Source organism: Ovis aries, chromosome 6 (genome assembly GCF_016772045.2).
Source record: "Ovis aries strain OAR_USU_Benz2616 breed Rambouillet chromosome 6, ARS-UI_Ramb_v3.0, whole genome shotgun sequence".
Classification (NCBI taxonomy): Eukaryota; Metazoa; Chordata; class Mammalia; order Artiodactyla; family Bovidae; genus Ovis; species Ovis aries.
This window is the reverse complement of record NC_056059.1, coordinates 86,174,571-86,246,659: the sequence shown is the minus strand read 5'-3', so window position 1 is coordinate 86,246,659 and position 72,089 is coordinate 86,174,571. Positions and strand designations below refer to the sequence as shown.

Genomic DNA, 72,089 nt, shown 5'->3' with positions numbered 1-72,089 from the left:
CCCTTAAGTCTCTGCTAGTCTCTGCTTAATCTTTTTTTACCTTATAAAGGGAAAACTTTTCTGATTGCTTTTGAAATCCTTGCAGAGTTCTGTGATTTGTGCATTCTCTATATAGTAGTGGTTTATTCTGAATAAAGTCTCTCCTTATCTAATTTTGGATTTGTCTTGATTTGACTTGATCAATGATTCTTGACCCCGAGTAGTACCCATTGAAATTCATTTCTATATAAAAGATTCAGTAAAATCATTCCAAAATGGTTCTATAATTGGACTCTAAATTAAATCACTATTGTCACTACGACTCTTTCTTAGTTCAAGCTCTTATTTCTCACAATTATTTTAATAATTTCCCAATGAACTTTATTTTCTGTCTATACTCCCTCTCAACTTGCCAAACTCCCCATATATAATGTCTATATAAGCCATCCATTCTTATCACTTCTTTATCACATGATATTTTAGCTGATGATTATTTCTATTTATGGCCAGATTAAATCAGATCTGGGCTGGATGAAGCACAAGCTGGAATCAAGATTGCTGGGAGAAATATCAATAACCTCAGATATGCAAATGACATCACCCTTCTGGCAGAAAGTGAAGAACTAAAGAGCCTCTTGATGAAAGTGAAAGAGGAGAGTGAAAAAGTTGGCTTAAAGCTCAACATTCAGAAAATGAAGATCATGGCATCTGGGCCCATCATTTCATGGCAAATTGATGGAGAAACAGTGGAAACAGTGGCTGACTTTATTTTTCTGGGCTCCAAAATCACTGCAGATGGTGACTGCAGCCATGAAATTAAAAGACGCTTACTCCTTGGAAGAAAAGTTATGACAAACCTAGACAACATATTGAATAGCAGAGACATTACTTTGCTGACTAAGGTCCATCTGGTCAAAGCTATGGTTTTTCCAGTAGTTGTGTATGGATGTGAGAGTTGGACTATAAAGAAAGTTAAGTGCTGAAGAACTGATGCTTTTGAACTGTGGTATTGGAGTCCCTTGGACTGCAGGGAGACCCAACTAGTCCATCCTAAAGGAAATCAGTCCTGGGTGTTCATTGGAAGGACTAATGTTGAAACTGAAACTCCAGTATTTGGCCACCTGATATAAAGAGCCGACTCATTTTAAAAGACCCCGATGCTGGGAAAGATTGAAGACAGGAGGAGAAGGGGATGACAGAGAATGAAATGGTTGGATGGCATCACTGACTCAATGGGCATGATTTTGAGTAAACTCCAGCAGTTGATGATGGACAGGGAGGTCTTGCATGCTGCTGTCCATGGGGTTGCAAAGAGTCAGACATGACTGAACGACTGGACTGAAGCTGTCTAGTGCAGGGACTCTGGCTTAATGGTTTTTATATCCTTAGTGACTATCTCAGCGAATGCCTATGGGTGGTCTAAAAATATCTGTTGAATGAATGAATGCAAATCTCTTTTGGATCCTTTCCTAAAACAGTAACAGAGGGACAGAATTTTCAAATGTTCTCATCCAAAAGTTAAAAGAACTCCTATATTTCCATGTCTTCAAGTCTCATTTTCACTTTCATTTTTCCTGATACTTCATGGAAATATCAAACGACTATTGATACATTCAGAGAATGATTTCTATCATCTTTTTTCCCCCTGCACTTCTCACATAAGAAAAACTGTGTCAGTTTGAATTTTAGTCCTCTTGGACTTTTAATGTGAATGCTATTCTTGTTCAAATTGAGCATAGCCAAAGTATCTCCTTTAGCATCTCCTACATTAACAGACCAAACTTATTCATAAAGCAAACTTCCCTGGAGGAAACAGCAACAACCAAGAAACGGACAAATAACATTAGCATCAGGTGTCTTTACTGAAAGTGTTATTTCCTGAGAACATTTATTTGCTAATCAAATTCTGAGCACTTTCTTCCATTTCTTTTTTTCTCCTTCCCTGGCTTGGTCAACCATTCAATGCATCATGAAATCTGATCGCCATTTCTTAAGGCTTCTTTATCATATTTCTTTCAAGTCTTTCTTTTCCTAACCAATTATAGTCCCCTGCCCCTCCACTTATAAACAGAGTCCATATTTTATCCATGTTTTTTTCTGTCAAATGAAATTTTCATTACTATTGTATCTTTCCTTGATCAAAAATCTTCCATGATTGCTTTATACATGGGAGGACAAGTTCAGATTCTTTGTTCTGTTATTAATGGCGCTGCTGCTGCTGCTGCTGCTAAGTCGCTTCAGTTGTGTCCTACTCTGTGCAACCCCATAGACGGCAGCCCACCAGGTTCCCCCATCCCTGGGATTCTCCAGGCAAGAACACTGGGGTGGGTTGCCATTTCCTTCTCCAATGCATGAAAGAGAAAAGTGAATGTGAAGTCACTTAGTTGTGTCCGACTCTTCGCGACCCCATGGACTGCAGCCTACCAGGCTCCTCCATCCATGGGATTCTCTAGGCAAGAGTACTGGAGTGGGTTGCCATTGCCTTCTCCCATTAATCACTTTAGAATGAATTGCTAATAAGCTCCAATCTGGTGCCTTTGCAGTTGTTCCAAAGTTTACATTGAGAAGGAAAAGTTTTAAACAATATGTTGATGCAGATTTAGTGGCAGAGCAACATGTAGTCAAAGTTCTATAAAATTCTGTTCAAGGAATTTTGCATATCATCTTTTAAAAGGCTCACTAGTTCTATGAGGTAATTATTACTATGCTACTATTGAGTCTGATGCAAAAGTGAACTTTAGAAAAGATTAAGGATATTTCATACGATTTGGTGGACCAGGATACAAACACAGGTGTCCCCATACCCAGTGCTCAGTCTTTGAGCCACAGGACAGAAGTTTTCTTTGGAAGCATTTGGATAAATAATTGGGCTCCCCTGGTGGCTCAGATGGTAAAAAATCCACCTGCAATGTGGGAGACCTGTGTTCAATCCCTGGGTAGGGAAAATCCTCTGGAGGAGGGCATGGCAACTCACTCCAGTATTCTTGCCTGGAGAATCCCCATGGACAGGGAACCTGATGGGCTATGGACAGAGGAGTCAATGGGGTTGCAAAGAGCTGGACACGACTGAGTGACTAAGCACAGCACTGATAAATGAGTACAGTTTAAGAGAGCTACACCAGGCTGCACTTCTTAAACTGGGGCTGCTTTTGTTTTTATGACTTGCTCTTGACTTTTGTTTTAATTGTCACCCTTCATAATTCTGGAGAATATGAAATGTCACTAGACTTGTCTTACCTTTGTGTTCATGTCCTGTGATTACTGAGCAGCTGGTACCCGACTTAGTATATATATGGGTATGGATACTGAGGCGGGTATGCATAATTAGGAATATATCCACCTTGCTGGATTGGGTAAGGTCTCTGCATACATCAAAAGGGAGGAGAAAATTGTATAGAGTTAAGATAATGTAGGGCAAATAATTCATAATAATATCTATTAACAACTTATAAATGTGGTAGTTCCTTCTATATCATCTGTTGGATTATTTTTCAAAATTTAGTTAGAGTTTTACTTTTTGTATAAGAAAAATATTTTTAAAATAGTAAAATAATATAGGATTTTTTTTTTTTTGCTGTTTGTTGATGATTCTGTTGTTTTATCATACCCAGAGCCATTGATTATGGCTGACCTCCCAAAAATGATTTAAAATCTTTTTTATGATATTAGCTATAAACTGATTGATCACCCTTCTAGGGAGTAGGCATTTACTAATTTCAAATTGCTGGAATTGTTGCTGATTACTGTTGTATTATAATGAGCTTACTGCTTCTTAAAACCCCTAATTCTATAATATTCACTTCTGTTAATCCAATAGTCTTCATCCAACCTTCTGAACCTTTTATTTGATGTCATTTTAAGATCATTTACTTTTTAAGTTAGTATACATTTTTGAGACTTATAACATTGATAAGACATGTCCAAAAAGTGTGAGAAATCAGGGATACATTTCATGGAGCAAAATGTTAAATGAATAAAATGATCTCTCTCATCATATGGTCAATTTAACTTTACCTTATGACTTTATCACCCACTATAAGAATCAGAAATTTGAAAGCTACCATTATAGCCTCTATGCTCCTCTAAGTGCATATTATGCTCAAAAGAATATGATTCTTTAGGCAAAGTCAAATTATTCATCAGACAAACCTATCTGAATTTTAAGAAAGTGATTGGCTGCATTAGGTTGGCATTATGAGTTTCCATCTAAATGCTACTAATATTAAGGAGTTCAGGACTTTCCTCAGTGTATTATCAAGAAATAAATGTATAAATAAATAAATTACAAATGCATAAACAAGGACTGCATTCACTGTATAAATATATTTCAGAGATGAATGTGGGTTTTTCTTTTACAATTAATACTAGGGAATAAAATATGTTTGTGCTACACCATTTTCTTAGGGGAATACTTACATAGTTACGTCCAAACTGGCGAAGATTCTGGTAAAATAAAGAACAAATTAAAGTCTTAATACATGTTTAATTATCACCTTTTCCAGTGAAGGAAAATGCCTTACCTCTTCAGATGAATCAGCTTTCTGGGGGAAAAAAGAAAAGAAGAAAAAGTTGGCACATTTATTTTTAAGCTTTTAATTTGTTATGGGGTAAAGTAGTTAACATATTTTAATTTTACAATTCTAGATTGAGTGCAAAAATGTACTTAGCTGCCACAATTAAACAAAATAGAGGCAAAGTCTTAGATGACTGATAGAGGAAAGCTGTATTTTTTTTTTTGCTGTGTTTATTATTGTTTATACTTCGGTTGTTGTTTACTTACATCTTTAAAATGAGTGAATAATAGTTCACTGCCATGTTAATTTGATACATTCAAACAAGTCACTGTGGTTTAAATTTCTTTTGGGTGTGAAATTGAGAAAAATCTATTACTTGGAATAGGACAGTGAATTTGAATAGTTTATTTTTGGTTTTGCTCAAGAAAAACATTTTTCATGTGGATATGTTTAAGAAAATCAAAAGCTACTGATATTCAAATATTAGTATGCTGGTAGAGCCTGATATTATATTTTTCTCTGTTCTTCTAAAAGTTTTATTTTTCCACAACTGTCATTTTATAGAAAATAACATGATTTACAGTGATATCATCACCAATTTGTTTTTGAAACCCTTACTAGAATTTGTTCAATATCTTGTGGTATTGTAACTTCTTGTGTAATTTCTCAGTAACTGGACATAATGAATATGAAGTGAAGGGACAATTACTTTTAACAGGAGTGAAAAATTTAAGGCAAATAGAAAAAGGAGGAAGACAATGATAGAAGGAGGAAGAGAAGGTAGAGGAGGGGGAGGAAGTGGAAAGCGATTTAGAGAAGTGAAGGTTTACCTAATGGCACGCGGGAGTGAATGACAGTACAAGCTGAGAATCCCCGGCATTTGTCAGAGCTACAGCTTTTAATATTTAAGGCCTTTTACCAGCTCTCTAGTCTCGTATTATAAGCTTTAAAAAATGTTATTTTTACATTATATTAATTATACTTAAATTCTGTATGTGTTACGCACATGCATGTCTTTTCAAGATATATTCTAATTCCTCATGAATTTATGAAGCTTAATTCAAGGAAAATGTTCCTATAAAACATTAAAAATTTTTTAAAGCCATGTTCAGGTAAATGCACATATAGGTCAGAACACAAGAAATAGGAAATACTTTTAGGATACTTCCTAAGAGCTTAAGTTCAAAATTTCCTGGTATATCAATACTTACAATCAGGGCACCCATGAGAGCCATAATGAAGGCAAAGAAAAAGATCTTCATGTCTGGTAGAGTCCTGTGAAAGCACATGTGAAAACTCAGTGACCCATCCACTGCCGCATTTAAAAATCAAACATGTATTGATCGAGCTATGCTCCACAGTCTTGTGACACTGAGTAGAAATGCAAAGACAATTGAACCACATTGCCTGACATCACGAAATGTAGAGACAAGTTAGGCATCTTGATAAGCAAAAAGAAGTACTGTGATGTTAAGTACTAAAGCACTGTAAACACACAGCAAGTGAGCGTCTTAGACCTAGAGAATGGAGATATTAAAGAAGATAAAATGGTAAGACTTGGACTTCCCACATGGTCCAGTGGTTTAGAATCTGCCTGCCAATTCAGGGGTAATGGGCTTGACCCCTGGTCCAGGAGAATTCCACCAACTGCAGGGCAAATAAGCCCATTAGCCACAGCTACTGACCTTGTGTCCTAGATCCCATGCTCTGCAATAGGAGAAGCCACTTCAGAGAGAAGCAACTCCAGAACTAGAGAATAGGCCCTGCTCCCCACAACTATAGAATGCCAGGGTGCAGCAACGAAAACCCAATAGAGCCAAAAATTTTTTAAAAAGAAAAAAAAAATGGTAAGACTTGTATTACCTTATATGGGGTTAATGAGTAAGTAAAAACAAATCTTTGTGGCCTATACAAAGAAGAAAAAAATGAAAGAGAATGAGAATAAATAGTTCATCTTGTAATAAGGACAGAAAAAGGAGTCAGGCTGACCATTTAGACTTCTGTGAAATGATAGGGAACTTACATAATGATGGTATGGATCGTAAGTAAGGTGGAATTTAAGATGTATTTAGAAGGTAGAACGACAAGCTACAGGGATTGGTTTTGAATCAGAATTAGTGAAAATGAGTCAGGTTTCTGGCTTGAAAACTGTAGATGATGTAGTCTTGGTATTAGAAAATTAATGATGCTTGGGAGAGAAAAATAAAATAAAAATGTTTTAGGAAAAATTTCTAGTTTTTTTGAAATTGAATTAATAAAATGATTTAATCTACAAATAACCTTATTGAATACAATTAAACTTAACTGGGAAACTTTAATATGTTTTTATAACTTTTTATCTGCAATGAACACAGTACTGTTGCTGTTGAAAATAATTAATGTAGATTATTTCTAAATTACTAATATTAAATTTAAAAAATTCCTTATATATAAGGTGAATAATGAGTAAATTCAAAAATAATTTTTAGTCATTAGTTTGATAGAACATCACAGCAACATCTTTAAGGAAAGAAACTACTCAGGATAAATAACTATAAATCTCTCATATATAAATTAGAATTTGTAACTGATGATTTTTCTATTTTCCTGTGTTTGCTGATTGTGTCTCATTTATTTAAGCCCTGAAAATCAGACAAACTATAAAAATTATACATTTCTCGGTTGGGTTTTTCAATCAGTGAAGTTATGACACAAAAAAGATGCATTTTTAATGCTGTTTATCCTTGAATTTTATAAAATGTAGATAATTGAGAGAAATGACAGAAACTGATCTTGAGAGATGGATAGACAGAATAATCTAAGGACTTTAAAAAAATGCTTCTTAAAATATGCGATGATAAAGCTTGTGTAGGTTCAGAAAAACAGAATATATGTTGTTAATGAGAAAGCAATGGGAAAAAAGTAACCTTGAAAAAGAGTACTTAAATTTAATAGAATGCTTAGTTTTCCAAAAATAGAGTTGATGCTACTTGAGATACTTTTTCTGTAAAACAAGCTGCACTGTAGGCTAAAGGTAAACGTGTTAACAAAAAGATCATACATTTAGTCAAGAAGAAATAGGCTTCTAAGATGTATCAGAGACAGAGAAGATGGAGCTCTTGTCTTCCATTTTCCAACTCAATCACCTTGTGCAACAATTGCTGTCAGTTCAGAGGCACTGAAATCCTGAAATCACTTTTAGATCCTGACAGAGCGTTATCATTTCTTTAAAATTATTTCTTTATGAGAAGCTATCAACAAATAACATATAATTAATAAAGTATTTCAACTCATGCTACTGAGCAAAAGGTTAGAATAAGACATCATATTAGATTATATATGAACATACCTTTCACCCAAGATGAGACTCAGGAGTCAGAGAAGCTGAAATTCTGAAGCTTGAAGAGAGGATGCCCTTCGCTGGAGAACTGTTGTATTTAAATACACTCGATATTTTCCATTTGTCATTCTAAATCATGTCAGTTGTCAAATCATATCATAGAATGGAAGACAATGCCCAAAACCTGTCTTCACAGATATTAAGAATAAAGTTAATAGGGCGACTTTACAATAGATGATTGTGAAGCAGAAGGACCAGGAAACAAATGAATCCATCAAAAGTTAATCCTAGTATGAATCTAGGCCATACGAATAAAATAAAGGAAAAAATATGATAGAGAAAAGCAAGTTAGAAACAAAATTAAATGGTAAAAATATTTCTGTAAAACACTAACCACTCACATTATTTCAACAAATGCATTTTTGAGATGGAGCAAATCTATGCCAAAAATACTTGAAGGAAAGTTATGACAAACCTAGACAGAATATTACAAAGCAGAGACATAAGTTTGCCAACAAAGGTCCGTCTAGTCAAGGCTATGGTTTTTCCTGTGGTCATGTATGGATGTGAGAGCTGGACTGTGGAGAAGGCTGAGCGCTGAAGAATTGATGCTTTTGAACTGTGGTGTTGGAGAAGACTCTTCAAAGTCCCTTGGACTGCAAGGAGATCCAACCAGTCCATTCTGAAGGAGATCAGTCCTGGGATTTCTTTGGAAGGAATGATGCTAAAGCTGAAACTCCAGTACTTTGGCCACCTCATGAGAAGAGTTGACCCATTGGAAAAAACTCTGATGCTGGGAGGGATTGGGGGCAGGAGGAGAAGGGGACGACAGAGGATGAGATGGCTGGATGGCATCACTGACTCAATGGACGTGAGTCTGAGTAAACTCCGGGAGTTGGTGATGGATAGGAAGGCCTGGCGTGCTGCGATTCATGGGGTCACAGAGTCTTACACAACTGAGTGACTGAACTGAACTGAACTGAAGATATGGTGCTATCATAATACATTCAAGTCATTTATTTTAAATGTTTCCTACAAATTATTAAGTTGTTCTTTTATCTTATTACATTATGTTCCAATCTAATGTTAAATATTTATTAGAAAAATTTGATAATCCTTTGTTTATTGCCTGTTAAAATGATGTTTTTTCTCAAAACCATGTGATCAGAGAAACTCAGTAGTATATATTTTATATAGTGATTAGATGCGTATGTTCAGAATTAAATTTACTTCCTTGAATCTTTAGGGGATCATGTTTCTCAGTGGAAGTCATGAGTTGACATGATTATACTACGTAGAAGAAAATACTTAGGTCTGCCTCAGTCCCTCTGGAAATTAATACAAAATTTACCTCTTTGCTATCTGTTGGCTAATTTAATCTACTCAGAATGGGAAATCAGAAAATCATGTAAATTTTAAATAAATTTTATCTCAGTCTATATTATAGGAGACCATCAGAATCAGCATCTTCAGAGATATTCTTGGAAATTCAACTTCATTAGCTCTCATCAGATATATTGAATCAGGATGTTGGAAGAGCACTAAAAATCCAATTTTCACACTGTCTCCAGGTTATTCTTTTTGTACCATGAAGTTGAAAAATCCAGGTAAGTACACTGATAAAGACATTGTTCATCTATTGAAGTGACCCTACCAGTAGGTCATAGTTTTGGTGTTTGTAGGAAAAATTTGTGCTATAGGTGAATAATATCATTATAAATTATTTTTATTCTCTGGACAGTGCTTTGATGTTATGCACGATGTATTAAGGCAATGAAAGAATTAAAGTCAAATTCAAGTTCCATATTGTTTAATCTTTTCCATGATTTTTTTTATCTTGCAGATACATGGTTGCTTCTCAAATGCAAAATAAATTTAATTTTGTAGGTATATTTTGAAGGGGAAAAAGATGTATAGGGTTCAGAAACCCTTCAAGCTAGCCTGATTTTTAAGAATAAGTCTTGCTTTATCCATTTTGGAGATTAAAGTGATTTTCTTCCTTCCATTCTCTATTCTTTCTCATTCTTCCTCACTGAGTCTCTTCCCTCCACATTTTTTCTTCATTGATTCATTTAAGCAATGGTCCCAGACACAATTCTAGTAGATCTAAGATATTCACAGTGTAAGAGAACTAATGTTCCAGAGGCCCTCCAAAAAATCAACAAGAAGAAACACAAACTGCCTGGTAATAATAATTGATAAAGGCTCATATTCATATTTAAAATTTACAATTAAACTTAACACACCCATATTTTAGTTTGGGGCACCAAGATGCAAACCTTATTGCACTCATGATTATCTCTTTCAACATGAAAGGAAGTGTGGGGATTAGATTAAAAGCAGGAAATTAGAATTGTAGACTCTAAACAAAGAGTAGATCTGTGTTATTATGGTTTCATCCTCTAAGAACAGTGGGTCATTATGGAAAATGAATGGATCAGAGGATGTCTTGATATCTCAAATTAAGAGCACAGATGATTTGTCTACACTAACCAAGCAACATACTGTTTGAAAATGTCAAGGTCATTCATTTTCAAAGGAAAAATCAACAAAGAGCTACTGCTGTATCACTGGTGTGACATTAAATTGATGGCATTAGAAAGCAACCTGTGAGTGAGTATTTGTAATGATATTATTGCTGGAATGTCCTTATCCATCTTCTTCCTCTCTTCTAGTTATTCTTCCTCCATCACCTCCTGCTCATCCTCCTTCATTTGTCCTTCACTGAAACCACAGTCTTCAGTTTATGACAAAATCTGTGACTTTATTAACTAAAAGAATAACTGTATTATATTCCTGTGCAAAGTACTTAAAAGAAACAATATTGCAAAGGACAATGAAGAAAAATATGTAACTGACTCAGTTCAGTTCAGTTTAGTCGGTCAGACGTATCCGAACTTTGTGATCCCATGAATTGCAGCATGCCAGGCCTCCTGTTCCATCACGACTTTGGAAGTTTACATAAACTCATGTCCATTGAGTCGGTGATGCCATCCAGCCATCTCATCCTCTGTCATCCCCTTCTCCTCCTGCCCCCAATCCCTCTCAGCATCAGAGTCTTTTCCAATGAGTCATCTCTTCGCATGAGGTGGCCAGTGTATTGGAGTTTCAGCTTCAGCATCAGTACTTCCAATGAACACCGAGGCCTGGTCTCATTTAGAATGGACTGGTTGGATCTCCTTGCAGTCCAAGGGACTCTCAAGAGTCTTCTCCAACACCACAGTTCAAAAGCATGAATTCTTCAGTGTTCAGCTATCTTTATAGTCCAACTCTCACATCCATACATGACCACTGGAAAAACCATAGCCTTGACTAGACGGACCTTAGTCGACAAAGTAATGTCTCTGCTTTTTAATATTCTATCTAGGTTGGTAATAACTTTCTTTCCGAAGAGTAAGGGTCTTTTAATTTCATGGCTGCAATCACCATCTGCAGTGATTTTGGAGCCCCCAAAATATAGTCTGACACTGTTTCCCCATCTATTTCCCATTAAGAGATGGGACCAGATGCCATGATCTTAGTTTTCTGAATGTTGAGCTTTAAGCCAACTTTTTCGCTCTCCTGTTTCACTTTCATCAAGAGGCTTTTTAGTTCCTCTTCACTTTCTGCCAGAGGTGTCATCTGCATATTGGAGGTTATTGATATTTCTCCTGGCAATCTTGATTGCAGCTTGTGCTTCTTCCAGCCCAGCATTTCTCATGATGTATTCTGCACAGAAGTTAAAAAAGCAGGGTGACAATGTACAGCCTTAATGTACTCCTTTTCCTATTTGGAACCAGTCTGTTGTTCCATGTCCAGTTCTAACTGTTCCTTCCTGACCTGCATACAGGTTTCTCAAGAGGCAGATCAGGTTGTCTGGTATTCCCATCTCTTTCAGAATTTTCCACAGTTTATTGTGATCCACACAGTCAAAGGCTTTGGCATAGTCAATAAAGCAGAAATAGATGTTTTTCTGGAACTCTCTTGCTTTTTTGATGATCCAATGGATGTTGGCAATTTGATCTCTGGGTCCTCTGCCTTCTCTAAAACCAGCTTGAACATCTAGAAGTTCACGGTTCACATAATGCTGAAGCCTGGCTTGAGAATTTTAAGCATTACTTTACTAGCGTGTGAGATGAGTGCGATTGTGTGGTGGTTTGAGCATTCTTTGGCATTGCCTTTCTTTGGGATTGGAATGAAAATTGACCTTTTCCAGTCCTGTGCCCACTGCCTGGTTTTCCAAATTTGCTGACATATTGAGTGCAGCACTTTCACAGCATCATCTTTCAGGATTTGATATAGCTCAACTGGAATTCCATCACCTCCACTAGCTTTGTTCATAGTGATGCTTCCTAAGGCTCACCTGACTTCACATTGCAGGATGTCTGGCTCTAGGTGAGTGATCACACGATCGTGATTATCTGGGTCATGAAGACCTTTTTTGTACAGTTCTTCTGTGTTCTTGCCACCTCTTCTTAATATCTTCTGCTTCTGTTAGGTCCCTACTATTTCTGTCCTTTATTGAGGCCACCTTTGCATGAATTGTTCCCTTGATATCTCTAATTTTCTTAAAGAGATCTCTAGTCTCTCCCATTCTATTGTTTTCCTCTATTTCTTTGCATTGATCACTGAGGAAAGCTTTCTTATCTCCTTGCTCTTCTTTGGAACTCTGCATTCAAATAGGTATATCTTTCCTTTCTCCTTTGCTTTTCTCTTATCTATTCTTAAAAACTCTTAAAAATGTAAATATTTCAAAAACGAAGGTAATAATAAGTACATGGTGTGAGTTTTAATAAAGTAGAATTATGCCTCACCGCAAACCAGTGGAGGAAGAAAACTGAAGGCTAATATTATAAGATTTCTTATTAGTCTGACTGTTAAAAAGAAAATAAATGTGGTTGAAACAGGAGAGAAGAGAGCTCTGAGATATTATAGATATATAAATTGTTGCAACCTCTAAGGAAGATATTATGGAGTTACCTAAAAAATTTAAAAAAAAAAAAAACGCTACCATCTAGTTAAATTATACCATTTCTGAATAACTATCAAGAGGAATTTAAATCAAAGTTTCCAAGTTAGATATGCACTTTCATGTTCTTTGCATCATTGTTTACATTAGCCAAGACTTAGAAACAGTTTGAATGTGGATTGAAATGTAAATAGAGAGAATAAATGTGTTATGCACACAAAAATAGGTATTATTATTTTTAGAGCTAAAAAAGAAACAATTTGCTTTTGAGACATTATGGATAAACCTAAAGGATATTTTGCTAACTGAAATAAGCCAGAGACAGAAAGACTGATATCGTACAATCTCATTTACTGGTAAAATTTAAAATTATCAAGCACATAGAAGCATGAGGAGAACTGTGTTTGTGATTGCCAGGGACAGAAGGCAAAAATTTTAGTCATGGTCTATATGTAAGTTCTGAAGACCTACTATACAATTAGTGCTTAGATAGCAGTATTGTATCCTCTAAATTAATATATAGGCTTCTCAGGTGACTCGGTGGTAAAGAATCCTCTTGCCAGTGCATGAGATACAGGAGACGCAGGAGACCCGGGTTTGATTCCGGGGTGGGGAAGAAATCCTGAAAGAGGGCATGGCAACTCAATCCAATATTCTTGCCTGGAAAATCCCATGGACAGAGGAGCCTGGAGGGTTACAGTCCATGGGGTTGCAAAGACAAGAACACGACTGAGCAACTGAGCAAGCACACATATTTATATTACATATGTAATTTAAATATGTGTTAATGTTAGAAGTAGGACTTACCAGATAAACATTGGTCATACATAGAAAGTGAAGGTCAGTGGAAAGAAAAAACTCAAGGATTATTCTTACGTTTTGAATCTGAGGAACTACACAGTGAAATGAACTAAAATGGGGGAGGGGCACAACAAAAAGTTCCATATTGGAGGTGTTCATTTTCAGGCATCTTTCATACAATGAAGTGTGTTAAGTGGAGGGTGAAAGGCAGTTAAGGAGAGAGCACGCACACAAATAACTCAGCATCTACTTCCTTCCCTCACTCTCTGATTTTCATCAGCATCTGAGCCTGAGGACTTTCCTTTTGTGTTCTGTGACTGTCCTTGATTTAACACTTGGCCTCTCTGCTGTGTGCAGACCTCTGGAGATTGAAGATTGTCCCTTAGTTTAGCTGATCTCAGGAGGTGAAAGCTTGTTTCCATAAATTCTGGTGAATACCATTTTCTATTTCCTAAAATTATGACAGCTTAATTTGTAGAGTTTTAGCTGTCAACATTTACAAGCAATGCATAGTTGACATTTTTTTTCAAGCTACATGCTAAAATGAGTATTTCAGAAATAGATGCATAGATAGAACTCAAATTTATGGTGATAAAAGGGAAAAGGAAGGAGGGTAGAAAACAGGAGTTGGGGATTAACATAGATACACTACTATATGTAATAGATAACTAACAAGGACTTATTCTATAGCAAGGGAACTCTAGTCAATATTTTATAACAAGTTCTTAGGAAAAAGAATCTAAAAAAGAATGAATAAAGAACAAATATATGATTATACATATATTCATTCTGCTGCTGCTGCTAAGTTGCTTCAGTCGTGTCCGACTCTGTGCGACCCCATAGACGGCAGCCCACCAGGCTCCCCCGTCCCTGGGATTCTCCAGGCAAGAACATTGGAGTGGGTTGCCATTTCCTTCTCCAATGCATGGAAGAGAAAAGTGAAAGTGAAGTCGCTCAGTCGTGTCCGAATCTTAGTGACTCCATGGACTGTGGCCCACCAGGCTCCTCCGTCCATGGGATTTTCCAGGCAGAGTACTGGAGTGGGGTGCCATTGCTTTCTCCAATATTCCTTCTACATATATATAATATATACATCCTTGAATTACTGTGTTGTACACCTGAAACTAACTGGACACTGTAAATCACTATACTTCAACAAAGGAAGGAATCAGTTTCTTCTATAAGTACGATTAAAATTAAAGGTGAGATATTGATTAAGATTTTGATGATTTCATGCCAACTGCATGGATTGAAATGTTTTTAGTACAGAATATTTCAAAATTAAAATGACACTGCCTAGATGATTTTCAGCTTTTAGAATTGCCACCCTGATTTGTCATGCTTGATTTCTTTCATAATAAATGTCCCAGAATATTATAAGATGGCATTGTGTGTCTTTCTTTAGAAATGTTGACATATCAAAAAACTTTATGAGGTGTCATAGGTATAGGAAAATTGTACTGAGAATCCAAACAGGCATGGATGCTATCTGTTCAATTTTGTCCTACCACGAAAGATGTGCTGTTGCTATCGCCTCCAATAACACAGAGTATGATTTATTTCAAAATATGGGCCACTGCAAAATAATATGATAAAAGGAGGGCTTATTAGAATAGGATAGGCACTTAACCACATATGAATGTTGTATTTATGAGAACAGGGAAACACAGCAGTACAAGCTGGATTTGTGAAAACAGATATAGAGACTGAAGCTACATTTACTAACCAAGAAATGCCAAGGGTGGACAATAGATGCCAAACATAAAAAAAACCTAAAAGACAATTATACTCTACATCCATCAGAACTCTGCCAAATATATTGTGTGGACATAAATCATTGTTAATTTTAGCAATCAATTTTCTTACTTTGTTATTGCAGCCCAAAGGAAATGAACACAATGGGATATCCAGTATGTGCTTAAGGATTAATTTATTATGTACGGTAAGTTTCTTTTTTTAAAAAAATTTTTAAATACTTTAACACGGAGAATAAAGGAGAACACAATCAATTAGTTCAGAGAATATCACTACTACTGTTTGGAAATAATAATACTTGATCTCAGGAGTGCGTTGTGCATGTAACACTAGACTGAATCTTCTTTTCTTTCTTTCTTTGAAAGCCAGACTATGGACACCACAGGAGGGCAAGAAGAACCTTCCTGAGTACAAAGCATATACATCTTCTCTCCAAGCCTGTAGATAAAGAGAAAACATTCTTTCTGTTTACTTTGAACTACAGATGATCCAGTGTTCCTGCCTGGAGAATCCCAGGGACAGAGGAGCCTGGTGGGCTGCCGTCCATGGGGTTGCACAGAGTCGGACACGACTGAAGCAACTTAGCAGCAGCAGCAGCAGCAGATGAAATCATGGCTAATAACATTATGCTTACTTGTTTTCAAGTTATATCCATATATATTCATTTGTGTCTGACTAAGTTTCACAAAAGCCTACTTGTTGCCACTGTTTTATTGTCTCCATATGTTAGTCTGTCTTCTCTCCTTCCCTAGTGCCCTGATCTCTGCTTGTCCCGAGGACAGGACAAGCATTAACAAGTGGAATGTGCTCCCTTAACAGCTTACTCTGAGATTCGGTTGATGACAGCAGACACTTTTTCTGTCAGAATCTGCTAGACACAAAAAACAACTTTACACATGGACAGCACCAGATGGTCAATACCCAAATCAGATTGATTATATTCTTTGCAGCTAAAAATGGAAAATCTGTATACAATCAGCAAAAATAAGACCAGGAGCTGACCGTGGTTCAGATCATCAGTTCCATATGGCAAAATTCAGGCTCAAATTTAGGAAAGTAGGGAAAACCACGAGATCATTCACGTATGACCTAAATCAAATGCTTTGTGATTATACAGTGGAGGTGATGAATAGATTGAAGGGACTAGATCTGGTAGTCAGAGTGCCTGAAGAACTGTGGATAGAGATTTAGTAACATTGTACAGCATGTCATGACCAAAACCATCTGCAAGAAAGTGAAATTAAAGGATGCAAAGTGTTTGTCTGAGGAGGCCTTTCAAATAGCTAAGAAAATAAGAGAAGCAGAAGGCAAAGGAGAAAGGGAAATATATACCCAACTGAATGCAGAATTCCAGAGAATATCAAGAAGAGATAAGAAAGTCTTAAGTGAACAGTGCAAAGAAATAGAGGAAAGCAATAGAATGATAAAGACTAGACAGTCAAGAAAATTGGAGATACCAAGGGAATATTTCATGCAAAGATAGGCACAATAAAGGACAAAAACTGTAAGGACCTAACAGAAGCAGAAGAGATTAAGAAGCAGTGGCAAGAATACACAGAGAAACTACACAAAAAGGTGTTAATGACCTCGATAACCACAATGGTGTGATCACTCACCTAGAAGAGTCAGACACCCTGGAGTGCATAGTCAAATGGGCCTTAGGAAGCCTCACTATAGACAAAGCTAGTGAAGATTATGGAATTCCAGCTGAGCTGTTTCAAATTCTAAGATGATGCTGTTAAAGTGCTGCACTCAATATGTCAGCAAATTTGGAAAACTCAGCAGTGGCCATAGGACTGGAAAAGGTCAGTTTTCATTTCAATCCCAAAGAAACACAATGGGAAAGAACGTTCAAACTACCACACAATTGCACTTATTTCACATGCTAGCAAGGTAATACTCAAAATTCTCCAAGCTAGACTTCAACATTACATGAACTGAGAACTTCTAGATGTACAACCTGGATTTAGAAAAGGTAGAGAAACCAAAGATCAAATTGCTGACATTCGTTGGCTTATAGAAAAAGCAAGGGAACTCCAGACAAAAACATCTACTTTTGCTTCATTCACTGTGCTAAAGCTTTTGACTGTGTGGATCACAACAAACTGTGAAAAATTCTTAAAGAGGTGGGAATACCAGACTATCTGACCTGCCTCCCAAGAAACCTGTATGCAAGACAAGAAGCAACAGTTAGAACTGGAAATAGAACAAGGGATTGTTTCAAAATTGGGAAAGAAGTATGTCAAGGTTGTATATTGTAATCCTGCTTATTTAACTTCTATGTCGAATACATCATGTGAAATGCTGGGCTGGATGACTCACAAACTGGAATCAAGATTGATGGGAGAAATATAAACAACCTCAGATATGCAGATCATACCACTTTAATGGCAGAAAGTGAAGAAGAGCTAAAGAACCTCTTGATGAAGGTGAATGTGAAGAGTGAAAAAGTTGGCTTAAAACTCGACATTCAAAAAACAAAGATCATGGCACCTGGTTCCCTCACTTCACAGCAAATAGATAGAGAGAAAGAGGAAACATTCAGATTTCATTTGGGGGGCTCCAAAATTACTGCGGATGGTGACTGCAGCCACAAAATTGAAAAAAGACACTTGCTCTTTGAAAGGAAAGCTATAACAAACCTAGACAGTGTATTAAAAATCAGAGACATCACTTTGCTGTCAAAGTTTCATATAATCAAAGCTGTGTTTTTTTCAGAAGCCATGTACTTATGTGAGAGTTGCACTATAAAAAAGGCTGAGTGCTGAAGAATTGATGATTTCAAATTGTTGTGCTGGAAAAGACTCTTGAGTCCCTTGGACTGCAAGGATATCAAACCAGTCAATCCTAAAGGAAATCAACATTGAATACTCATTGGAAGGACTGATGCTAAATCTCCAATACTTTGGTCATGTAATTTGAAGAGCTGAATCATTGGAAAAGACCCTGATGTTGGGAAAGATTGAAAGCAAAAGAAGAAGGCGGTGGTAGAGGGTGATATGGTTGGATGGCATCAATGACTCAATGGACATGAGTTTGAGCCAACTCAAGGAGATAGTGAAGGACAGGGAAGTCTCAGTTCAGTTCAGTTCAGTCTCTCAATCCCGTCCAACTCTTTGTGACCCCATGGACCACAGCATGCCAGGTCACCCTATTCATCACCAACTCCCGTAGTTTACTCAGACTCATGTCCATTGAGTCAGTGATACCACCAAACCATCTCATCCTCTGTCATCCCTTTCTCCTCCTGCCCTCAATCTTTCCTGGCATCAGGGTCTTTTCCAGTGAGTCAGCTCTTCGAATCATGTGGCCAAATTATTGGAGTTTCAGCTTCAACATCCGTTCTTCCATGAACACTCAGGACTGATCTCCTTTAGGATTGACTGGCTGGATCTCCTTGCAGTTCAAGGGATTCGCAAGAGTCTTCTCCAACACCACAGTTCAAAAGCATCAATTCTTCAGCGCTCAGCTTTCTTTATAGTACAACTTTCACATCTATACATGCCTACTGGAAAAATCATAGCCTTGACTAGACGGACATTTGTTGGCAAAGTAATGTCTCTGCTTTTTAATATGCCATCTAGTTTGGTCATAACTTTCCTTCCAACGAGCAAGCGTCTTTTAATTTCATGCAGTCACTTTCTGCAGCGATTTTGGAGCCCAGAAAAATAAAGTCAGCCACTATTTTCACAGTTTCCCCATCTATCTGCCATGAAGTGATGGGAGCAGATGCCATGATCTTAGTTTTCTGAATGCTGAGCTTTAAGCCAACTTTTTCACTCTCCTCTTTCACTTTCATCAAGAGGCTCTTTAGTTTCTCTTCACTTTCTGCCAGAAGGGTGGTGTCATCTGCATATCTGAGGTTATTGATATTTCTCCCAGAAATCTTGAGTCCAGCTTGTGCTTCATCCAGACCAGCGTTTTTCATGATGTTCTCTACATATAAGTTAAATAAGCAGAGTGACAATATCCAGCCTTGATGTACTCCTTTCCTGATTTGGAACCAGTCTATTGTTCCATGTCCAGTTCTAACTATTGCTTCCTGACCTGTATACAGATTTCTCAAGAGGCAGGCCAGGTGGTCTGGTATTCCCATCTGTTGAAGAATTTTCCATAGTTTAGTGTGATCCACACAGTCAAAGGCTTTGGCATAGTCATGCTGCAGTTCAAGGGCTTGCAAGAGTAGGAAAGGACCTTGTGACTGAACAACAATTACCAGACATTTCTTTCTGATAGATCGACTTCCCTTAAATGTCTCTACTTGTCTTTGCTTATTTTGTCTTACCCGATTAAAAGAAGAGTTTTCTGCTTGCTTTTGAAATCCTTGCAGATTTCTGTGATTTGAGCATTCCCTATATTGAAATGCTTTATTCTGATTAAAATCTCTCTGAATCTAAGTTTGGGCTTCCCTGGTAGCTCATGTGGTACAGAATCTGCCTGCAATTCAGGAGACCCTGGTGTGATTCCTGGATTGGGAGGATCCACTGGAGAAGGGATAGGCTACCCACTCTAGTATTCTTGGAGAAGGGAACAGCTACTAGCCGGGAGAATCCATGGACAGAGGAGCCTGGTGGGCTGTAGTTCATGGGGTCAGAAAGAGTTGGACAGAACTGAGCAACTAATACTTTCACTTTATCCAAGTTTGGATTTGCATTTATTTGACATGACAAATGAGTTTTGACCAAAAAACCATGCCTATTTAACTTTTTCTCTGTATAAACCAACCAGTCCATTCTGAAGGAGATCAGCCCTGGGATTTCTTTGGAAGGAATGATGCTAAAGCTGAAACTCCAGTACTTTTGGCCACCTCATGAGAAGAGTTGACTCATTGGAAAAGACTTGATGCTGGGAGGGATTGGGGGCAGGAGGAGAAGGGGACGACAGAGGATGAGATGGCTGGATGGCATCGCTGACTCGATGGACATGAGTCTGAGCGAACTGCGAGTGTTGGTGATGGACAGGGAGGCCTGGCGTGCTGCGATTCATGGGGTCGCAAAGAGTCGGACACAACTGAGCAACTGAACTGAACTGAACTGAACTGTATAAAATTTTTAGTAAAATAATTCTAAAATAGGTATATAATGAGACTTTTGCTGCTGTCAATACCACTCTTTTCTAGTTCAAGCTCTTATTTCTCACAATTATTTTAATAGTGTTCCAATGGACTTAATTTTCTGTCTGTACTCCCTCTCAGTTGACCTGGCCAAACTCTACCTTATATAATATACCTATATAAGCCATCCAATCGTATCACTCCTTTATCACATGATAGTTTAGTTGATGATTAATTGTTTTTACAGCCATATTTAAAGCCATACACTAAGTTGTTTGGGCTTCCCTGTGGCTCAGACGATAAAGAATCTGCCTGCAACGTGGGAAACCCAGGTTTGATCACAAGTTAGAAAGATTCCCTGGAGTAGGAAATTTTATGGACAGATAAGCCTGGTGGGTTACAGCCCATGGGTCACAAAGAGTTGCTCACAACTGAGCAACTAACGCCTTCACTTTTACTTTTTCACTAAGCTGTGTAGTGCAGAGACTCTGGCTTAATGTTTTTTATATCCCCATTAGCTATCTAATGGCATGCGTACGTTTGGTCAAGAAATATCTCTTGAATGAATGAATATAAGCTTCAGTTGGATCCTTCTTACCTAACATAGTAACACTGTTCAACTGTTCTCTTCTAAAATTCAAGAGAACTTCTATATTCTCATGGCTTCAGTATCTATAATTACAGAAACCAATTATGGTTGAAGCTGATATTATTTTTCCTGGTACTTCACAGATTTTAAAAATATTGAAACTAATTTGGAGAATGATTTTTACCATCTTCCGCCCCCCCACCCCCCACCCCCTCACTTCTCACATGAGAATCAAAGGTTCAGGGTAGCATTTTAGCTCACTTGGACTTTCAGTGTGAATACTGTTCTCTTTCAGACTGAACATAGCCAATGTATCTCCTTTAGCATCTCCTACATAAACAGGCCAAACAAAATCATAAACCATTATTCCCTGGAAGAAACAACAACAATCAAGAAACAGATGTTAACGTTATATGTCTTTTCCAAAGGTCATAGGTCCTAGCACATTTATTTGCTAATCAAAGCCTGACAACTTTGCTCCATTTCTTTTTCCTCCTTCTGTAATTTGTTCATTAATTCAATCTATCACCAAACCTGAATGCCTTTTCTTAGGGCCTCTTTTTCAAATTTCTTTTAAGTTTTTCTCTTCCTGACAGATATCAGTCCCCTTGACTCTCCACTCTATTTCTTCTGAGGGATTCCTGACCACAGTAGTAGACATAATGGTCATCTGAATTAAATTCACCCATCCCAGTCCATTTTAGTTCGCTGATTCCTAGAATGTTGACTTTCACTCTTGCCATCTCTTGTTTGACCACTTCCAATTTGCCTTGATATCTAGTCAAGGCTATGGTTTTCCCAGCGGTCATGTATGGATGTGAGAGTTGGACTGTGAAGAAGGATGAGTGCCAAAGAATTGATGCTTTTGAACTGTGGTGTTGGAGAAGACTTTTGAGAGTCCCTTGGACTGCAAGGAGATCCAACCAATCCATTCTGAAGGAGATCAGCCCTGGGATTTCTTTGGAAGGAATGATGCTAAAGCTGAAACTCCAGTACTTTGGCTACCTCATGCGAAGAGTTGACTCCCTGGAAAAGACTCTGATGTTGGGAGGGATTGGGGGCAGGAGGAGAAGGGGACGACAGAGGATGAGATGGCTGGATGGTATCATGGACTCAATGGACGTGAGTCTGAGTGAACTCCGGGAGTTGGTGATGGACAGGGAGGCCTGGTGTGCTGCGATTCATGGAGTCGGAAAGAGTGGGAAATGACTGAGCGACTGAACTGAACTGAACTGAAGGGGGATCTATTGTGTGTTCTTACCACCCACAACCACATAAAATAATAATAATCAAATAATAATAAAGGATGTGGGTGGAAATATTTATTGATGATGGATATGTTTATGGAGTTGATGGAGGTGATGCCTTCATGGATATATACTTATCCTCAAACTCTTAATTAAGTGATTTTGGTACTTTGCTATCACAGTTCTTGGACATAATACAAGATACCTAGTATATGCTTGATAGATCAATTTATTAAGCATGCATGGTAGGTTTAAAAATTTTTTCAAAATATTTGAACAGAGAAAAGAAAGTAGAAGCCAATTACATAGTTCAGAGAATATCATTATTATGTTTTAAAATATTGATATTTGATTCCAAGTGTGTGTTGTGCAACTACTTGACTGAATTGTTTTTCTTTGTTTTATTCATTTGAAAGATGGGTTTTCAACACAACAGAAAGAGTAAGAAAAATCATGGTAAAAAATCTGTGGATAAAGAGAAAATGCTATATTAAATTTGAACTACAGATAAAGTCATTAATAATAACATTATGCTTTTTAAATTTTGAGTTATATTAATGTATACTCATTTGTACCTGACCAAGTGTTCACAATTGCCCATTTGTTATTCCCTCCCTTCCTGCCTTCCAAGGTGCCGTGATGTCTGCTTGCTCCCAGCTGTGGAAAGGCACTAAACGGTAGAATGTGTCCTCTTATCAAATTATCATCAGTATCAGCTGACCAGAGTGGACACTTTTTCTGTCAGACCTGGTTGATCACTTCCTTCCGGCTACTCAACTTCCCCTAAAAGTTTCTCCCAACCTTTACATTTCTCACTTTACCTTAGAAAGAAAAGTCTTTTTCTGTTTTCTATCACCAACCTAATTCAATCCTTTTGCCCTTCTGCTTAAACATGGCTTATACACCTCATCCAAAGATATCTTTCCCAAATAATATTTTTAATACATCCTTCCCTTTTCAAATGTCTTTTACTATTATCTATACCTAGGGAGTCAAGTAAATGTCTTTGTCCTGTCATTAAGGGCAAGAAGGAATTCAATTTGAGTGAAAGTCAGTGGGATAACAGCCAATGAAATGAAGCTCAGCCATAAAAAGGAACAAGTTATGTCATTTTCAGAGATATGGATGGACCTATAGACTGTTGTACAGAGTAAAGTAAGTCAGAAAGAGAAAAAAAATATCATTTATGAATGTATATATGTGGAATCTAGAAAAATGATACAGATGAGAGCCGTAATAAAGACAAAGATAAAGATCTTCATATTTGGTGGAGTCCTGTGAAAGCACATGTAAAAAATCAGTAGCACATTCACTCTTTCATTTATACACCAAACATTTCATTTACACATCACACTATGTTCCAAAGCCTAGTGAAACAGACTAGAAATGCAAGGACAATTGAAATACATAAACACATTTCTTGACATCATGGAACTTAGGAACCAGTAGGGATCTTGATAAATAAAGGTAAGTGTTTTGATTTGAAAATACTAAGGTGCTATGAGGGCTTCCCTGGTGGCTCAGATGGTAAAGTGTCTGCCTACAATGCGGGAGACCCGCGTTCGATCCCTGGGTCAGGAAGATCCTCTGGAGAAGGAAATGGCAACCCACTCCAGTACTCTTGCCTAGAAAATCCCATGGAAGGAGGAGCCTGGTAGGCTACAGTCCATGGGGTCGCAGAGAGTCAGACACGACTGAGAGACTTCACTTAAAGTGCTATAAACACACAGAAAGTGAACATGTTAAGTAGACCAAGAGAATGGAGATATTTAAAGAAGTAAAAGCATAAGTTGTGTTACATAATATACAGCAAGTGGGTAAGTAAAGTGTGGGTGATCTGCAGAGAAACAAAAATGAGAGAGCATGAAAGTGAATAGTTCAGTCTGCAAGAAGGACAAAAAAAGGTGTCAGGCTGACCATTTAGATTGCTGTTTTATATATATATAAGAGAGGTTTAGGAGGTAGAATGACAAGCAACAATCTACCTCCTAAACCTCTCTTAAACTCTGCCTTAATTATGATCCCAAATATCATTTACTGAAATTGTTTCTATTTGCAAAATTATCAATAAATAGCACACAGTTTATATATGGTTTCCAATTCATTTTAGCAATCAAAAAATTGCAAATAACATTATACTATATTACACATGAATATGTTAACTTTTTCCCAAAAATGAGACTCACCAGTCACGAAAGCTGAAATTCTGACACTTCAGGAGATGCTCTTTGCTAGAAAACTGCTGTTTAAATACCTTGAAACACTTCATTTGTTTTTATAATTGCATCAGTTATGAGATCTTATTATAGAACTGAAAAGACTTCCTAAAGTCTGTCCCCATAGACACTAAAAATAAACTTAACAGAGTGATTTTACAGAAGAAATTTGTGAAGCGAGTGGCCAGGAAACCAGTGGACCCATTAAATGTTAATCCCCATTAGTCCAGACAAGTGTGAATAAGACAAAGGCAAGGTGTGTTAGCATAAGTCAAGTGTAGAAATAAATGGAATGGCAAAAATGTTTCTGTAAAACACCATCTAGCCTATTTCAACAGATGTGTGCCCAAGTTGAAATAAGTATATAACAAAAATAAAATCATCTAATTAAAACTTTATGTACTTTCTAATAAATGGTGATAACTGACATAATGAAATGGAGTTATTTTAAGTGAGTTTCCTACAAATTACTAAATTGTACTTTTTTCCTATTGACTTAGAATATTTTAAGTCTTCAAGTCAAATACTTGTAAAAATTGGTAATCCTATGGGGTATTTTTTGATAAAATAATTATTAATTTTAAAGTCAAATGACTATAAAGTTCAGTATTTTCTATCTCTCATAGTAAGTAGATGCATATATCTTGAATGAATTTACTTCCTTTGAGTCTTAGGGGATCATTTATCCTTAGTGGAAAATAAGCATATTAATTAATATCCTTATGTTTTTCTTTAGTTGCTCAGCCATGTCCAACTCTTTGGGACCCCATGGACAGTAGCCTGCCAGGTTCCTCTGTTCATGGAATTCTCCAGGCAAGAATACTGAAGTGGGTTGCCATTCCCTTCTCCAAGGGATCTACATGACTTGGGGATTGAACCTGGGTCTCCAGCATTGTAGGCAAATTGTTTACCACGTGAGTCACCATACTGTTATTCAAAATGTGGTATGTGGGATGATCAGAATCAGCATTACCAGAGAGTTTGTTGGAAATGCGAATTCATTAGTTTTCTTTACAGAAATGTTGAAACAGAATCTTGGAGATGTTTTGGAAATACCATTTTAACAATATCTCCAGGTGATTGTGTATCTTAAAGTTTGAGAAACCACACAATAGACTAATGTATGTTTGTCTCTTGACTGGACCCTTTAAGGTTTAGCTTTTTATCAGGAATTGAGGTTTATAACAGGAATTAAGATTTAGCTCTATATCACAGGAAATATTTATTATGTGACTTTTCCATGCTATATTTGACCATCCCCACTAGACATTAGTGTTATATTCTAGGCAACATATAAGGTGGGCCTCCCTGCTGGCTCAGTAATAGAGAATCTGCCTGCAACTTAGGAGACCTGGCTTTGATCCCTGGGTCAGGAAGATCCCTGGGTCAGGAAGATCCCCTGGAGGAGGACATGGAAATCCACTCCAGTACCCATGCCTAGAGAATCCCGTAGTTAGAGGAGCCTGGCAGAGGGCAGTCTTGCACAGAGTCAGACATGAGCAGTAGTAACAATAGTCAGAGCAGAGTCAGCAGCAGCAGTAACAGCATATAAAATGATACAAATCCTTTTTTAAGGTAAATAAAGCATTAAAATCCAATTCAGTTTGAACAATTCTCTCTCTATTTCATTGTTTTCTATTCCTCAGGTATATATGAGGTCTCTTCTCAAATGCAAAAAACAAATCCAGTCTCTAGTATATTCTCACTAGAAAAAAGATACATAGGTTAGGAATCACTGATAAGTCTGATCTTTAAAATAAGTCCTTCTTTATTCATTTTGGAATTGTCAAGTGATTTTCTTTTTATCTTCCTTTATTCATTCTCTCTCCTTCCCCTACTGCTTACTCCCCACTTCTTCATTTATGTCTTTTTATTCTTTTAATTTATGTTCTTAGGCACTACTACGACTACTACTAAGTCACTTCAGTCATGTCCGACTCTGTGCGACCCCATAGACGGCAGCCCACCAGGCTCCCTCATCCCTGGGATTCTCCAGGCAAGAACACTGGAGTGGGTTGCCATTTCCTTCTCCAATGCATGAAAGTGAAAAGTGAAAGTGAAGTTGCTCAGTCGTGTCCAACCCTCAGCGACCCCATGGAGCCTTCCAGGCTCCTCCATCCATGGGATTTTCCAGGTAAAAGTACTGGAGTGGGGTGCCATTGCCTTCTCCATCTTAGGCACTATTCTAGTTGAATTATGACACACATAGCCTAGAGAACAAAAAGTAAACTAATATTCTAAAGGCCCTACCAAACAACAACAGCAACAAACACAAACTTCAGTTTATAAAAATTGATAGATGGCAAAACACATTTAAAGTTTACAATTAAATTTGACTCATCCGCCGGGAGCCAGCATGAGGAACTCTGCCCAAGGCAAAGGTCATGAGGAAGGAGGCTTCGGCATACACAAAGGCAGGATCGAGTCTCAGGAAACCCCCTGTTCCCGAGCATCTACCCCCAAAACCAGAGTCTTCCTACTTTACTGTTTTATGCTCTCACCTACACCTCTGACTTTATGGGGGCCTCTCCCCCATCACCTCTCTCAGAGAAGGAGTTAACCTACAGCTCCAGTTAATAAAAATTCCTGGGCGTGACAAAAGTGTTTCAACTTATGAACTCCTCTGAAGGTTATCTAGCCTGCCTGTACAGATTCGTCTGGCCACATATGATTGTTTACAGCCTCCCAACTGTGAGAGGCACGAGATGTGTTAGACTTACTAAAGGCAGATTCTTTTAGGACATTAGAAATTATTAGTATAGTGGGTTGATTAGGAATTATATTGGTGAAGAGTTTTTCATTTGTTGAGTCAATATTTGCTGCTTAATCTTCATATTCCCTGCCCTTATAATGAATATAACTAGCATATGGGAGAAATAAGTATTAACCTTTGATATTAATAATGTTAAACCTTAGGCTAAGTAAATTCTTTTCTTGATTATAACCCCCTACACCCTCACCCTATAGGAATGCAACTTTATCTGGTACCTTCAGAAGATGGTGCCTGGTTTAAGAAAAATCACCCCTGGAAAAAATAAGTTTTCTGGCTGACTGACTGTTATCAGAAAGGGTCATAAAATGTCAGCAGGCCTCATGGCCAGAAGATGATGTAAAACCTCTAAGACCTTTGTATACTTTTATATGAAGCACCTGATTTTGATAAAGGTCAGGTCTGCTGACCCCGTGTGACTCTGTATTCATCCCTATGTATAACAAAAAGTATATAAACAAACCTAAAAATAAAGAAATCGGATCAGTTTCTGGAAAGACTGATTCCACTGGGTCTTTCTTTCTTGTTCTCCTTTTTTCTGGCTGAATTCCCATCTGGAGTGTGGGTGCTTGCCAAGCCTGTTAATTTTGCCCTGGCTTTTAAGTTCTACGCGAGAGGGGCACCTTCTGATATTCAAGTGGGCTCCAGTGGCCTACGTTGGTGGTGCAAGCTTCTTGTCTCAAAGCTTTATTGGTATCCCACATAAACCAAATTATTCAGCCTCTTTTTCGCCACTAATTTTCCTACTACACTATTTCTTTCTAATCTCCCTCTATATCTTTAATTAAGCAATTAATTCCTAGGATGCTGACTCTGTCCCCGCTTCAAATTACCCTGGATCCACTGGGGCTGGACCCTGGCACTCATCCATATTTTAGTTTGTGACACCAAAATGGAGGCTTTATTCTACCCACTTATCGTTTTCTGCTTTGATATGGTAGGAAGTGTGGGCATTGTGTACGGCAGTAGGAGCTCAGAATATTGGACTCTAAACACAGGAATAGCCCTCATGTGTTACTTATGGCTTCAACCTCCAGGAATGGTAGGTCATTTCAGAAGTCTAAGGAACCAGAATATGTCCTGATACTTTATAAGTGAGAGAGACAGACATATATTCTCTATAACCAACCACCATATTGTTTGAAAATGCCAAGGCCTTTTATTTACAAGAAAAAAATTGAGTAAGAGATGCTGCTGTATCACTGGTGTGACATTAAATTAGGGGCATAAGAATTGGACTTGTGAATGGGTATTTATGGTGATAATTATGCTGGAATTCCCTCTCCTTCCCTTACTTCTCCTTTTGTTCTTATTCTTTCCCCTTTTCCTCCTCCTTCATTCACCTCCTTTTTCTATATTTCTCCTACACTAAAGCATGGCCTACAGTTTGTTACAATTTTTTTAAACAGTTTATTTAGCTAAAAAATAAACTAAAAAATTTTTTGTGTGTATATTCCTGTGTGGATTGTTGAAATGAAAAGTACTGCAGCTGACAAATACAGAACAACATATGATGACCTACTAGGTAACACAAACCCTCTGGGTATTGGAAATATACAAAGAGATAATCTCCTATTTTTGCCTTTAAGCAGGTTACCTTATATTTTTGACTGAGTGTTTGTGTTGTTCTAAATTCATATCTTGAAACCTTACCCTGCAATCTGTTCTATTTGGAGTTGAGCATTCTGAGAGGTACTGAGATTTGCATACTAATTTGCTTCAGCTGTGTCCAACCCTTTGCATCCCTATAGACTGTAGCATGCCAGCCTCCCCTGTCCATGGGATTCTCTAGGCAAGAATACTGGAAAGGGTTGCCATTCCCTTCTCCAAGGGATCTTCCCAACCCAGGGATCGAACCAGCATCTTTATGTCTCCTGCTTTGGCAGGCAGGTCCCTGACCACTAGTGCTACCACTGAGGTTTAGGTGAGGTCATAGTGTGGAAAACCTGTGATGGATTAATGCCCATATTAGAAGAAGTAGAGACTCTAGGGCTTTTTCTCTCTGCCATGTGAAGATACAGGAGAAAGACATCTGTCTGCAAGCTAGTAAGAAGGCCTGTACAATAGAATCCAACTATGCTAACCCCTGGTTTTGGACTTCTCAGCCTCTAGAACACAATAAATAAATGCCTGTTGGGTAACACATTCTATAGTTCAATTATCCCTCTGTAACATCAGGTGATTGGTTCTAGGATAACATAGCCAGGAAAAACCTCACAGAAAAAGTAAGTAGAGACATTAAGTGTAGAGTGGGGAATGGTCCATGCATTTATATGGGGAAAGAATCCCAGACTAAGGAACAATCAATGGGAAGCTCTCAGATGTCAGCTCACCTATTCTGCTCAATGAATAGCAAGAGGCCAGTGGACAGAGGAAGAGTCAGAGGGAGAATATATGGAACAAAGAAACACCTAATGATGTAAGGTATTTAGGTCATTTTAATGAGTTTTGGATTTTAATCTGAGAATAAGAGGAAATCAGTGGAAGGCATATGTAGAGGTGCTGTTGCTTTGAATGTTAAGTAACAGTCTAAGAAAGTGGGGATGGATATGTAAGGTGACTGCTGAACTTCATTTTACAGCGAGAACAATTGTCATGTTGAGTATTATTTTTCTCAGCTACATTCACAGAGGCAGAAGGTAGAATTTGGATTAATCTGTGATTATGATCTAGGTAAGACAGTATAGTAAAATCAGAGACAAGTAGGGGATTTGCGATTTGGTGAACTAGTGATTTCCTTGAAATTTAAGGTGGAAAAGACGGATATACAGACATTTGAATTTAAAGACATTGAAGAACTGACTGGATCCTAGATTCTGATGAAATCAAATAATGTTTTGCTTCAGATATAAAAGAGGGTTATTAAGGAGATAATAAATGGTATGGAGAGTAGGAAGGATGAAATTATGGAGTGGGGAAATTACTTTCACGACAAAGTATAGTTATATGTCCTTTCACATTTATTATCTGATTACAAGCAGGAATCACAGCATCTACACATTTTTTCATTGTGTGACTTTTCAAGTCTTCTAGCTCAGTCATTCTAAATGTGAGATGATTTTGCAACCCCCTGCCTCAGGAGACACTGGGAAATTTCCTGAGACATTTTTGATTCCAAAAGCTGTGCAGTTGGTGCTTCTACCGTAGAGGTCAGGGATGCTGCTAAACATTCTGCAACACATTAAGAAAACCCCCACAACAAAGAATTCTTCCGCCAAAAATATCAATAATATGAAGGTTGAAAAATACTGGTCTAGCATGTAGTATGTGCTCAACAGCAAGGAGAGATAAGAAAGCCTTCTTCACTGATTAATGCAAAGAAATAGAGGAAAACAATAGAATGGGAAAGACTAGAGAGCTCTTCAAGCAAATTAGAGATATCAAGGGAACATTTCATGCAAAGATGGGCACAATAAAGGGCAGAAATTTTATGGAGGAGTTGCTGATGGAGAGGGAGGCCTGGCGTGCTGCGATTCATGGGGTTGCAAAGAGTCGGACACAACTGAGCGACTGAATTGAACTGAACTGAACTGGACAAAGCAGAAGATATTAAGAAGAGGTGGTAAGAATACACAGAAGAACAATATAAAAAAGATCTTCATGACCTAGATAACCATGATGATGTGATCACTCTCCTAGAGCCAGACACCCTGGAATGCAAAGTCAAGTGGCCTTAGAAAGCCTCACTATGAACAAAGCTAGTGGAGGTGATGGAATTCCAGTTGAGCTATTTCAAATCTTAAAAGATGATGCTGTGAAAGTGCTGCACTCAATATGCCAGCAAATTTGGAAAACTCAGCAGTGGCCACAGGACTGCCACAATCCCAAAGAAAGGCAATGACAAAGAATGTTCAAACACCCACATGATTGCACTCATCTCACATGCTAGCAAAATAACTCTCAAAATTCTCCAAGCCAGGCTTCAACAGTACATGGACCATGAACTTCCAGATGTTCAAGCTGGATTTAGAAAAGGCAGAAGAACCAGAGATCAAATTGCCAACATCCATTGGATCATCAAAAAAGCACGAGAGTTCCAGAAAAACATCTGCTTTATTGACTACGCTAAAGCCTTTGATTGTGTGGATCACAGCAAACTGTGGAAAATTCTTCAAGAGATGGGAATATCAGACCACTTTACCTGCCTCCTGAGAAATCTGTATGCAGGTCCAGAAGCAGCAGTTAGAACTGGACATGGAACAACAGACTGGTTCCAAACTGTGAAAGAAGTACATCAAGGAATATTCATTGGAAGGATTGATGCTGAAGCTGAAACTCCTATACTTTGGCCACCTAATGTGAAGATCTGACTCATTGGAAAAGACCCCAATGCTGGGAAAGATTGAAGGCAGGAGAAGAGGATGACAGAGGATGAGATGGTTGGATGGAATCACCGACTCAATGGACATGAGTTTGAGTAAGCTCCAGGGGTTGGTGGTGGACAGGAAAGCCTGGCATGCTGCAGTCCACGAGGTCACAAAGATTCGGACATGACTGAGTGACTGAACTGATACTGATGTGCTCAACAAATGTATCTTGAACTTGTGTGAAGTTCTATGGTCACATGTAAAGGAAGAATAATCAGGATTAGCTGTGTGTCTTATGAATCAGGGTTCTGGGTTTTATGCGTTCATAGTATCTGCTGGTTCACAAAACATTTTTCTTATTCTCTGGTTCTTGATTTACTTTATAAAGTAATCTTAATAGTTATACTTCACATAGATAGGAAATTATTATATTTGGATAATCTCATGGAAAGGATTAAATACTCCACCTATATGAGTAATGCTGAACTATCTACTCCTACCTAATAATTTGTCAGAATTCACTAATTCTGTGCTATATTGTTTCTGAATCTGAATCATTATATGAATCCTCAGTATTTTGTTTTCCTCCCTCTATATTTTGGAATTTATTAAACAGTGCTTCAAATAATTTTTAGGAAACTGAAGTTTTTAGTAACAGCTCTATCTCTAAATAGCTTTAGTATCTTGAAAAAGTAATACAAATTCTCACATCCTTAATTTCCTCTTCTCTAAAATATCTTTAAAATATTCTATGAATGATATCTCTTAATATTTATTTTTTTGGCCATCCAACACAGCTTATGGGATCTTAGTTCCCCAGTGAGGGATTATATCCATGCCAACTGCAGTGAAAGTACAAAATCCTAAACTGGACTCACCAGGGATTTCCCAATATCTCCTCTAGTTCTTATTTCTGAATATTTTTGGTCCCTTTATTGTACTCTTCATCCAACTTTTCTATTGATTTCTTTCTTGAGGATATTATTTACATGGTTTCAGCTAGAAATATATGCAAATCTCAGGACTGCATATTTCAGTTTCATTGGCCAATATGGAAAAAAACCTTTGGCTGAACAAATCATGCTTATAAAAAATAGTACTAGAGCATCTTACTTTGACTATATCTTGCTCCTCATTCAGGGTTATCTAATACAATTTCCCCATATGCATTTCTTTTGCCTTATAAAAATGGAAACTCTTAGGTAACATTGCAAAAATTCGAATTGCCCATATGGCACTTTGCTTCTTACTGGTCATTGTGTTCTGAGGCTTACCTGGACAGTGGTACCTGATGTCATCTTAAATTGCTGGCTGTTTAATTTTCCATTGGACAAGCTTCTTTCTTTAGTATATTGTTAAGGATTTCCTTGATCAAGATTTTACCTACTTTTCTGGTCCAATTGAATCCGTAACTCTATCAATTAATATAATTCAAAATTGGTGAGAGACAGTCATAAGGAAATGCTGTGTTTATTGCACAATATGTAAAGCATCTTCCTGAGAAAATAAAAGGGAAATGTTGAATGGGAAGGATATGCTTTCTTTTGTATTCCTTTTCTGAGAAATCACACTTTTTTGCCTGTGGCCTTGGCCACCAAAAGCTAACAAATAAAGGCATATGAAGTAGCCAAGGCCTTTTCTAGTTATATCTATGACACTGAGTTCATTTCATTATTTATTTTCCTGACTTCCTCCTGGGTCCATATGAGCAGTCTTAGAATGAATATTAGCTGAATAATCCAAATACATAGTAGATGTTGATTTGGGTTTTCTAAGCAATCCAAGACTTGTATGACAGTAAGATGTATTACCACCCAACACACATCTCAGCATGATATAAATGCAAGGTATATTGTGAAGAAAAATTTTTAATTATGTCAAAGTGCTTACTTTAGAAGGTCATCTATCTGTCCCAAAGCTGTGAATATATATATTGAAGGTAATGAATAGATGAAACAAACCTTGTAAAAATGAGTAGTGTGAAATACAACTACATTTATGAACATCTGTCACTAAAGAGGCAAAGAAACTTGAAGATTGCTTTTGCAAATGGGCTCCTATTAATAAAAAGTACTTTTGAGGTCTGGCTCAGACTCTATCGTAGTACTTAGGGTAAGACTCTCCTCCTGTATGGGCTTTCATTTTCTTTCTTCCTTCCCTCATTTGCCCTTCCATGAATACTAGCTGATAAACACTGACTATAAAGGATATGAGGCCAAACTTGAGCTGTCCCATTTTAATAAAAATCTGTATAAATAATATTTGTTCTACAGAAATATTCTCTAAATAAATGTTACTTTCTGTCTTAAAATCCCTCAACAAATCCCTGCTATCTAGAGAATAAGATTAATATTCCCTGGAGTCACAGCATGCTTTGTCTGCCATTATCTGACCCCTTTCTCTTTCTCTCTTCTCACCTCCATCTACTCCTTTTTCCTTGCAATTCATGACCCAGATTCATTGTTTGATTTGGCTTGCATGTGTGTGTGCTGAGTTGTGTCTGACTGTTATCAACCCCATGAATGATAGTCCACCAGGCTCTACTGTCCATGAAATTTTCCAGTCAAGAATACTGGAGTGGATTGCATTTCCTACTCCATTTGATTAATTTAGTGACTTTTAATTTTTTTTTTCCCATATTCAGGAGCCTATTCTTCCTTTTTAGTCTATACTCTCTTCACTCTTCAGGTCTAATCTATCATCGTGTGCTTGTTAGCTTGTTACTTTCTCCATTATAGCTTAAACACTAACAACTATTCAGGTTGTCATGAAATTGTGTTCTTTGTGTGGCCTGTATATTTCTGTTGTGTATTAGAATTTACCCCAAGATCTCAAAGACCCACTGAATACTAAAGAGACCTCATTGTGGTTACAATAATTTGGGGACTGGGCCAAAACTTCCCTGCGTCCCAGCCAAGATCTATAGCTACTGGACAATTTCATTTCCTTTATCAGATTGTGAATTATTCCTGTTAAAATGCTCCCCAGAATTTCTGGGGACAGAAGAATAGGAAGAATTCATTTCCTAATCATGCAGATTTCTAAGAATTCAAATCCACTATTGGTTTTATTTCAAACCACAAAATTAGCATGCCATTAAATACTATATATAAACAGCCACAAAATCAGATCATTATCCATTCAGCTTCTCCTTCACTTCTTCTCCTCTACTTTGGAAAAAAGGTAAGAATCTCAGATATAATTTCAGTGTATCTGCTACTCATCTTTATTTTGGACTAGGTTAAAATGTAGAAAGAATATAATTGCTTAAAATAGATCTTAAAAATAAGGGTGTTTAAGATAAGGTTTACACAATTTTCAGCAAATATGTTAAAAAATAGAAGTGACTATAAAGATTTGATAAAAATTATAGTGACTGCAAATGTTTTAGGAATATAATAAGATGTAGTAACAGTGGTTGCTATTTTCTTTAACACAAGACTAGTTAACAAGCTGTATTAAAAGATCTTTTCTTGAATTAAATATTTTCAATTTGATTAAACCTACCTCAGCCATAAAGGCAAGCACATTTAATTTATACTATGGGGATTTGAATAATTATTACTGAAGATCTCTACCAACAAAAAGTTTATAGAGCTAGCATATTTAGTCAAGAGATAAAGAGGGTTGTTAGGATATATATGCTATTTGAAAGGTATTTATAAAAGAAGAGTATATTTATCAAAATTTCTCAGAACATCCAAATTTCAAGTTTATCATTTATCTTATAATATTTCAAAAATATTAAAATAGATACATGAAATACAGAAGTAAATTAAAGAGAAAGTATTTTACTTGGTAAAAAAAAAATTCTAGGTTGGACAGAGAATGCCAGGAAACAAAAACAATGAAAAATGTGACCTGACAAATTATAGCTCAAAGTATAGTAGTCAGTAATGAAATGGCTTAAAAATTGGTATATAAAATGCTAGTTATAAAATAAACAAAATGCAATAATATCCTCCCTACATGTAATGAATTCTAGGTATTATGCTCTTTTTTGAAGTCTTGACAATAAAAATTTTTTTAGAACTTTATAGACATCTTGAATAAAGTGAAACAATTAAGAATTAGCATCCATGAGAAAAATATAGAAAAATTTTCCTAATTTAGTTTGAAAATCTGGGATTGAAGATGTGTGTCAAGAGATGTTGGTGGCAAGAACATTTTTTTTTCAAGAACTTATAAAAATGCAACAAAACAAACCATTTAATACATTTTTGTCAAAATCAATAATGTATTTTATTTTATGCTCCAAGGAGAAGTAGTCTAAAGTGGGGACTGGGCAAGAGAAACTGACACCCTGGTAAATTACCAAGAGATAAGTACACAGTTCTATGTAGAGAAAATAAGCATAGTGTATGATCTCTAAAATTATGTGAGACAAAGGAGAGATGACATTAGGCATGTGGGGATGAAGACTGAGTAGAGAAGAAACAATCTAATCAGTCCAAGAAAACATCTCGATCAGTGAAACAAATAGAAGAAATGCTAAAATGAAACAGAAGTCTTACTGGAAATAAAAGATATGAATAAGACAAAAATTCATGAAAATCACTTAGTTTAGTAGAGAAAAGATAAAAATAAAGTATGACCTTCTTCATATACATTGTTTGATCAGATGCACCTCAAGAAAACTGAGTCTCCAACAGAAAGGAAACATTAATATTTTGTTCACTGCTCTAATCCCAGAATCTAAGCGATATCTGGCAATAAAAATAATAAATATATATTTTTTAATAAGTGAATCAACCACTTAATTTTTCTGTAAATATCTGTAACTTCTCTTCTGTCTTTCCAAAAACACTCGTAAGTACTGTGAATGAGATGAAAAAGAGTGAAGTAGGATATAGGATGTTAGCAGAAAACATCTGAATGGCTGGCAGTGAAACATTAACTTGAAATGTAAGATTAATGAGTAATAGTAAATTTTAACTTTGGCCATATGATAAAATGTTTATTAATATTTTTCTAAAATACAGGGCTTTTTGTTTTTGCCATGAGGTTTGCAGGATCTTGGTTCCCTGACCAGGGATCAAACCTGCGCTCCCCTGGAAGCATGGAGTCTTGGACATTTGTATTATACACTATCTTTGGTTCCTTGTAAAGGGAAGTAATTTTACTTAAATAAGAAAATAGATTGAGAAGTAATACACTGTTTCCTCATCTTCCCATTCACAGGAATCGAGAGCCATGAAGGTCCTCATCCTTGCCTGTCTGGTGGCTCTGGCCCTTGCAAGAGAGGTAAATACAGAAAAAAATGTTGAAATAAATAAGACTAGTACTGTCTGCCTATGTGTAGAAAATCGCATTACCAACATCATAAATGTATAAATAATGCACAATCTCAGATTTATTTTTTAATGCTAAGAAAGTCATTTATGTTCATCCACTATCTCAACAGTATCCTATAGGACCACAACTCTGGGTCAAGTGCTTTCTATAGTATTGTACCATCTGTACCTTCAATTCCTAAAGAAAAAGGAAAAGAAACCAATAAGCAACAGACAAACAAGAAGGAACACAGACAAGAACAAAAAATGAGTAATAGTGCACAAATACAATTGCACGCATATACAATCTAGATAAATATATCTTATCCCAGTGATGAAATATTTGTATCTCTTACTGTAGGGTGCTAGGTTTACCTGTGTCTGTTCAACACAGGATGATACTCCAGAGGATGACATATCAGACAACAATAATACATATGTTCATAATTATAATAAAAAGTGTTCAGTAAAAATTAAAATAACTCCTTTTCTGTTAGCCATAAAAACTCTTCATTAAGGTAAAACAAAAATATACCAAGGAAAGCTATTAATTTAAAATACTCTCAAAAAACGTATAACATTTTTATTTTTCAGATTTGTGAAATAGATAGCTCTGAATAAAGCAAGTAAAAGTTAGGTAGGAAAAATATTTAATAATGAGTTGACTGCGGGAACGAAAGTTTTTTTTTTTTCTCTCTTTAGCAGGAAGAACTCAATGTAGTCGGTGAGGTAAGATATTTTTATACAAAGAAAAAAATTAATTTAACTGTAAAATAGTAACAGACTCTGATGATTTAGCAGAAGACTCAGCTAATTGTCAATTTTTATTTTTCCTTTATAGACTGTGGAAAGCCTTTCAAGCAGTGAGGTAAGATAATGTTCATTCAGAGGCAATTTCCCAGATTTAGAGCAACAAAACACTGTATTATCTTTTTGTGTTACATTAATGGCAACCCACTCCAATACTCTTGCCTGGAAAACCCCACCGACAGAGGAGCCTGGTGGGCTGCAGTCCATGGGGTTGCTAAGAGTTGGACATGACGGAGCAGCTTCACTTTCACTTTTCACTTTCATGCATTGGAGAAGGAAATGGCAACCCACTCCAGTGTTCTTGCCTGGAGAATCCCAGGGACGGGGGAGCCTTGTAGGCTGCTGTCTATGGGGTCTTACAGTGTTGGATACGACTGAAGTGACTTAGCAGCAGCAGCAGAAGGGCAGTTAAGGCTTCTCTAATAGCTCAGTTGGTAAAGAATATGCCTGCCATGCAGAAGACCCTGGTTCGATTCCTGAAGATCTGCAGGAGAAGGGATAGGCTACCCACTCCAGTGTTCTTTAAGCTAATGTGGCTACGTACTGACTGGTAACTATTGTCAATTTCCACTGTATATATTTTAAAGGAATAAATGTGTAGAAGGTTTAACATTCTAGTAATTTCTAAATGGGTTTGTTATTGGAAATTGTATCACTGTGCCCTGCTTTTTTTCCTTAATGAACTGTACAGTCCTCTTTTCTGTCTTAAACTCTCTCTGTTTACCTTCTTCCATGCTTTGGCATTTATTGAGCACTTTCTGTTTCAGACTTTGACTAGGAACTGCAGTACGAACTGGAAAGAGGGATGCACTTTGTAAAGTGTGGGCAGACATGCAAATGGACATATTTTATTATTATACCAGCAATCTAGTAAATAAGAGGCATTGAGAATGAGCGTAGTCCTAAATCTGCCTGGTGGAGTGAGGTAGATATTAACCCTATGCCACTTTTTTGGGTCTGTCATCAGCTGTTGGTTAAATAGTGCATCAATATACTTTGTCTCTTCACAAAGGACATAAGATCCTATGCTGCTGCTGCTGCTGCTAAGTTGCTTCAGTTGTTTCCGACTCTATGCGACCCCATAGACGGCAGCCCACCAGGCTCCCCCATTCCTGGGATTCTCCAGGCAAGAACACTGGAGTGGGTTGCCATTTCCTTCTCCAATGCATGAAAGTGAAAAGGGAAAGTGAAGTCGCTCAGTCATGTCCGACTCCTAGCTACCCCATGGACTGCAGCCTACCAGGCTCCTCTGTCCATGGGATTTTCCAGGCAAGAGTACTGGAGTGTGGTGCCATTACCTTCTCTGAAGATCCTTATAGGAGAGTATGTATTTCTTATAATTCATTAGAAGCCTAAACATAACCAGGGAACTAAGAATGATTATTGCAGCCATGAAATTAAAAGACGCTTCCTCCTTGGAAGAAAAGTTATGACCAACCTAGACAGCATATTCAAAAGCAGAGACATTACTTTGCCGACTAAGGTCCATCTAGTCAAGGCTATGGTTTTCCCAGTAGTCATGTATGGATGTGAGAGTTGGACTGTGAAGAAAGCTGAGTGCCGAAGAATAGATGCTTTTGAACTGTGGTGTTGGAGAAGACTCTTGAGAGTCCCTTGGCCTGCAAGGAGATCCAACCAGTCCGTTCTGAAGGAGATCAGCCCTGGGATTTCTTTTGGAAGGAATGATGCTAAAGCTGAAACTCCAGTACTTTGGCCACCTCCTGCAAAGAGTTGACTCATTGGAAAAGACTTTGATGCTGGGAGGGATTGAGGGCAGGAGGAGAAGGGGACGACCGAGGATGAGATGGCTGGATGGCATCACTGACTCGATGGACGTGAGTCTGAGTGAACTCCGGGAGTTGGTGATGGACAGGGAGGCCTGGTGTGCTGCAATTCATGGGGTTGCGAAGAGTCAGACACGACTGAGTGACTGAAGTGAACTGAACTGAACTGAAGAATGATTAAGAAGTGCATTAGTGGTTATTATTATATATTTTCAATGACTATTATTCTTTTAGAACCAGATGAAAATATTAGAGATCATTTGTTTTCCTAAGGAGAAAACAGGGTGATTGAGGGACAGGTTTGCATGCAAAGTTGTTTCAGCCCTTTCCAACTCTGTATGACCCTATGGACTGTAACCTGCCAGGTTCCTCTGTCTATGGGATTTTCCAGGCAAGAATACTGGAGTGGGTTGTCACCTCCTCCTCCAGGGCCTAGGAATTGAACTTGCATCTCTTATGTCTCCTGCATTGGCAGGCAGGTTCTTACCACTAGCACCACCTGGGAAGCCCAATTAGCATCTGTTAAAGCCTCTTTGGGTGCTCTCTAATCCTCTTTTTCTTGACTGCATCATCTTTTTTTTTTTTATACAACAGCCTTATTCAGAATAGTGGAACAGAAACTTTCAGCCATAAAATAATGATATCATCAAATGAGCTGTCCATATTAACCTATTAAATGTCTTCATTTTCTGATTTATGTTGACAAATATGAATTTTTCTTTAAAGCTAAACCTGATTTTATTTTTATTTTTCCAAAGGAATCTATTACACACATCAATAAGGTAAAACCTTCATATTTAAACGTACATTTTTAAAAACTTCGTGTTTGATTTTTATAAACAGCATTTCTTTATGTGTGATTTTTTTTTTAACCAGAAAATTGAGAAGTTTCAAAGTGAGGAACAACAGCAAACAGAGGTAATTTGTTCACTATGAGTATATTTTGAGAAGTATTATGAAACATAACACATAAAAAGATTTATAATAATTATGTTCAGTCTAAGAATGGTAATATAAATGTCAGTGTAAGAAATGAAAACTTTGACAAAATGAAAATATTTTAAAGGTAGAAACACATTTTTAAACACATAATCAAATTTCAGAGTATAGAATAAATACCCAAGAATAACTACTGGTATATTCATTTTACTAATGGTATACCTGGTTTTAATAAATGCATATTAGTAGGAACAATTCCAGACTAGGGACTGTGATCCCCTTATTCTAATGATGGATATACTGATGAAAGACAGTAGGGTGACAGTGTGGCACTAATCCTCATTTGATCATTTATCAGCTGTATAACCTTGGCTCCACATTTCTCTGTACATCATTTTCTTCACCTGTAAATTGAGAATATTCATAATTACCCAGAGTTGATGAACTGGCACACAGTGACTATTCAATGGTTTTATATTATATTTGATAGCTTTTATACTCACATTTATGAATGTGTGGAGTTCTAAAAAGTATTTCCATTACCCAGATGAGAGAAGTGAGGTACAGAACAATTGAGTATACAAATGTGTGACCATACCACATAGTTATTAATTAGCAGAACTTGCTTAAAAATAAGGATTTGGGGACAGCATAAAATTCTTTCATTATATTACTCTTGTGGTAACATATTTATCTAATTGTGATATTTAAGCTTTCCTGTTTTAGAATTGAAGATTGATTGTTTGGCACTTAGGCCAAATATTTTCTAAGTCAAAATGAATTTACAACTTGATGCCTTTAAAGACTCAAGATTACCACCTTCTACCAAGAGAAGTAGTGCTAGAAGTTGGCCATTGTTAAGGAACTCCTTGAATTAAAAAAACACATATTAAGACTTAGTTTCCATTAAAACAAACAAAAATAAACCTCAGAGTAACTTTTTAAGTCTTTTTAAAATAGATCTTTCTTTGTTATATGAAATCAGTTTGGACTATTATCCAAAGTATGTACCTACCACTCTGCAGGCAACTCAGGAAGAGGTGGAATAAGTGTTGAAATCTCCAAACCCTGATTTCACTTGACTCTCTGATTTCACTTGTGAAGGAAGTTGGGTTAATGAGAAATCCTTCAGCGAGCATTTTACTCATTAGTCTTCATATGACCCCAAACAATTTCTTAACTAAACCAAATGGAAGATTTTCTTTCTCTTCACTGAATTATGTTTTAAAAAGAGGAGGATAATTCATCATAAATAACAATTATAACTGGATTATGGACTCAAAGTTTTTTTTTCCTTCTTTCCAGGATGAACTCCAGGATAAAATCCACCCCTTTGCCCAGGCACAGTCTCTAGTCTATCCCTTCACTGGGCCCATCCCTAACAGCCTCCCACAAAACATCCTGCCTCTTACTCAAACCCCTGTGGTGGTGCCGCCTTTCCTTCAGCCTGAAATAATGGGAGTCCCCAAAGTGAAGGAGACTATGGTTCCTAAGCACAAGGAAATGCCCTTCCCTAAATATCCAGTTGAGCCCTTTACTGAAAGCCAGAGCCTGACTCTCACTGATGTTGAAAAGCTGCACCTTCCTCTGCCTCTGGTCCAGTCTTGGATGCACCAGCCTCCCCAGCCTCTTCCTCCAACCGTCATGTTTCCTCCTCAGTCCGTGCTGTCCCTTTCTCAGCCCAAAGTTCTGCCTGTTCCCCAGAAAGCAGTGCCCCAGAGAGATATGCCCATCCAGGCCTTTCTGCTGTACCAGGAGCCTGTACTTGGTCCTGTCCGGGGACCCTTCCCTATTCTTGTAAGTCTAAATTTACTAACTGTGCTGTTTAACTTCTGATGTTTGTATGATATTTGAGTAATTAAGAGCCCTACAAAAAAATCAATAATGAATGGTTCCAAAATAAGCATAGCTGAGATTAATGATTCTCAGCATTAGTTATAAATAGAATAAGCTGGAAAACCTTCACCTCCCCTCCACCACCAGATCTCAATGTCTAGGCTTACCCATGGAGATTCTGATTTAACTGTTCTTTCTATGTAGAAGAAGCTTATTGGGAAGAAATAATATCATGGACTATGATTTAACTGGTCTGTTGAGAACTTAGATGAAGGGGATTAAGTTACAATAAAGCCAGAATTGAACTTGATAATCTCATTTGGCTAAGAATAACAAACCTAAGAAGGTTTGCTATTTTCTACAATTTTGAAGTTTTCCTTATGCACAATTATTTCACCACATGACTCATTTCACATCTTGTTTTTGATATATGAGCATATGAGGGCAAAATACTGAGATGCTTATTTCAATACTCAGGGAAAATTTTCTTGCCAAAAGGCAAGAATTGTATAATTCATTCACTTATTTTATTTTATTTTTTAATTTTTAAGGTCTAAGAGGATTTCAATGTGAATGCCCCCTCCTCACTTTTGGTAAGCTTTAGGAGATTAGAGGCAGACTGATCATTTTTATAGTTAATATCTTTTACATTTAATTTTCCTGGATAAGACCCAATAGTAGCAATTTCTATCAGTATACCAGCATAAAGATTAGTTTTAAATTTATTTTCAGTGATTGACTGTTATTTACTGACCTGAAATTATGTATCTGTTATATTTCAAATAATGCAAAACTGTATATATATGGTGTTGACAGATTTGATTGGTTTTCTTTCAATTGCCTATATCCTTATTATTGATTGTAATCATTTATAGAAAAAACTGAAAATAATTTCTTATACTTTTATGTAAACCTGTTAGAGCTTATTTTAAAGATCAACTGCATTCACATTTCTAATCTAGTCATTATGAGCTTCAATTGTTTTATCTCACTTAAAATTTATATATTGTCTTTTAATTCATGAGTCAAAATACAATTTCACAGTCCAGATATGGGACTTAAAAGGGGAATAGCATATAGTTTTGATATTCTTAAAGATATACATCTTTTTGTGATCATGATTCAGCAGACATTTTAATAAAACAATTCCAAGTGAGCCGATACTTGGTCCTAGAGGAATTTTTATAACCTTTAAGATAAGGCACAGCATGGTGTTTTTGTAATAAGATTTCTTTTATGAAAAAGTCACACCAAAATTGGAAATGGGGTGAGATGAAGAGTTATAACATATAACTGAATGTACATTTGTTCTCTATTCCACAGAATTGACTGCGACTGGAAATATGGCAACTTTTCAATCCTTGCATCATGCTACTAAGATAATTTTTAAATGAGTATACATGGAACAAAAAATGAAACTTTATTCCTTTATTTATTTTATGCTTTTTCATCTTAATTTGAATTTGAGTCATAAACCATATACTTTCAAAATGTTAATTCAACATTAGCATAAAAGTTCAGTTTTAACTTGGAAATATCATGAACATATCAAAATATGTATAAAAATAATTTCTGGAATTGTGATTATTATTTCTTTAAGAATCTATTTCCTAACCAGTCATTTCAATAAATTAACCCTTAGGCATATTTAAGTTTTCTTGTCTTTATTATATTTTTTAAAATGAAATTGGTCTCTTTATTGTTAACTTAAATTTATCTTTGATGTTAAAAATAGCTGTGGAAAATTAAAATTGAATAGAATTCTTTGAATTGAATACCAAAGAATATCAAAAAGTAGAGGGAAAAGATAGGGTGAGTCTATGCTACATATATCCTTAGAAAGTCTTGGTTTATACTTGTTACCTAAGTTTCTCTCTTGAAAGTACCCAGCATTGGATGTTAAATTTTATAGTCATCCTAGACAAAAAAAAAAAAAAAAAAAAAAAAACCTCAAATGTGATATCTGAATCACAGCTCTACAGTGTGGTAGCTAAGTGGTGCTGTGTAAGTTAGTCTCCAAGAGATCCCATTTCTACATTTATAAACGGTCAATTTAAGGTGTTTTATTGAAGTTTTAATGTGAAAAGTGCACTATATGGTGCATGATAGGAGTTCCTGGTTGAATCTCATTTCTGACTTCACTGACACCAGTGCAGCAAGGACTAGTGTTACAATCAGAAGGAGCTGAGTTGTGTAATTTTAGCCATTAATGCCCAAGAGACCAGAACTTACACAAAGCTCTAATATCCATTGTCTCTGTCTGTGGGGTAATTATTTCATTGCCATGAATTATCTGTCTGTCATATCCTACATTTTTATACATGATTCAGTTCCCTTCAGTTCACAAAATGACTTGTCTAATTTCATCTTTCCTGCATCCTCCATGTTTTCCTCACTTCAGGATTAAGTGAAGCCGTACTTAGGCACAATATTTCTTATCTTTAAAGAAAAATTCCATCTTTGAGAGTTGTTATTGTTCAGTCACTAGGTCATGTCCAACTCTTTGTGACCCCATGCACTGCAGCATGCCAGGCTTCCCTGCCCTTCGCTCTCTCCTGGAGTTTGCTCAGACTCATGTAGATTGAGTCGGTGATGGTATCCAACTATCTCATCAACTGTTGTGCCCTTCTCCTCCTACCCTCAATCTTTACCAGCATCAGAGTCTTTCTCAGATTCTTTAGGTTATTATATAACAACTATCATAAAAGGATTATCTAAATGGCCATGTCCATTATTTCACATGTTATTCTCTCTTTAACTTGCTCCAATCCCAATTTTATCCCTATGGGAACTGCTTTATTGAAGATCACCAACAACTTTTATTTTACTAATCATTTTGTTTTACCCAACCTCTCAGTGAGTGTTATGATGTAGAGTTGACTATTTCTTCATTTTGAAATATTACGCTTCATTTCATTTGATATCCTAAAGCTCATAAGGTGTGGTTTTTCTCTTAACTCACTCTAGGCACTTCTTTGGAGTCTCTCTTCTGGCATTTTCTCCTTTTCCAAAATTTTAATGGTTGGAGTACCCTAGATTTTAGCCTTACTTTGTTTGATGTTGTTCAGTTCCATTCTCAGCCTCAGAGCTTCCAACTGTATGTCTCCAAACTTACTTGTTTTGTAAACTCCAAACTCATGCACTCAACTGCATTCTTGACCTCCACACTGAATTATCTAATTAATGTCCTAAATCTGGCATGACCAAGCATAAATTTTTGTCTGAATCCAGTCCCCAACTTGCTCAAAATTTAATTAAACATAATTCAGTTACAAAGGCAGCTGATATTGTATGTAATAGACCTGAATGGGAACTTCACGAAAGAAGTTATCTTAATTGTCAATAAAAACATGAAAAATACTCTACATCATCAATCTTCAGAAAAATGCAAATTAAACATGCCTAATAATATCATGACACAACCATCAGAATGACTGAAATGAAAAGAATTGTAATACAGTTCAGTTCAGTTCAGTTACTCAGTTATCTCCAACTCTTTGAGACCCCATGAGCTGCAGTATGACAGGCCTTCCTGTCCATCACCAACTCCCAGAGTTTACTCAGACTCATATCCATTGAGTTGGTGATGCCATCCAACCATCTCATCCTCTGTCATCCCCTTCTCCTCCTGCCCTCAATCTTTCCCAGCATCAGGGTCTTTTCCAATGAGTCAGCTCTTCTCATCAGGTGGCCAAAGTATTGGAGTTTCAGCTTCAACATCAGTCCTTCCAATGAACACCCAGGACTGATCTCTTTTAGGATGGACTAGTTGGATATCCTTGCAGTCCAAGGGACTCTCAAGAGTCTTCTCCAACACCACAGTTCAAAAGCATCAATTCCTTGGCACTCAGCTTTCCTTATAGTCCATGTCTCACATCCACACATGACTATTGGAAAAACCATAGCCTTGACTAGGTGGACCTTTGTTGACAAAGTAATGTCTCTGCTTTTTAATATGTTGTCTAGATTGGTCATAACTTTCTTTCCAAGAAGTAATTGTGTTTTAATTTCATGGCTGCAGTCATTATCTGCAGTGATTTTGGAGCCCCAAAATATAAAGTCAGCCACTGTTTCCACTGTTTCCACTGTTTCCCCATCTATTTGCCATGAAGTGATGGGACTGGATGCCACGATCTTAGTTTTCTGAATGTTGAGCTTTAAGCCAGCCTTTTTACTCTCCTCTTTCACTTTCATCAAGAGGCTCTTTAGTTCCTCTTCACTTTCTGCCATAAGGGTGGTGTCATCTGCATATCTGAGGTTATTGATATTTCTCTTGGCAATTTTGATTCCAGCCTGCAATTCTTCCAGCCCAGTGTTTCTCATGATGTACTCTGCATATAAATTAAATAAGCAGAGTGACAATATATAGCCTTGACATACTCTTTTTCCTATGTGGAACCAGTCTGTTGTTCCATGTCCAGTTCTAACTGTTGTTTCCTGACCTGCATGCAGGTTTCTCAAGAGGCAAGTCAGGTGGTCTGGTATTCTCATCTGTTTCAGAATTTTCCACAGTTTATTGTGATCCACACAGTCAAAGGCTTTGGCATAGTGAATACAGCAGAAATAGATGTTTTCTGGAACTCTCTTACTTTTTCGATGATCCAGTGGATGTTGGCAATTTGATGTCTGGTTCCTCTGCCTTTTCTAAAACCAGCTTTAACATCTGGAAGTTCATGGTTCACGTAATACAAAATGTAATACAAAATGTCTGCAAAAACAAAGGAGTGAAAAGTAATGCTAAAAAATGTTAATATTTACAGAAATTTTTATAGTAGTAAAGAATTCACCTGCAATACAGGAGACCCGGGTTAGATCCCTGGGTTGGAAGACCTCCTGGAGAAGGAAATGGCTACCCAATCTAGTATTCTTGTCTGGAGAAGGCAAGAATGGACAGAGAAGCCCAGCGGGCTATGGTCCATCGGGTCACAAAGAGTCAGAAGCTACCTTGCACACAGCAAGCATGCATGCGCACGCGTGCGCGCGCACACACACACACACACACACACACTCTAAAACATTTAACCAAGCTTCTCAGCCACGTTATTGTTGATGTTCCAAATTAAAATCAACAGAAGTGTGAATAATAGTATTTTGTATAAATAAATTGTAGTATACAATGCAATGAGATATTATAATTAATGTGAATGAGTTACTGTCACAGAAAACAACATGGATGAATTTTTTATAAATAATATTGAGTGATAGTCAATGGACACAAAATATAATGCAATGTAGTGCCCCCCATAATTAGATAATTTAGAATCGATGAGTAGTTAATATCTGATGAGGTAAACTAGACTACTGGTTATCTGAGAGAAGGAAGAACTTGACAGGGAATCTGAGAAAGTTCTCTCAGGTACTAGTGCTATTATTCCCCTTAGCCTGGAATATGAATATTTTGTGGTAATTTTTTTAATGTGGTGATGTTTAGTTGCTAAATCATGTCTAACTCTTGTGACCCCAGTTACTATAGCCTGCCAGTCTTCATTCATGGGATTTTCCAGGCAAGAATTCTGGAGTGGGTTGCTATTTCCCTCTCTAGGGGATCTTCCCTACTTCCCAAGCTAGGGATAGAGCCAGTGTCTTTAATGTCTTCTGCACTGGCAGGTGGGTTCTTTACCACTAGTGCCACTGGGGAGCACTCAGTATGTGGCATGGTGGCAGTGGTTTAGTTGTTAATCCATGTCCGACTCTTGCGACCCCAAGGCTGTAGCCTGCCAGGCTCCTCCATCCATGGGATTTTACAGGCAAGAATACTGGAGTGGGTTACCATTTCCTTCTCCAGGGGATCTCCCTTACCCAGGGATCAAGCCCAGGCCTCCTGCATTGTAGGTAGATTCTTTACCAACTGAGCTATGGGGGAAGCACAGTATGTGGCCTATTTTCTTCCTCTTTTCTATGGTTGGGCCTTCACCAACACAGAATCACTTCTTTGCTTTTGAGCTTGAATGTAATTACATACAAGAGTATAAAAAATGGTTTCCTAAGAAGCTTTGGAATATTGGTTTTTGCTGGTTAAATGTGGAGTTTTAGCCCCCACTGAGGCAGAATCTTTTAAGTGAGAAGCAGGAGATGAGAGAGAACTTGCATATAATTTCTCCCTTCTTTTATTCTCTGTATATTACTCAGAGGTGGACATTGCACAATAATCACCTTCCATTTTTGATAGCTAAAAGAATTCAAAGGACCCAAACAGATTTTACTAACAGGACAGCTTTATTACAAGCAGAAGACAAAGTACAATAACAGGAGAAAGATATGCACAGAAAGAGGTACTGAGATCTCAGAGACAAACTTTATTTATTCTTCTGCTGCTTGGTTGTGGTTTAGTTACTCAGTTGAGTCTGACTCTTTGCAACCCCATGGACTGCAGCAGGCCAGGCAGCCCTGTCCTTCACTGTCTCCCGGAACTTGATCAGACTCATGTCCATTCAGTCAACGATGCCATCCAACAATCTCATCCTCTGTCATCCACTTCTCTTCCTGGCTTCAATTTTTCCCAGCATCAGGGTCTTTTCTAGTGAGTTGGCTCTTCGCATTAGGTGGTCAAAGTATTGAAACTTCAATTTCAGCATCAGTCCTTCCAATGAATATTCAGGACTGGTTTCCTTTAGGATGGACTGGTTGGATCTCCTTGCAGTCCAAGGGACTCTCAAGAGTCTTCTCCAACACCAAAGTTCAAAAGCATCAATTCTTTGGTGCTCAGCTTTCTTTATAGTTCAACTCACATCCATACATGACTACTGGAAAAACCATAGGTTTGACTAGACAGAACTTAGTCAGCAAAGTAACGTCTCTGCTTTTTAATATGCTTTCTAGTTTGGTAATAGCTTCTCTTCCAAGGAGCAAGCATCTTTTAATCATGGCTGTAGTCACAATCTGCAGTGATTTTGGAGCCCAAGAAAATAAAGTCTCTCACTGTTTCCATTGTTTCCCCATTTATTTGCCATGAAATGATGATCTTGGTTTTGAATGTTGGGTTTTAAGCTAGCTTTTTCACTCTCCTCTTTCACTTTCATCAAGAGGCTCTTTAGTTCTTCTTAGTTTTCTGCCATAAGTGTGGTGTCATCTTCGTATCTCAGTTTATTGATATTTCTCCCAGAAATCTTGATTCCAGCTTGTGATTCATCCAGCCTGGCATTTTGTATTATGTACTATGCATATATGTTAAATAAGCAGGGTGATGATATACAGCCTTGACATACTCCTTTCCTGATTTGGAACCAGTCTGTTGTTGCATGTCTGGTTTTAACTGTTGCTTCTGAGCAGCAAACAGATTTCTCAGGAAACAGGTAAGGTGGTCTGGTATTCTTCTCTTGAAGAATTTTCCAGTTTGTTGTGATCCGCAAAGTCAAAGACAAAGGCAAAAATCCAATTGTACACTTGCAATTTTTGGTTACATAAATTAATAAATCTCTTCCTTGTTGCCTCTGATGGTAATGCAGGAAACCTGGGTTCAGTACCTGGATTGGGAAGATCCTCTGGAGAATGGCTATCCACTCCAGTATTCCTACCTGGAGAATTCCATGAACAAAGGAGTCTGGTGGGCTATAGTACATGAGGTCACAGAGGGTTGAACACAACTGAGGGACTCACACTTTCACTTTTTTTCTTACGTTAATTTGTGATAAGGTTTATTTGTGTCATTTGGAACCATAAGATTCTTGACAGAATACAACCATGTTTCCATACCTCATCAGTTCATTTCAGTTCAGTCACTCAGTCGTGTGCGACTCTTTGCGATATCATGAATCACAGCACGCCAGGCCTCCCTGTCCATCACCAACTCCTGGGGTTCACTTAAACTCATGTCCATCAAGTCGTTGATGCCATCCAGCCATCTCATCCTCTCATAGTTCTGTGTTAATGAAACTTTCATCACTCGTGGCCATAAAGCTTATATATATATATATTTTTAAATCCAAGGTCTAATTTTTGAATTATAAAATTAATGTTTAGTTCAGCACTTCAAAACAAAATACCACATTCCAATTGGCTTAAGCAACAGGAACTTATTTTTCACAGTTCTAAAGACTGGCAGTCCATGGTCAAGGTGCCAGCAGATCCTGCAAATAATGAAGGCTTACTTCCTGGCCTTTTTACTGTATCCTCACATGAGAGAGAAATGATCATCTCTCTCATATCTCTTCTTTTAATGGAACTAATCCTACTCATAATTATTCCACTCTTGTGACCTAATTGCCTCTAAAGTTGCCACCTCCAAATGCCATCACACTGGGTATTAGAGCCTCAATATATGAATGGGGGGGGGGGCACAAATATTTAATCTATAGTAATTAACATGACCTGATTCACAAACTGGGTAAGTCTTGTGAAATTTATGAAAGTAAAATCTCAACTACTGAAAGTGAAATACGTTGGAAGATATAGAAAGTTTAGAGAACCTCCAGTTCCCAAATGCTCCTGAAAGTCTCCCTGTAACTCTTTTTCATGGTAAAATTATGATTTCTTTGTTTATGACAGCTAATTGTGACCTTAATTTCCAACCTCTCATTTTGCTTCATTATAAACAAGATTCAACCTTGATATGAACTGGAAGTAGAAATCAGAAAGCCTGGAAAGTTCTGTTCTTAATGCACAGCCTAGCAAATAGACTAGAATCTTATGGGATGGATTTGGCCAATAAAAAGAAGGGGGTTATGTAGTTTGATGCCGGGAGCCAGCAGGAAGAGTCCCACCCATGGCAAAGGTCATGAGGTTAAGAGGCCCGACAGGCAAAGGCGAGTCGGGCCTTAAGGGAGCCTCGCTGGATCTGCTCGTGCATCTGCCCCAAAACCAGAGTCTGCCTGCCTTGCTGCATTATGCCTTTCACCTATATTTCTGACATTATAGGGGGCTATCCCCCACCACCTTTTTCTGGAAAAAGTTAATTTAGAGCTTTTAGAAAATAAGTCTCCTAGGCATAATAAGAGTATTTCAGTCCAAAAACCCCTCTGATGGCTTTCTAGCCTGCCTGACAGGTTTGTGCATGTGATTGTTTGCAGCCTCCCAACCATGAGAGGCACAGGAAGCTTAAAACATCCTAGGAATGTAGGGGCTTCCAAGGGGTCAAAATCATTAGAATAGGACTGATTAAGGGTTTCATTGTTGAGCCAATACTTGCTGCCAAGTTTTCATATCTTTTATTTGTTGATATAGTTGGTATGTAGAAAAACAGGTAGTAGCCCTGGTATTAGCAACATTAGATCTTTGAGTTAAGTACTTTCTTTGTTATAACTCACTGCACCTTTGTTCTACAGGAATGTAACTTTATTTAGTACTTTGAGAGTGATGCAGATTAAAGAAAAAACACGTCAAGGGAAAATGAGTTTTCTGGTTGATAGACATTTATCTGGGAAAAGAGCCATAAAAATGTTAACAGGCCCCCTGGCCAGAAGATGATGTAAAACCACCTGAGACCTTTTGTATACGGGAAGGTATGCAAAAGGAAAGCCTGGTCTCAATCAGGGTCAGGACTGCTGCCCCTGCATAACTCTGCATATTCCATTATTTCTTTATGTACAACTTGGGGTATATAAGCTGCTTTTGAAAATAAAGTTGTGGGTCTGGCACCAATGCTTGGCTCCCCCATGTTGTTCTTTTCTCCCCTTTCAGGCTGAATTCCCATCTGGAGCACAGAGGCTCTCCATGTCTACTTATTTGCCCTGGCTTCTAAGACCCTCGAGAGAGGAAGCCCAAGGCGGGTCACCCTCCGCTATTCAAGTGGGCACCAGTGGCCTACATAGACGGTTGCAAGCTCCTTGTCTCGGAGCTTTATTGGTCTCCTGTGTAAACCAAGTTATTCAGCCTCTATTCTCCACTAATTTTCCTACTACACTATTCTTTCCTAATCTCTCTTTATAAATAAATCTCTCCTCGTTGACTTCGTCCCCGCTTCGAATTCCCTGGATCCACCAGGGCTGGACCCCGGCAGTTTGTATTAAAAAAGAAAAAAAAACACACAAAACATGTTTTTTCCATGTTAGACCATGTTAAAAAATTAGGAGATCTTGCACACCAACCCGCCTTTCTAGTTTCTTCTAGAGTTGCAATATTTGGTCACACGTGATGTGAATTCCTTTCTACATGCAACAGTGGAATGGAAGGAGTAACAGAAGAGAATGCATACATTTGTCAGTTCATCCTCAGAAAGATTTTCACAATCATTTCTTTTTCTCACTTGTATTATTTGTGAAGTTCTAGAGGTCAGTTTGGTAACCACAATCAAAATGGAAACATTTAAGCATCTGTAAAAAGCTGTACTTAGTACCAATGGTCCATCAATTCCCTGTGTCTATAGTAAAAGTGTCAATGCCTCTCCTTTAAACTTTTCCATGAAGGATAAACTCTTACAAAAATATTTACTGCCTAACTACAGTTGACTGAAAACTCTAGTTGGAGGTGCAAATTATTGAAATTGCATTTCCTACCTCAGGGAAAATGGAATGAGACTAGCGTCACTAAACTTAGTGATAACTGGTGGACTCCAAAGCAAGGTGATAATTAAAAATTTCAGAGATATAGTGAATGGAGCAATTATTTCATGAGAAATGGTCAAACCAGATGTGATCTCTCTGTGAGGCTAATTATTATATCCTTAGGAAAATTTAATGGTTGTGTTATCATGCTGGTTTTTGATGTAGCAGTACAAAAATTTTCTAGTGAACATAATTTGCTGAACAAAACTCTGGCTCAAGCTGCTATCAGAGTGAGTGATGATTCACCCCAGCTGCTATTTACAAATAAGAATCAATTTATGGAGCTATATTCCTGGAATGAAAGGAACATCACAATTTTATAGGAAAGATCATACTATAACATCATATTTGCAACTCTGGTACTTGCCTTCAGATTATGAATTTGAAGCATTTACCTGGATAAAAGGAACTATGTGATCTTATTACAGACTCTGAGATCCATGCTTTGTCTTATCACTCATTAGTTGGATGGAGAAATGTCCTGATAATCTATTGTTCATGTCGAGATTTCTTTGAATTGAGTAATAATTTGTGTTGCTACCTGAGTTTGCCTCCTTTCAAGCCTAGTGATATTCTAAATCATTTATGATAAGTCATCAGTTCAGAGTGTAATGTTTGACTGGATATATTTAGACATTCCTCTAATCCCCATATTATTCCCCTGATTTATGGAATAAGGAGGTGAAAAAAATGCTAAGTAGAAGCCATTCTTGTGTCTCTTTCCATCATAAAATCATAATTTGCATTTATGGGGGAATTACAGCTGTTGAACACTAAAAGATGCAAAGACTAAAAGATAGTGAATTACATCATTATTCCACTTCCTCATTTGGCCTTTAAAGTAGCTTCTTGGAGGATAACAATAGATTATTTCAAACTTAATGAGGTTATGGCACCTATTACAGGTGGCATTTCTAATATGATGCATGTCAGGCAAATTCCTAATATTTATTTCACAGCTAGTAAATTCATTTTTTTTCCCTCTGACTTAGCTAAAGGAAAAAAAAATACCAGAAACAGTTTGCTCTCGTCTTAAAAACAGAACTTTCTCTCTTATGGGACAGCTTTTAAGGACAAGTTTGCTCTAGTCTTGTACCACAGTTTAATCTACAGAAAACGTGACTTTTATCGTGCTACTGTTTACGAGACATTCATTAAATGGATGGCATTATCTATAGGATTCACAAAACATGAAACTGTGTTTTGCTGATTCTTTGGGAACTGACATGATGACAGAAGCTGGGAGATACATTTTATGAAGACGTATGAATCTGCACCCTCCATTAACTTCTGCCAGGTCCAGTATTCTGAGTATGTTGACAAACCTTCTCTAGATTGAATAACAAGTTGTTGCACCTTGTACTTTCTAACATAGAGGAGGCAGGAGACCTAATACTAAGTGGATTTAAAAAAAAATTGTCAAGGCAAAAATTACATGTTTCAATGTTATGTATACATGTACATATAATCAGTAAGAAACAGAACAACTGATATAGATGGTCTAAGCTGTTGTATATGAAACCTTGTTACCTGCGTTTTGTGACCTGGGTCATACAAGGTTCTTAAAGAGTCATGACAGATTGGGTTGGTTGGGAATCCTAGAATAAAGCCAGGAAAGTAAATTTCACCTGGGGCTTTAAAGATATCAGAATAAGCAACTATTGTCATTTTGAGAAGTAATTCCTCATTAGAGTTTTGGAGGACACCGAACAGCTCACTATGAATGCTCTGTTACTGTGTGTCCCGTGTTAACTTTTACAATGTTTATTTTATAATCTACCTAGTTATAAACTCAAGTATAATCAAGTGGATTGGGCTCCAACAAGTCCTGCATAATTAAACAGTATAACCAGGTTGTTCAAATTCCCAATGCACCCACAACTACTACACTGTTGTTCTCTCTGCAGCCACATCCATGTTCACATGGAAAATATTCTATAAACAGTTGACTTCAAATGAAAGATCTTAGACTCAGTTTATAATCTACCAGCATCAGCTAGAAGTGAACATTTGAATTTTTGAAAGTGTCATAAAAATTTAGTGAAAACAAAATGTTATATACATACAAACTCACAAGGTTGTGTAAATTCCTCCCAATGGAATAATGACAAAAATAGGAATAGTGCCTTAAAATGTAATTTATTGAAAAGAAGAAAGACAAAATCTCAGTTACTGCACACAGTTATTTGAAATGATGGCACTTACAGGAGAGGTGATTCAAAGGCTTTAAAAACATTTTCCATATAGAAATTTAATGAAGACTGTAATTCCCTTTGACTCAGTGGCCTTTATACCAGCATGATACTACTGGAATTTAGGTAACAAGCTCTTAGGACAATTTCACTTAAGGATGTTACACAATCTAAAATACAATAGAGAACTCAAGAAGAAAGAGTGCCTTCAATTTGAGATTGTCCTATTCTAAAACAGCAATTGAAGCCTTTGGATAGAATGGTTTGACATGATAGATGAAAAGACATGTAGAGCATGGAATTTTCAATCCCATCTGTAAATCAAAAAAGAAATATGTAGTTAGTTATGCTGCATGTTTTGAAAGGAGAAGCTACTGTTAAGATACACTTTAATAGTCATTTTCTCTTCATCTTAAGATGAAGTTCACAAAGTTATATGTGTCTCCTGTTACTAACACATACCCACTGCTCCTGATTTTTAAGTTTTACAGGCAATTTATGACTAGGTTGCACTTTCTTTTGCAGTAACAGAAAATATGGCAAAATAATTCAAAGTAAAAACTTCCACGTATGTCAGACTTTTACTTTCCTTCTTTTGATCTGTTGTAAGGGAAGTTTCCACCACTAGAAAGGGAACATACACACACACACACAACTACAAGCTCCTATACAGTAAACTGAAGTACTCAAAACACATCTATGGACATTTAAATCTGTTTTCTTCTTAACAGACAAATACTTGATTTAACTATGTGACTTTTTAAGTATTTCTATTCCAGTGATCATAAAGAATAAGGTTCCTCTGCTGGGGTCACCAGAATTAGTAACACCTACACTCCTATACTTGTGTAGAAATTTCAATATAATAAATTATATTAATTAAAATTAGCTAGTTTTATTGTTACTTAAATTTGATATTATTATAATACAAAAAATGTTGAAGCCAATTTAATTATTGATATTATCTAAGTGTAATGTGTCTAAATATAGCTAGACTAGAGGACCAGCAAAACAACTTTATAGTCTACAAGTTGTACCTTTGTATTCATATGAAAAGAGGATCAAGACAAGCAATTTCCAACTTACCAAAGACCATAATTGTGGAGTTCCTCATAATTCACTTGACTCTTCTGAAGGAACAAAAATTGGTAAAACGTGAGTAAGGTAGTCAGTAATAAAATTTTGCTAAATCAAAAAATGAGCACTAATTTTCCCAGCAGTATGCTTAATAGATTATTATATTTAATCACCTTCAAGGTTATAAAAACAAACATCATTATATTATTTCAAGTAAGCGAAAATAAAAAGATCAGGATTTCAAGTTAGGACTTTAGGAATGTCAAAATCTGCAGTTTATCCCCCACATTGCATTCTAATGTATATCATGGGTATAATCCAAAGAAAGGCATTTAAAGATTAGCAAAAGTGCAAGGAGGATAAAGTTGAATTTTTACTTTGGAGAGAAAATTTTCCTCCTATTTTCATCAGAATGATTATCACTTATCAAATAGATAGCACTGCTCCACATGTTCCTGAGTAATGGATTAACATTAGCCATATATCAGAAAGTTATCATCAATTTTCCATTTCAGAAAATTCTAGCATAGGACACTAAGCATTTAAGTGTCATGCTTATTCTAAATTTATTTTTATATTATGTTTTCTTCTATTTCCCTTGATACGGCAGCAATATGCAGTCATTTAAATGAACTTACCACCACAGTGGCATAGTAGTCTTTCCACTGTTCTCAGAGCCAATGGGATTAGGGATGTCAGAGAATGAGGGGGCATCAGTGTATTGTGTGCCTAGTGGAAGGTAATACCAGGCACCAGATGGATAGGCGTCCAGCTGGTAGAATTGTCTGAAAAGCTAGAGAGAAAGACCATTGAAAAAGCAACAGTGTATGAGAAATCAGTTTTGAATCTCTGAAAATGAATCATTGCATTCATTTCAGACATGGCTATTCGCATCACAAGAGATGTTTACTCTGTGAGGAAAACAGAGAAACCAAACTCTTCCCTATGGTAAATCACAGTAAGGAAATTTTGGAAAGGATTTTTCTTAGGGTACCTGAGGGGTAATGAATAAATCACTTCTTTAAGATCAATAGCCAGTATTGAACTCCAAGAACCTGCATTACTAACACAGGTCCAGCTATCAAAGTCCAGAGGAAAGTGGTAGTGTGAATTTAATTATTATATAATTTATAAACTCATGGACATTTGGATTAGAGAAGGTCATTTTTGCCTTTCTGTTCTATAGTTTAGTTTTTCATGAAGGCAATGAGCTCAAAGAAAGGGAAGGTCCTAGTCCCAGAATAATACAGGGATTTCAGAAATGCCAAGAATAAAGAGAAAAGAATTCTCTAATTCCTAGCCCAGTGCCCCTTCGTAACTATAAGGTTTTGGTGCAAAACCATTATTTCTTTTCTGAAATTTTGGAATAGGTACCTCTGTTAATCTATCATGGCCTTTTATTTGTTTCTGTGCATTAATGTAATTCTTTATATATTCAGGTGGAAAATATATGTTCTTTGATGGAATTAGAAAAACCAAAGAAAGCATTTCAAGTTTTGCTGTGGTTGCCTATCCTAACGATTATAATAAATATGATATCTGAGATTTTCTCTTATTAGTATTAATATAAAAAATCAAATAAATTCACCTGAGGGTAGAAGTAGGCCAGTTCCTTAAAGGAGAGAGAGGAAAAAAATAGTTTTGTGATTCAAACCCAGTTAAATGCCATAAGAGACTAGAGTATTACTACCAAATGCTCTCATTAAGATTAGAATGATTACCCTCTTTTTAAAAAATTACATGGAAAGGTGAGGATAGTGTACTCTTTAGACCTCAATGAAGTACGTAATTGTCTTTTCTTTTCTCTTACTTTGGCCCATGAGTGAAGAGAGAATTTTAGAAGAAATTGAGAGCAAAATATGATTCACATTAAGGAATGATTATCATAAAATTGATTGATGACTACTATGTTTTGAATCTTGTTTAATCCCTTATCAGATTCATATTTATAAAACTCCATGGTCTTCTTTGCACGGTTTCTTTTTTAAATTAGCATACTATATGTAAGTTCAACCATCAATGGACCAAAGAAACTGAACCGAATGCAGTTACCACCTTTAAAACTGAAGACACTAAAAAACACTGCAAAACTCAAGATATGTGAGTTTTAGAAGAAAATAAATCAATAGATTCATATTAATTTCACAAATGAAAGAGCAGGGCTCAGAGAGAAGAACACAGTTTGCTCAAGGTCATAAGATTAGATCTAAGACTGAAAACTCAAGAAGCCCAGACAGTACTATAGATTAATAAAAAGTCAAATTTGAATGATATGAATAGTTGGTTGAGGTTGTTCTAACTTAAAAGTTGACCTGAAGCTCTCTTCATTCAGGGATGGCCATAGAATTGTTCTTTCATTTCCTTTGGCAACTTAGATCTGATCTTTCATAGCAATGTTGGAACCAGCAATGTTAGAGTCCAACACCAGTCAACAACTAAGAAATACTAGCAGAGCACTACTTCCTGATGTAACTAGTTAAATAACTCCCCAAACCAGTGGTTACCAATAGATAGTTTGGGGCAGTTTTAAAACTCAAACAGACAGACACACACTTACCTGATTCACTGCTATCATAGGCTGTTTCTGGAAAGAAAAAGAGTCAGGGTGATCTTTTAAGGCTGAATAAAACCAGAAAATGTAAGAAGCAAACTTTTTGAAATGCTTTGCATGTTAGAGATCTGGAAATTCACACTAATAATTTTGCCAATTGCATTATCTAGATAATATTTCTTCTAAGACATATGAAACATACTCAACAACCTTCATAAGACTCGTTAAATGACAGTAGTGATTGAAATTGGCATAGCTTTTGATAGGAATCAGAATTGTAATAGCAGCACATATTTCACAGTATCTGGTTGTCACCTTAAAAATGAAATCAGAAGCCCTAGGAACACTACTAAATCAATGGAATGCAAGGCAGAGGAAGAATCAGTTTCTATTATATAGATAAAAACACTATACAGATGGAAGGGAAAACAGATCAGAAAGGTTTTTTGACAGAAACATTTACTATCTCTCCAGATAGTTTCTTCTAAAGGTTTCAATTAGAATTAATAAATCTCCAAATGGCTTGCTTGAAAGAGCATAATTATGAGTTTGAATTTCCTAAATATAAATTGAATTTAAGAATCAAATCATGGACATAAAGATATAAAATTTAGGAATACCTGAAAAGAGAAATTAACATAACCATGGAAATTAACATAACCATGGAAATTAACACTTCATAGTGTTTAGAATTACAAAGGTGCTGCTGTCAGGTGAGACTGACAGAATAGAACAGCTCCCATTTCAAAGAAGAATGACAAATAGTTCTCCTTTCTCAGATTGATTACTACAAATTGTTTCAGAAAGTTGGGAGTGAAAAATAACCACCTGAGAGGAAAGAAGTCTCTTCAAAATTGTGAAGCTATTTAAAAGCAAACATATTTAAACTTTGCAACATATTATCATTATGTAATTCATTTAGCAAAATATTACCTGGTGGGCAGGGTTTCCCTCTTTCATACTATGAAGTTGTTCCTAAATAGAAGGAAATATGTTCTAGGTTACCTAGATATCTTCTGATGTAACACATTCATTTTACAATTACCAAGAATATATCATCTATGAAGATTAGTATAAACTGTATTCTCTGCCAAAATTTTGAAAATTAGCAATATAGCTTTCATTTTCTAACTTTAGAAAAAATATTCAACTCAATGTTACACTTGCTATAATTTGGAAGGATAAAGAATCTATAAGTTTCATATCTGGGGGAAAATAATCCACCAATTCCCTAGGACTACATAATTTCTGTTCATGACTATTAATCACTCATTTACATTTTATCTTTTATAAATTTTAAATAAAACATTATCAAATATGGGTAGTAGAAAAACTTCTCCCTTGGATTTTATTTATTTCTGTTAAAAAAGAAAGAGGAACACACATTATAAAAACAACACTTGAAGAAAATACTAAGATATTCTAGATTTAGTAAATAGTCTTATATGGTCATGAATAGCTTCCTCAAAAAGAGAGATCTCTTTATCTTAGTACATTGATTTTACTCATGTGTGAATAACAGACATTTGCTAGGCACTTTCATTCACTGGGGGTCTATGCTAAATGCTAGGGACCATCTATGAAATAAATAATAATGAATACTATGAGCAGTGAACACTATGAATGATGAACACTATGAGCAGGACCATATAGTTCTAACACTTGTGGAGGTTACGGCCTAATCATATCATAACTAAGGTGCTAAAATATATTATTCATGTAATTTCTTAGATTAGTAATGATAAATTTGATTGAGGTACTGATATATCTAAATTTATTTGGCTTCTAAGTCCAAAGCAACACAACAAAATTGGAAACTGAAGCAAGAGTGACACTAAGGTCCAAATTAAATTCATTATTGACTTCCTCCTTCCTACAATTGTAACAGAATAAAAATGTGAAAATGTAATTTTGCTAAATTAAGACAAGTCCTTCTCCCTAAAGTCCTAACTAATCAAGCTTATTTGGTATAACTAAAACAAAAATTTATGGCCTCCCAAGTGAAAAACTATGATACTCAAAAGGATTGATGCTAAATAGTGAAGCTGGATTGTGCTAATAGATACTTTTTTGATCTATCCATACTATCAGCAGATAGTTTATGACTTCATAGTTCAAATGCACATCTTATAGTGCATTTAATATATTTTAAATTTAGTAAATATATCTCACCTCAGCACTTTTGGGAACAATTTCCTTAAAAAATAAAAAAACATGTATTATTAGTTTTATGACATTAATTTACATTCAAGATAAAAATGCTAATTAACCAGACACATCACAGCTTATCTGTGATTAAAAAAAACCTTCATAATATTGTCAAAGTTCTCATGAACATAGCAAATTTTATAGAGTCTAGGGATTAGGGGAAGGAGAGATTTTTTGAACATTTTATTGGACTTGCCACAAGCTAGCCTAAGGAATAACTGAGTAGGAGACTGCTCATTCAATATTCAAAACAACGTCAGGAAGTGAAGATAACTATAAAGGAAACGGGTCTAGAGACAATGAGATCAATCAACCTGCCAATTCTTTCTTAGAAAATTTTGATGAAAGCAATTTGAATGTATGGGATCCCTGATTCCTCCTACAGAGTCTACATTGTTTTTTAAATGGAATGTTTATTTGGCAATGATCTGTGCTTTCACAAGGAGGCATAGGTATGGAATCACCACTCAGAACTGGATTTGGGAAAATAAATACAGAATAAATTCCAGAATATAATGAATCATTGGGGAAGCTCTAACATGATTTGATGTAGAATTTAGTCAAAGTAAATTTCACTTAATTATTTTAATTCTGTAGACTTAATTTTATATTATTATAATAAAACATTACCAGCTGGGGCACGTTGTATTTTTTCAGTCTGAGAAGCTGTTCCTATTCAAAGAGAAAAATATATTGTCAATTTCGTGGATACCATCTATCATGGTATCCCTTTCCCAGGAGTAAAGAATGGGAAACTAATAATCTTACTTTAGTGTTGTTTCTACCACAGAGAATTTGGATTAGCCCAATCATTCTTTTTTTAAAAAAACATTAGAAAACCAACTGTGTTGCATTTTTTTTAACTTAAAATATATTATAATGCAGTCAGATATAAATAATTATTCAGTCAATCCTAAAAGAAATCAGTCCTGAATATTCACTGGAAAGACTTTTGTTGAAGCTCCAATACTTTGGCCACCTGATTTGAAGAACTGATGCATTGGAAAAGACCCTGATGTTGGGAAAGATTGAAGGCAGGAGAGGAGAAGAGGACAGAGGATGAGACAGTTGGATGGCATCACTGAATGGACATGAGCTTGAGCAAGCTTCGGGTGTTGGTCATGGACAGGGAGTCCTGGTGTGTCACAAAGAGTTGGACATGACTGAGTGACTGAACTGAACTGAACTGAACTGAGACAGTTTTGCTTACAGTGTGCATTATATCAGAATTGCTAAGAAAATTGAAAACAGATTTGCTTTCTGTGCTGTGCTAAGTCACCTCAGTTGTACCCAACTCTCTGTGATCCTATGGATATAGCCCTCCAGGCTCCTTTGTCTATGGAATTCTCAAGGCAAGAATACTAGAGTGGGTTGCCATGCCCTCCTCGAGGGGATCTTCCCAACCCAGTGATCAAGCCTGAGTCTCCTGCATTGGCAGAGGGGCTCTTTACCACTAGCACCATTTGTTTTCTGATTTTTGCAAATTAAATCAGAATATTGGATGAGGGAAAAAATGATGTTTCTGATACTAGCCACATTTACCGAGGGCTTACTTTGCACTATGTCTTGCTTTTATTAATTGCTTTATATGCTTAAATATTATTACTATTTTGTCACTTTGGAACTTAAGTTATAAATTTACAGCAGATAAGGAAACTATCTAATATCACATGCCGGTAAAAGGTAGAGCTTAGAGTCAAACTCAAGTCTGGTCAAATCTATAGCGTGCCATTTCAATACTGTGCTAATCAGATCTGACAGTAGACTATAATACACAAGTATTCAAATGAGAGTATGAATTAAATATCTGAGATTAAAAAACTTGTCAGTTTTATTTTCAGGAGGGATCAGTATACTACTAGAATCTGTTAGTCTGCTTTGTTTCACGTTTAGCAGATATTGAAAAGGAGAGATAATTTATCAACACAACATTCTTGCTCATTCCCTGATGCATTGGTCTTTGATTAACTTTTAATAAAATTTTACCAGATAACCCAGGTAACGCTCAGAGGGCACATCTTCCTTTTGAATGTACTTCTGCTAAAAAATTCAAAAAATAAAAAGTTTAATTAAAATTTAAGATATCCTGGATGATGTTAATATATTTTAAATTTAGTGAATATATCTCACCTCAGCACTATTGGGAACAATTTCCTTAAAAAAAAAAAATGTATTGTTAGTTTTATGACATTAATTTACATTCAAGATAAAAATGCTAATTAACCAGACACATCATAGCTTATCTGTGGTAAACTGATTTTAGCCACAAATTCCTGGGTAAATTTAGATAAGATGAACAATCAAAGTACATGTTCTCTTTTCTCTTCTCACTGCTTTCACCAGGGAAGTTATTCAGAATGTTGGATTGTGAAGAATTCACTTTTAACTGAATTCATTGGAACTGGGTTTATTTTGTAAACTGGATGAAGTTCTGCTCCCAAAGTTTAAGGATTTCATCACTTTGTATGCCTTCTCTTTTTCTCCTCTAGGTAACAAATAGCAAAGGATTCCAGTGCCTCTTTAACATAGAATTGATTGAGTTCCGCAAAGGATATATCATGTTTATATTTCACAATTTAGAAGCATAGCCATTATTGTAATTTTCAGTGACAAGATTTAATTCTACAAAAATCTGGGAAGGAAAAAAAAATTAGAAAAATCATGTTTGGATACCACAGATATCCAGATAGGATTATTTGCCCAGAAAGAAATCTTTATTTTGTCTCTGACAAATAATTGTTTTCTTACATTTTTGGGGTTGATAGCCTTGTATGTTAAAATTAGGATAGATTAGATACATAGTGCCTTGTACGATGAAACCTTACGGGACATGTAAACTTTATGGTTCAACAAACTTTCATAAACATTTTCTAATTGGGATACTTAATTAACATAAAAATGGCATACCTCACTTGACGAACTGCTTCCAGCTTTCATTTGCTAAAAGAAAGAGAATCATTGTTACTGCCTCTGAGACTTTTAGAATTAGAAGGAAACTATTCCACACTTTCATACTGGATTGCTAACTAGTTTTTAGTGAAAACAATTGGGTATAAAAAGATTCAGAGCCAATAAAATTTACTTTTTTTTGGATTGTCAATTTTATTTAAAATATGTTGGAGAGGGGAGTATAATAACTTACTTTGTAACTTAAAACCTTTTTATTAAAACAAATACAGATACTTTCTTGAGTAGAATGCAAATGCATATGAATTTTCGTGATAAAAATGAAACCTGGAATGAAGAATCCTATTGAGCTGGGCTATCTGAAACCCTGGGTTGAGTTTATATTCTCACATACACTTGGGGCAATTTTGATGTAAATAAATTGGAAATATGAAAATAGAACAATCAATTTCAGAATGGAACTAAAATTACATGAGCTTTTAAAAGTTCTAATCTTTGAAACATTTAGTTTTTTTCCTAAGTCATAGATGTTCATATTTACATATGGATCTGATTTCTGTTCCCAAGTACATACTAAGATATTGATTCTAATATGCAGCAAAATAGTCATCTCTTGGGAGAGTTGAGTAAAAAGTATTGTGGGCTAATGAATTTTTTTCATGTTTTGAGATTAGGTAGCATAGCCCATTGGAGAATGGAATGGGAAACCACTTCAGCATTCTTGCTTTGGGAACCCCATGAACAGTATGAAAACGTTAAAAGATATGACACTGAAAGATGAACTCCCCAGGTCAGTAGGTGCCCAACATGCTACTGGAGAAGAGTGGAGGAATCACTACAGGAAGTCAATCCTGAATATTCATTGGGAGAACTGATGCTAAAGCTGAAGTTTCAATACTTTGGCCACCTGATGCAAAGAACCGACTCAGTAGAAAAGACCTTGGTGCTGGGAAAGATTGAGGGCAGGAGACAGGGATGTCAGAGGGTGAGATGGTTGGATAGCATCACTGACTGAATGGACATGAGTTTGAGCAAGCTCTGTGAGATGGTAAAGGACAGGTAAGCCTGGCATGCTCCAGTCAGTGGGGTCACAGAGTCGGGCATGACTGAGTGACTGAACAACAGCATAGCCCATTGATCCTACATAATTGCTGCAATAAATTCTTTCTGCCCAAAGACCACCCTCAACACACAAGAGAGTGAACTCTTATCCTGGGATGACAGAAACAGGGTTTTAATTTTTTGAGTCAGATGTTCATTTTTAAACACTCATGCACATTTTGCTTTTTACTCTTGATTTTAATAAAGAAGCAAAGTTTCTCCTGATCATGTAAATGTCAAATTTCCTCTCCTTACTTTATCTGGCACAACGTTGTACATTCTTGGGTATGATAGCACTGCTTGAGGAGTTCAATCGCACAATTGCAGCGGATAGCTTTCTTAAAGCGTAGAGCATATCTTGTTTATGATATATAAGTGTAGAGTTTATTAAAATAAAGATCTTACCTTAGCATCTTCCATGGCTTGATCCTTAGAAAAGAAAAGAGAATTAACTTTATTTTTCATGACAAACATTCCAATATAAAATGATAATTACCAAATAAAATGGATGCCAAAGGAAATAGAAATGGGTGGCAATAGAGAACTGGTAAGGAAAATTTTAAAAAAGCCTACCTACCAGGCTAACTGAAGAATTTTCCTCTTTAATCTGCATTTCAGAGCTCAATAAAAAGTGCTGTAGATTTTTATATGTTTTGATAAATCATTGTAAATATTCTACATTTTCCTTTAACTAACCTAACTTCTTTTTTTCTTTAACTTGGCTTTTGGATGACAAACCAGAGCATTGGATTAAAGATTATGTGACAAATAAAAGTGCACAAAGCATTGGTTCAATAATGTATAAATATTTAAGCAAAATGAATTTTCTCCATGTAGTTTGTTGTGTTCAGTTTCCATCACCATAGCAGTACAGAGAGCAGTGAGATGATCCATAGAATTTAAGCTCAAAATACTATGTTGGTTTAGTTATCCAGCCAATTTTGGTCAACATACATGTTGCATCTTTTTTTCTTTGAATTAGAGATATCTGTTTTAGTTTTGGCCTTAGAGAATTGTTCATTCATCTTGATTAGGATACTTAAAGGATATTTGATTAGGATATTTTTTACTTCTTTCTTTTCATTATATTATATTTAATAGTTTTAAAATAAAGAATCTTACCTCAATTGATTCACTCCCAATATCCTGCCAAGAAAAGATACTTAGTCAGGTATGAAGAATATTAAGAAGCTGTAAATTTTTAAATACCTGTATGTTTTTTAAATACCTGTATGTTTTTTTTAATAACAAAGCTATTAAAACTTTGAAAAACAACCTTGATCAAATTGACATGTAAAACATTCTTGGAGCAGATATATTGCTTTATGTAGTACTCAATAAAACATTTTTTCTGTTTTGGCGATCAGTGAAAATAGTCTGTCAGTCCATAATTGCACTAATTCATTCTTTTATCCATTCATTCATTTATACTAATGCCTTGTCTCTTCACAGTTGCAAAGTTAAATCAATGAAATCAATATTTAGAATTCTCAGTAGATCTCATCAGTCATTTTGAAAGTTCAAGAAAAGTATAAATGTTACAGGAAATTTTTTTTCTAAAATGTTTTTTGTACTGCACAAAGCATTTTTCGACATACCACCTAAAGAAAATTTTCGTATTTTCATTATCTTGAGTTCATCACTCTGTTTTTCCCTTAAAAATTCTCTTTGTCAAAACCAATAAATTGTAGGTTGCAAATTATGATTTTGAGGTAACTTTAAAATAATTTAAATATCATTTATGTTCCTTACCTTACTCAGTTCATTGATGTTCTCCTTAAGGACAGAAAAGAAGAGAGAAACATGAATGGATGGATATCTGTAAGAAATGTATCTTACATTTTGCTGCTGCAAATTAAAAAATAAATATGCTTTTTGTGAATGCACTAATATTTCTTGCAATATCATTTCTTGCGTTATCTCCTTGCTAAGTTTTCTTTATTTAAGCTGGTCAGTACATTACTGTGCACTTAAAAATATTTAAAAAATTTTGTTCCAGTAAATTTGACTATTATTATCTTTCATCTTGTTTAAGTCGTAGTTCTGAGTTATCTTGATCTCTCTGTCTGGTTCAATAATCTAATAATAATCTAAGTGATTTTTCCACAAAAAGGCAATAAAGAATTGGTATAATACCATAAATAACATAGAATAAAATGCTTTGTTAATTCTGCAGTATATTCTATTCAGAATTTCTTACCTTTCTAAACACTTCTGGAAAAGGCTACAAGGGAAAAAGATTATATTAAAAATCATTCAGACTAAACTGGGTTGCCTAGCAAATCTTTTAAATACTGGTCTTGAAATAAAATTTCTATTTGTGTTCTGTTTGACAATTCAGTCATGAAATTACAGAAGACACAACACATCCAGAATATTGTAGAGATAAGAGAACATTCCATCATAATGAGAATGGAAATTATAAAATTTACATAGATTATGCACAAGACAGCATAAGTGTTTTACAAAGAGTCAAATGTATAGGTACAGATTAATATTTAAAGCAGCTTTTTAATATTTGCATATATAATTTCAATATTCTTTGTGGTTGCTTGGGTGAGCAAATGAAGAAAAAATTTGACCAAGTGAAAAAATATTTATAAATAAAAATTAAGTTGATTTTTCCAGAAAAATACATTTGTCATTGAAAAAGAAGTAGATAATACTTACCGCCACAACAAACCTGAGTAAATTTTCATTGAGGACTTCCTGTAGGAATTAAATTGTGAATTGTAAAAGTGAAAAACACAGTCAAAAAAGGAGAATGTTTTTCCATTTGAACACAAATTCTCCATTTATTTAGGTAAACCAAAATATTTCTTAGGTAAAATAAGAGATAATTAGTTTCAGTTTTATGATTTTATTTTAAAATCTGAAGGAGACACCATGTTTGGTTCCTTCTTTATCAGGCCTGTAGGTTTAGTCAGTTCTTCCTTATCAAATGTCAAAGGAGGAATTAAACAGGAATGTAATGAAAACAGAGAAGTGAGAGGGTAATCAACTATCTGAGTACCTGGATACAATTGAAACGAATGTATACAAATGAAAATGGAAATGAAGAAGACATTCAGTATTTATCATAGCTAACTGAAAGAGAAATTAGTTGGGGTAAAGAAAGAATCTTACCTCTCTGCTGTCTGGCTCATTCTGTACAGATTAAAAAATGAACTAAGCAGTGGATACGGTGGAAGATTAATGACTCTTGTAAAAGTGTGTGATAGAGTATCTAATTTAATACTCAGTGTGTAAATTGAGATCAAGTTGTAAATCATATGTTTGAGTGCAAGGAGAAGAGAAAGAATGAATAATACATGAAAATAGACCACATATACATATCCTATTGAATTAACTATTGCTCTTGCATAATAAAATTTTTATTAATCATAAATACGTAAGTCCAAATGCCCTCTTCTCTAAAAAGGTTTGTGAGAGCAGATCAATAGTCAGCTCAATAGTTGAAGATATTATACCTCAGCGGATGTGAAACTGGCTGTTTTCTAGAGAAGGAAGGAATGAGACTACAATCTATATATTAGCAATTTATCATCACTTAAGCTACACAATTTATAGTGAGTTCTTAGAACATAGAATAGAACACTCACTGGAGAGAGTCCTTGGTGCTTGATAGGATGTTTCTGTTAAAAAAAAAATGCAAGAACTGTAAAAACAAAAGCACTCAAAATACAATAATAATAATATCACAAGGCACATGTAATATTATACATTTAATAGTGCTGTTTAAGAAGTTTGTATTTAAGAGCTAAATTTGACACCAAGTTCCCCTGGGAGGAAAAAAAAAATTTATTGACAAAAATAAAAGAAAAGTAAATTATCTTCTGTTTCTAGAGTCGGTGGAGAAAATATAAAAAGACAAAAAATAATCTGAAATATTGTTTGTCTGGATTTTATTTTTTATCATAAATTAAATTATATAAAATTTTAACTCAATCTGCATTTTAACTGTGGGAACAAGATTTATGTTTGTTAAATGTTAGCATTAAAAAATGATGTTTTCTTTGGAAAAGGATTAAAGAATCTGTTTGCTGGGGGATCTATATCTGTTTCACTGATAAAAGGAAAAGATATGGACTACTCCAATGGCACATTTCTGAAGAACTTGGACCCTTTTTTCGTAACTTACTGTCAGATATTCCCTTCTTTTGATGCTTAGGGTTTAGCACAGAGAGAACTCTATTGGTTTAGAAGCTGGATTATTAGTGATCCTACATTACTTACACTTTAGAAAATAGGAGTTTAACAATAGAATATCTCAGCATTTCAGAAACTTTTGCATCTATATTTGATAGCTTGAGTGTCCAAATATCCAAAACTATTATCTTATTTGAATTGCTTTCTTGTCAGTTGATTCCTATTTATTTATTTATCATTATCTAGAGGTCACAAAGGAACAGAATAACTTTTTGTTTCACATTAATAACTGAATTTGTTTTTTGAGAAGAAACTTAAGTTACTTTACATTATCTAGTTTTTCTTTCTACAAGGACCAAATTATTAGATCTTTGAATCAGTTGAATGAGCCCAACTTTCTGTACCTTGGGAAATATTGGTTGACATGAGCCATCTCAAATGAGAGTTTGATTTAGGTTCCAAAAGTGGATACACTGCAATATAGGGCTTAATAGTATATTTGGTTGGAGAAGGCAATGGTAACCCACTCCAGTACTCTTGCCTGGAAAATCCCATGGATGGAGGAGCCTGGTAGGCTGCAGTCCATGGAGTCGCGAAGAGTGGGACACGACTGAGAGACTTCAATTTCACTTTTTGATTTCATGCATTGGAGAAGGAAATGGCAACCCACTCCAGTGTTCTTGCCTGGAGAATCCCAGGGATGGCAGAGCCTGGTGGGAGGCTGTCTATGGTGTTGCACAGAGTCGGACACGACTGAAGTGACTTAGCAGCAGCAGTATATTTGGTAATACAAAATTGAACATATATATGTTTACAAATATGTTAAGCCTATAATGGACCCAGGCAAAGAGACTAATTACCTTCTTTGATGCTCTTTATTGTATTGTTAATTACCTTATTTCTTTTTTAATTTTTAATTTTTTATTGTGAGGTGTTTATATTTTAAGTTAGAAATTTTATTTAGAGTTAAGTCTTTGAATAAACTAAATAATAATGATCAAAATGTGAAGGATTACTATAGCTTTAATATCAACACCTTAATAGCTAGTTAGAGACCATCAAATTCTTTACGACTACAATATCTTGCACTTGATGAGACTTGCATCAAATTGCATTTGAGATGACTTCAAACAAGAATCTAGAATCTTCTAAATTTTTTACTGTACTCACAGGCCTGGCAAGAGCAACAGCCACAAGACAGGTAAGGATGAGAAGTTTCATGGTTGTCAAGATCTATGTAAGAAAATAAAATAGGTCTTATAATAAAATTAGATTCATGAAAAAAAATTCTTGATTTTTCCAACAAAGGAGTATATTATGATAAAAGTTGTTTCATTTGAAAGTAATATTTTTATTCATTTAGTTTCTAATTTTGCTCTTCAATATAAATATTTACCATTCAAATTATTTTGCTTACTGCTTATCTAAGATAAGAAATACCAATATCTTACTACACTTCAAAGTAAAGCATTTGATCCTGAAAGTAATAGTAAGGTCTTGTCAGAGGAATAGAGAAGTATCAATATTTAAATATTACAAATTTTAAAATATGACAATAAAAATTAAAAAAAAATTTCCTGTAGATCATTGGATTTGTTAAAATTGATAAACTAAAACTGGTAAATTACATTTAATTTTATCTGTAATTTTTAAAAGATGTCTTTATCCTTTAGCCTGCTCTTTCAGAGTCTTCATGAAAAGCATTGTTTGTGCATTATGTAGACACTATTAACCTTCATTAAATTTTTAAAAGGATCTAGCTATTACTTAATTTTGCTTGGTTGATATATCCATGACATGACTGTATGAAGATGATTGAACAGAATTATAAGTCAAACATATCACGTTTGACTCCTAGAGTTCCATTAAATTGCAAGACCCTAAAATACATAAATTTATATGTGCTGAAAAAATGCATTTCAGATAAATAAGAAAAATTAGATTATACATGAAATTTGTTTATACCTTAGTCAGCAGACTAATGACAGATTATTTTATACAGGCTGCTTCAGTTTACAAACTGCAGAATCTACCTGCATTTGTTAAAAAAGACATATTTATAAGCCCCAAATGAGTTTATTATTTTCATATATTTGTATCCTTATAAATATCCAAATTTAATCATCTTTATAAAAGTAATCATTTATATCTAATTGTCTATCATTGGTGTTTCCTTTATAAAATTAATTTTATTAACCTAATTACATGGAATAAAAATGGCCTCGAAATATTCTACAGAAATGATCTTCACCATGAAAACAAAAAAATTATAAATTATTCTGTATGACAACATTTTACAGAATTTGACAAAAATGATTCAAATTATTTTACCATAAATCTATACTGAAGTTATGTATCTACATTTTCAGTATATAAGAATTTATTTTAAAAATGATCAGGCAATTTGGTCTTTATAAAAGTATTTAATTTTTCACCTATAGCTCTGAGATAGATAGTATCAACATTTGCAAATATATTTTTAAGCTAACAGTATATCATAGGAAAGTACCAATACTTGCAATCACATAGAAAAGTTACAACTGCGTATTAGTGAAGAATTAAAGATGAGACAGAGGAAAATAAAATAAGTTTTTTTATATGTATACATAATACCTTGAACCCAAGACTGGGAAGAAGCAGCAAGCTGGGTTGATGATCAAGGTGATGGCAGACTTTTGCTTCTGAGCTATTTAAACCTACTGATTAGTAAAAGGCTAATTTTGTGGTTTCAGTTTAACCGATAGGTTTATTTAAATTCTAAGAATTCTCTCACATCGGAAATCAATGTTCTGTTCAGTTCCTCTCCCAAGAAATTCCGAGGAGAGTTTACAACAAAGAAGTGATTCATTATATAGGAAATGGAATGGCATTGTTCTAAATTAACATCCAAAAAAAAAAAAACAAAACCCAACAAAACCCTAGATTTATGGTTATAATGAGAACATGCATTTATATCAATAAAATTTCCTTTGTAACTTTTGAAAAATTCAATACCTGTAAAGGAAATCCTTGGGACAAAACAGGGTCTTCAAAAATTTTCCATTTTTATTAACGTACAAGACCATGAGAAGAATTCATTATTTATTTCACCTCTTAAAACTCAGTTAATCCATATTATTTATTTTAATTATTTACCTTGTGAAATAACTTACATTATATGTGGTCTAATCTTTTTCTCGCAAAAAGAAAATATAATTATCATATAAACTTTGGTGGCATTTTAATTATACCACCAAGCTAATTTTTGTTTATTTTGGGTGTACTAGTTGTGGTAACTAGTTCATTC

The 72,089-nt window shown here is 35.9% G+C and overlaps 2 protein-coding genes and 1 long non-coding RNA gene across 4 annotated transcripts in view; 1 reads left to right on the top strand and 2 right to left on the bottom strand.

Annotated features, from left to right (window-relative positions):
• LOC114115417 (uncharacterized) overlaps positions 1–7,884 on the bottom strand; it is an 8,567-nt gene extending 683 nt beyond the window's left edge. The window contains exons 1-5 of the long non-coding RNA XR_003589763.3: positions 7,822–7,884; positions 5,705–5,768; positions 4,500–4,520; positions 4,396–4,422; positions 3,217–3,341 (exon numbers count right to left, since the gene is read on the bottom strand). This is a non-coding gene — a long non-coding RNA (uncharacterized LOC114115417). The remainder of the gene's footprint in view (positions 1–3,216; positions 3,342–4,395; positions 4,423–4,499; positions 4,521–5,704; positions 5,769–7,821) is intronic.
• A 26,749-nt stretch (positions 7,885–34,633) lies between these two features.
• CSN2 (casein beta) lies at positions 34,634–43,786 on the top strand. The gene is given in 9 exon segments (NM_001009373.1): positions 34,634–34,681; positions 36,680–36,742; positions 37,474–37,500; positions 37,613–37,639; positions 40,124–40,147; positions 40,242–40,283; positions 41,610–42,101; positions 42,692–42,733; positions 43,464–43,786. Coding segments are annotated over 7 exon segments (669 nt in total). The 5' UTR covers positions 34,634–34,681; positions 36,680–36,691; the 3' UTR covers positions 42,698–42,733; positions 43,464–43,786.
• A 10,953-nt stretch (positions 43,787–54,739) lies between these two features.
• CSN1S1 (casein alpha s1) lies at positions 54,740–71,469 on the bottom strand. Of its 2 annotated transcripts, XM_012179357.5 has the most exons (19): positions 71,417–71,469; positions 69,974–70,036; positions 68,257–68,289; positions 67,325–67,363; positions 66,855–66,878; positions 66,407–66,430; positions 65,777–65,800; positions 65,060–65,083; positions 63,554–63,586; positions 62,777–62,800; positions 62,633–62,686; positions 61,277–61,318; positions 60,611–60,634; positions 59,372–59,413; positions 58,445–58,471; positions 57,476–57,499; positions 56,526–56,680; positions 55,897–55,940; positions 54,742–55,124 (listed from the first exon to the last, which is right to left on the bottom strand). In XM_012179357.5, coding segments are annotated over exons 2-18 (645 nt in total). In that variant the 5' UTR covers positions 70,025–70,036; positions 71,417–71,469; the 3' UTR covers positions 54,742–55,124; positions 55,897–55,939.
• Positions 71,470–72,089: the final 620 nt, after the last annotated feature.

Excerpts from the sequence above, each read along its gene's own strand:
- CSN1S1 (XM_012179357.5), bottom strand. The coding sequence starts at position 70,024 with ATGAAACTTCTCATCCTTACCTGTCTTGTGGCTGTTGCTCTTGCCAGG. Across the intron at positions 61,319-62,632 it reads AGCGTTACCTGGGTTATCTG|GAACAGCTTCTCAGACTGAA; the intron begins GTAAAATTTTAT and ends CTCTTTGAATAG. Across the intron at positions 59,414-60,610 it reads TTGTTCCCAAAAGTGCTGAG|GAACAACTTCATAGTATGAA; the intron begins GTGAGATATATT and ends CCTTCTATTTAG.